Source organism: Budorcas taxicolor, chromosome 21, assembly GCF_023091745.1.
Source record: "Budorcas taxicolor isolate Tak-1 chromosome 21, Takin1.1, whole genome shotgun sequence".
NCBI lineage: Eukaryota > Metazoa > Chordata > Mammalia > Artiodactyla > Bovidae > Budorcas > Budorcas taxicolor.
In genome coordinates, this window is record NC_068930.1 from 62,898,859 (window position 1) to 62,970,947 (window position 72,089).

The 72,089-nt window shown below is 44.7% G+C and overlaps 1 protein-coding gene across 1 annotated transcript; it reads right to left on the minus strand.

The window, feature by feature from the left end:
• Positions 1 to 33,021: 33,021 nt before the first annotated feature.
• SERPINA11 (serpin family A member 11) lies at positions 33,022 to 53,698 on the minus strand. The gene is made up of 6 exons (XM_052659980.1): positions 53,604 to 53,698; positions 51,633 to 51,807; positions 41,439 to 42,084; positions 39,314 to 39,587; positions 35,929 to 36,076; positions 33,022 to 33,225 (listed from the first exon to the last, which is right to left on the minus strand). The coding sequence occupies exons 1-6, from the start codon at positions 53,687 to 53,689 to the stop codon at positions 33,022 to 33,024; spliced, it is 1,533 nt and encodes a 510-aa protein (XP_052515940.1). The 5' UTR covers positions 53,690 to 53,698.
• Between the last annotated feature and the right edge of the window lie 18,391 nt (positions 53,699 to 72,089).

The following is a 72,089-nucleotide window of genomic DNA, read 5'->3' on the forward strand; positions in this document are numbered from 1 at the left end:
GAGACAGGGATCAAGACCATTGCCATGGAAAAGAAATGCAAAAAAGCAAAATGGCTGTCTGGGGAGGCCTTACAAATAGCTCTGAAAATAAGAGAAGTGAAAAGCAAAGGAGAAAAGGAAAGATATAAGCATCTGAATGCAGAGTTCCAAAGAATAGGAAGGAGAGATACGAAAGCCTTCCTCAGTAATCAATGCAAAGAAATAGAGGAAAAGAACAGAATGGGAAAGACTAGAGATCTCTTCAAGAAAATTAGAGATACTAAGAGAACACTTCATGCAAAGATGGGCTTGATAAAGGACAGAAATGGTATGGACCTAACAGAAGCAGAAGATATTAAGAAGAAGTGGTAAGATACACAGGAGAACTGTACAAAAAAGAGCTTCATGACCCAGATAATCAGGATGGTGTGACCACTCACCTAGAGCCTGACATCCTGGAATGTGAAGTCAAATGGGCCTTAGAAAGCATCACTATGAACAAAGCTAGTGGAGGTGATGGAATTCCAGTGGAGCTATTTCAAATCCTGAAAGATGATGCTGTAAAAGTGCTGCACTCAATATGTCAGCAAATTTGGAAAACTCATCAGTGGCCACAGGACTGGAAAAGGTCAGTTTTCGTTCCAATCCCAAAGAATGCTCAAACTACCGTACAATTGCACTCATCTCACACACTAGTAAAGTAATCCTCAAAATTCTCCAAGCCAGGCTTCAGCAATATGTGAACCGTGAACTTCCAGATGTTCAAGCTGGTTTTAGAAAAAACAGAGGAACCAGAGATCAAATTGCCAAAAAAGCATGAACATTCCAGAAAAACATCCGTTTCTACTTTATTGACTATGCCAAAGCCTTTGACTGTGTGGATCACAATAAACTGTGGAAAATTCTGAAAGAGATGGGAATACCAGACCACCTAACCTGCCTCTTGAGAAACCTATATGCAGGTCAAGAAGCAACAGTTAGAACTGGACATGGAACAACAGACTGATTCCAAACAGGGAAAGGAGTACATCAAGGCTGTATATTGTCACCCTGCTTATTTAACTTATATGCAGAGTACATCATGAGAAATGCTGGGCTGGAAGAAGCACAAGCTGGAATCAAGATTGCTGGGAGAAATAGCAATAACCTCAGATATGCAGATGACACCACCCTTATGGCAGAATGTGAAGAGGAACTAAAAAGCCTCCTGATGAAAGTGAAAGAGGAGAGTGAAAAAGTTGGCTTAAAGCTCAACATTCAGAAAATGAAGATCATGGCACCTGGTCCCATCAGTTCATGGGAAATAGATGGGGAAACAATGGAAACAGTGGCTGACTTTATTTTTGGGGGCTCCAAAATCACTGCAGGTGGTGACTGCAGCCATGAAAATGAAAGATGCTTACTCCTTGGAAGGAAAATTATGACCAACCTAGATAGTATATTCAAAAGCAGAGACATTACTTTGCCAACTAAGGTCTGTCTATTCAAGGCTATGGTTTTTCCAGTGGTCATGTATGGATGTGAGAGTTGGACTATAAAGAAAGCTGAACACCACAGAATTGATGCTTTTGAACTGTGGTGCTGGAGAAGACTCTTGAAAGTCCCTTGGACTGCAAGGAGATCCAACCAGTCCATTCTAAAGGAGATCAGTCCTTGGGTGTTCATTGGAAGGACTGATGCTAAAGCTGAAACTCCAATACTTTGGTCACCTCATGTGGAGGGTTGACTGATTGGAAGGGGCCCTGATGCTGGGAGGGATTGGGGGCAGAAGGAGAAGGGGACGACAGAGGATGGAGATGCCTGGATGGCATCACTGACTTGATGGACATGAGTTTGAGTAAACATATGGAGTTGGTGATGGACAGGGAGGTCTGGTGTGCTGCAATTCATGGGGTCGCAAAGAGTCGGACACGACTGAGCGACTGAACTGAATTGAACTGATGGGACCGGATGCCATGATCTTAGTTTTTTGAATGTTGAGCTTTAAGCCAACTTTTTCACTCTCCTCTTTGACTTTCATCAAAAGGCTCCTAGTCTTCACTTTATGCCATAAGGGTGGTGTCATCTGCATATCTGAGGTTATTGCTATTTCTCCCAGCAATCTTGATTCCAGCTTGTGCTCCTTCCAGCCCAGCGTTTCTCATGATGTACTCTGCATAGAAGTTAAATAAGCAGGGTGACAATATACAGCCTTGATGTGCTCCTTTTCCTATTTGGACCCAGTCTGTTGTTCCATGTCCAGTTCTAACTGTTGCTTCCTGACCTGCATATAGGTTTCTCAAGAGGCAAGTCAGGTGGTCTGGTATTCCCATCTCTTTCAGAATTTCCAGTTTATTGTGATCCACACAGTCAAAGGCTTTGGCATAGTCAATAAAGCAGAAATAGATTGGCTAAGGCCAAATAACAGCAACAACAATAAACATAAAAATAATTAGAATTGATTAAGCACTTTCTGGAGAAGGAAATGGCAACCCACTCCAGTATTTTTGCCTGGAAAATCCCATGGGCAGAGGAGCCTGGCGGGCTACAGTCCCTAGGGTCACAAAGTGTCGGACACGACTGAACGACTTCACCACCACCACCAGCAGCAAGCAGTTGTTACGTGCTAAGCACTGTTCTGCGTTATATGTAGTAATGCATTTCATCCTCATTACAAGTCTGTCGGCGGTTCCTGGCATCATCCCTGTTTTACAGAAGAAGAAACCGAGGCACTGAGAGGTCAGGAGGCATGTCACCGAGCTGGGCTGTGGGTGAGCAGGTCTCAGGGCCAGCTGCCCTGTGTTCCCCACCACCACAGGGACTGCCTCCTGTCCCTTTTGGGCTATTGTCCTCCATCTGACTCTCTTTTTTTTTTTACTCATTTACATTTCTTTCCAGGTCTCAGTAGATTTCAAAACATCTGCTTTTTTGGCAATTGTCCCAGGCAGCCCTTCTCAGTTTATAAACCCAGACCTTCACAGTTCATAAAGCACACGGACGTCAGTGACCTCATCAGGTCTCTAGAAGTGAGGCTACTCTACCCCTGAGGTGGCTCCCTTTTGGCCCAGGGGTAGGATGTGGAAAAGCAGAGATATGGAAACAGTTACTGTTGGAGCTTTGGAGGTGCTGCAAAAGTCCTGCGCCCTCCACCTCATCAGGGTGAGGGTGCTGACCATCTCCCTGATGCCGACTGGCCAGCCTCTCCTCTGAGAGAATCCTCAGTGGCCCCTACCAGGGGAAAACCAGGTGCACCCAGTCACAGGAAGTGTGCCTTCTCGCAAGATGACCTCCAGGCTGCACAAGGTGACCCCTGCCCACTAGACAGAAATTGGTCTGACCCTATTGCTCCTCTATTGTTGGAACCACACAAGTCACCTGGTCAATGCCAGCAACAGCTCACGGAGGTTCACACCAGCTCACTGATGCTCACACCAGCTCACAGAGGTTCACACCAGCTCATGGAGGTTCACATCAGTTCACGGAGGCTCACACTGGCTAACTGAGGTTCACACCGGCTCATGGAGGTTCACACCAGCTCACAGAGGTTCACACCAGCCCAAGGTCGAGCTTCATCCCCTGATGTGCCCACTGGGTACATCATTTCAGATCTCTGGGCCCAGAACTTGTCTAGGAAAAAAGGAGATTTCAAACAGCTCCATGTGGATTCTTATTAATCTACGCTCAAATTGTGAGTGCAGAACAGAGGTAAGAGACACCTGAGAGAGCCAAGAAGACACTTTTTGGATGAACTTAAATCGTGTCTGGTTTTCCTGGTGGCTTGGTGGTAAAGAATCAGCCTGCCAGTACAGGAGAGGTGGGTTCGATCCCTGGGTCAGGAAGATCCCCTGGAGGAGGGCACGAACAACCCACTTCAGTATTCTTGCTTGGAGAATCCCATGGACAGAGGAGCCTGGTGGGCTACAGTTCATGGGGTTGAAAAGAATCAGACATGACTGAAGGGACTTAGCATGCAAACTGTATCACATGCTACATATGAATCCTAGGTTTTCTGTTCTTGCTGTGTCCTTTTGTTGTAAAGACACTGGGAACTGACCATTTCTGGTAGCATTTATTTATGGCTTTCCTACGAGGCAGATAGAAGTGGCTAGTAAATATTCTAATTTTTCTCAAGCGGACACTAAAGTTCCCTTTGTATGGTCACTCAGTCGTGGATTGGCTGAAAGGGATGCTTGGTGCTGAAACCACCAGACGCATCCTCCTGGTGTAGCTCTTTGCTTTTCCTGTGTCTCTGAGGCCTGTTTTTGGTCTCCTTCAAAGCAGCTATTATGAGTTCTTTCTGAAGGCCATCTGTTCTGCCTGTTCTGTTAGAAATATGCTTGCTTGTGGTTATCCACCTATTTCTTCCTATCTAGGTTATATGGAAAAATTGGTACTAGAATTGGAAGGAGGAGATTGGAAAGTTCTGGAGCAAAAAATAGAAACTGTACCAAGAACTGGGAGCGCTGTTCAGGACAATCGGTCACACATAATTCTAGGGTGTGGCATGAGTCCAAGAGACTGTGGTAAGAGGTTCAAAGGAAACGCTCAACAGCATGGGCTCAGGCCTTCGTTACAAAGCTGGTGATGCAACTGGAGGGCTCCACTGGCTTGTGAGATAAAGAGGGCAGAAAACCACCATATAATGAAAACAACTATGAATAGAGGCACAGCAGAAGGGAAAGTGGCAGGAGAAAAAGGAGACAGACAGAATGGTGTCTCTCGTGGTCTGACAGCCAACGATTTCCACCACGCTGATAATCTTGGCTCTGGTTATCACTTCCCTTCCAGGTTCTAAATAAATGGTTAAAAGGACTTGAATTCTTTAGCACTTCCCTGGAAGCTCAGTTGGTAAAGAATCTGCCTGCAAGGCAGGAGACCCCAGTTCGATTCCTGGGTACGGTAGATACCCTGGAGAAGGGATAGGCTACCTACTCCAATATTCTTGAGATTCCCTCATGGCTCAGATGGTACAGAATCCACCTGCAATGCATGGGATTTGGGTTGGATCCCTGGGTTGGGAAGACCCCATGGAGGAGAGCATGGCAACCTAATCCAGTATGCTTGCCAGGAGAACCTCCATGGACAGAAGGGTCTGGTGGGCTACAGTTTTAAATAAATGTTTAAAAGATCTTGAATTCTTCTCTGAGAATGCAGGATGACTAGGAATTGCTTTTGCCAACCTGGTCAGATTTGGCATCTATAACTTTATGCCTTGAGGTGATGAGGTCTTTGGCAAGAAGACATCCATGGGGATCCAGGGAGGGGTTGGTATGGATTGCTCTAGCTTAGAGGAAAGAAACAAAGAGGTAAATCTGACACCAGCCTTATCAAGAAGACTAGCCCTGATGCTCTGTATATGTGCTTAGTTGTGTCAGACTCTGACCCCTCGGACTGTAGCCCACCAGGCACCTCTGTCCACAGGATTCTCCATGATGAGAATATTGGAGTGGGTAGCCATTCCATTCTCCAGGGGATCTTTCTGACCCAGGGATTGAACCTGGTCTCCTGCATTGCAAGCAGATTCTTCACTGTCTAAGCCACCAGGGAAGCTCAATTCAGGTCTTCTAGAAGAACCCCTTCTTCAGCGTTTGCATGGCTGGACACCACTCAGAGCTATTAATACCTGGGTTGGAGATTCTCCAGCTCTGTCATCAGACTCCCCCAAGCTGAACAGGAGAGTGGACGTGGTTCTCTGGGGTCTGAGCAGGTGGACTCCTTTGAAAACTTGGCAAACTTAACCTTTTGCTCCATAATACATGTGTTTGTTTTGACATGAAAACAACGCTTTAATCAGTTACTATTGAGTAAATGGAGGGGCTAGTTATCTCAAGACTGGTTTTGGACTCGGCGCACACTGTGGCCACAAGCCAAGCTCACTGGTTTTCCTGTTAAGGTGCTCTCTCTCTCTCTCCTCCCACCCCTCTTTCCAGAGAAGAGGTTACTCTCTTGGTTACTATCATAGAGAATTGCTGGATAAAAGTGGGGTGCGGTAGCAGTTTTCTTGAATTCCTGGGTTTGAATTTTCTCCCAAAGATATTCTTGACGGTGAAACTGTCCTCATTAAAATCCCAGTACAACTTTTGTCTACTTGGCGCAAACAAGTGGGGTACACACGCCCACCTCCAACCTCGGGGCTGTCATGCGGTCCCTCCTGCTGCCCTTCCCCTCCTGTGCTCCGAAACAGCTTGTTGAAGCTCCAGCATCTCAGTGTGCTCTCACCCTGTCTGCTTGGTCTTAGTGGTCAAGGTCACCCACTACTTCCCTGAGACACCTGAGTTGATGAGATAGGCTCCATCTCACTTTCTGTTCTCTTTCTTCCTTTTATTAAAATTGAAGTATGGTGGCTCAGGGGGTAAGGAATCTGCCTGCAGTGCAGGAGACCTGGGTTCGATCCCTGGGTCAGGAATACCCACTGGAGAAGCACATGGTGACCCACTTCAATATTCTTGCCTGGAAAATCCCATGGATAGAGAAGTCTGGTGGGCTACAGTTGCAAGGAGTCGAACGTGACTGGGCTACTAACACTTTACTTTCCATAGGCAATTTAAAATGTTGTGCTTATTTCTGCTATACAGTAAAGCAATTCAGTTGTGTGCGTATATATATATGTATATATATATATATATACACACACACACACACATTCTTTCTTTTTCCATTATTGTTTATCACAGGATAGTGAACACAGTTTATTCTTGTTCTCCCTGACTCCACTGTATTCTCCCTCCTCCTTCTCTCCAGTTATGTCCACTATTCCCTCTGGAACCTTGAATACCGTCCCTCTGGGCCTTGTTCCTTCAGCTTTCCTATCTCTTGTTTGTTTCACTTTTGCATCTGTATTTGCCCATGTGTTTTGTTTCATTAAAGAAACATCTGTTTCAAGCTGCCATGTGAAGAATACAAACCCTGATGCCAAGCCTAGTAGGAGGTCCCTTGCACAGCACAAGACCTTACCTCTGTCATCCACCTGAGTGACAACTTTATAAAGTACCACATGTTAATTCACTTATTTCATTTTTGAACAGCTCCTGAGGGCCCACCATGTCTTCCTTTCTGGAGCTACAGAAATCAGCAATAGAGATGTCTTTCCTACCCAGGTGGAGCTTAGAGTCTACAGGGAGACAGATTAGAAAAAACTGATCAATACATGATCATAAGCCACTGTGATAAGGGCAGTGAAAGAAAATAATGTGGAATGTTCTAAGGGTTTAATAGGATGTAATTCAGATTTTGAGGGGCTCGCCAAAGACATTCTTTGTAATAAAACAGATTCTACCTGGGCCAGTTGGAAATCCCAACTCTAATGTAAACCATGATAATATAATGAACAAGGGCAAAATTATCTCACTAAAAGCGAATTTTATGATTATGAGCTATTTTAATACGATTTCTACGTATCCACCAGTTGTAGGAGTGTGTATCTGAAGAGTTGTTAAAGACTTTTTAAAAACTTAATTGGTTAGTCTTGGCTGTGCTGGATCTCCACTGCTGCTCAGGCTTGTTCTCCAGTTGGGGTAAGCAGGGGCTACTCTCTAGCTGCAGTGCACAGCCTTCTCCTTGCTTTGGATTCTCTTGTGCAGAGCACGGGATCTAGGTGCTCGGGCTTCAGTAACTGTGGTCCATGGGCTCAGTGGTTGCGGTTTCCGGACTCTAGAGCACGAGGTCAGTAGTTTGTGGTACACGGGCCTAGTTGCTTTGAGGCATGTGGGATCTTCTTGCACCAGGGATCTAACCTGTGTCTCCTGCATTGGCAAACAGATTCTTTATCACTGAGCCACCAGGGAAGCCCAACTGTTGCGCATTTATTTGTGGGTATATTTCTATACTTTCTATCCTGCTCCTTTGATCTATTCGTTTATATTTGAGCTCTGTGCTTATGCAACATTGTAGCTTTATATTAAGTCTTGAGATCAGGTAATATAAGTGCTCCAACTTTTTTCTGTTTTTCGAAGTTGTTTTATCCAACTTCCTATGCTTTTCTGTACAAATTTTAGGATAACCTTTTCAATTTATTCATTAAAGCACAGTGACTTTTTTTTTTTTTTTTTTTTGCCACTGCATTGATTCTCTACACCAGTTTGGTGGAATTGACATCATAACAATGTTGAGTCTTCTGATGTATACAGTCTCTTCTGTGATAAAAGGAAGAGAATGACATGAAAAGACGTGAATCAGAGTATCGGTTCCCTGAATGGCCTCGAGCATGTCACTTCCCCATTCAGAGCCTGTTTCCTTTTCTGTAATTGAGGGAGAAGAATGCTCTGTATGACCAAGGCAGATAATGATAGAAGAGCTGGCAGTGTTTCAAGGATAACAAGGCACTTTTTACATACTGAGTGTTATTGTTACACACCTTGTGGGTTTGTCAAAGAAATGTCCAGCATGAGACTATTTGGGTATATTTTATCCTTTCCCATCGTTATAATCACATCAACTGTTGTCATCATGCAGTTCCAAGCCTTCTGGGTGGATTTCCGTGTACTCGCAAAGTCAGCCATCAGCCTCGTTTTGTGATCGTCTTAGTTTGATGTCCATTAAAAGGCGTTCACAGCCTCTGCTCTCTCATTTGAAATGCTCACTGTATTTCCAGTCTAATTCACGAGTCAGTTTTCTTCTACACGCTGCCTACTCTTCTGGCTGCTTTTGTGGACTTTCATTTTTATTTTCTCCCTACTTTCCTGGTCATCTCTTACTAACCTGATGTTTCGTGTTTACCTGCCATGTGAGCTGGTCTCAATGATAGTTCTCTCTTTAACACCCTGGGTTATGTGCCACCTAGTGGCTGTCGGGACCAGTGGTTCTCAGAACAGGGCTTCTGGGTACTACCTGTGACCAGGCGCTGGAGAGTCCTCACATTTATCTCCAGTGTCCATGGGTTTTCTCTTCTGTACACCTCAGCCAGCACCAGCGGCAGCTGTGACACCCACCTGCTGCAGGCACTGACTTAGGAAGATCTGGTAAACATTTTCATTCCTCTCTCTACCACTGTCGGAGCTTAGGATTCAGATTCCACATGGGCCAAGACTCATTCCTATTTATTCTACTTACATCGAATGGAATACTGTTATAATAAGATTTATATTTGTCGTTGGTGATGGACAGGGAGGCCTGGCGTGCTGCAACTCATGGGGTCGCAAAGAGTCAGACACGACTGAGCGACTGAACTGAACTGAACTGATGGGCTTTCTATTTTTTCTATTTAACAGCCCTTTTTCTCTCCTTTCTTGTCCCACTTGGGCTGATATTTTTATTATTTCACTTTTCCCTGCTCGATTGGAAGATAAACACTTTTGCTATTCTCTTAGTGCTAACTCTATAAAGTATAGCAAAGAAGGCTTTGGTTTTATCCAAGTACAACGCTGACTGGTACTTTGACCCTCCTCCCTGATATTAGATGAGGATATTAGAACATCATTTCATAGACTTCTCTCCTGACACACAAGCTGCTGCTGCTGCTGCTGGACCCTTTAGATTTCTTATAAATATTGTGCAATGACACTTCACATTTTCTAATTCCCTGTGACCTTTAAAAGGACTATTTTAATCTTCAGAAACATTGTTGGTTGATGGCTTTTGTTCAGTAATTCCAGACTTTTTTCCTTGTCTTTTATTTAATTTTGTTCATGTTGTACTGTCTCTTCATATTTCAGATCAGTTATCTTGGATAGCGTGTGTACACTGCATTTGAAAATTATTTCCAGGAATAACCTAGGATAATGGTATCTTCCCCCAGATAGGATTTGTTTTGTTTTGTTTTGACGAGGTGCCCAGAATTTGATCCAGATGTAATTTCAAGAGCTAAGTTGCATTAAGGTTGATCCCAGATCACTGGTACTTATGCTCCTGCTGAGGTGGTCAAAAATGCTGCTCAGAAAACTTTCAGGCTTCTCTTAGAAATCAGAAGCCTCATCTGTATCAGCAAACATTGCCTTTGTTAATGGTGGCCCCAGCTTACCTTTCAGGATGATCATCTTTTTTTCTGGAACTGGGCTCAATAAGCCTCATGATCCTGTTAGCTTTTTTGATATTTCAAGGGAAACTTTTGAAAAATCCTTAATCCAGATATTTTAATTGTCCTTAGCAAGAAGATTGGTTCAAATTACTTCATTATCAGTGAAGAAAGAAGATCTACTTTGTTTACTTGTCACATGCCATTTTTTATTTGTAAATATTTATTTATTTGGCTGCCCTGGGTCTTAGTTGTGGCACGTGGGATCCAGTTCCCTGACCAGGGATGAAACCCGGGCTTCCTGCATTGGGTGTGCAGAGTCTTAGCCACTGGACCACCAGGGAAGTCCCTGCTATTTTGTTTTTAACCAAATTGTTAACACTGATTGTTCCATGGACCATGGGACTCCAGGGGAGAGTTTTGCTTCTTATGTTGTATACGATTTGTGTATTTCTTTTCTAATTAAAAAATGTAATTCCAGATATGAAAGAGAAAATACATGCAAAAGGGCTAGTACAATACTGGGTGTGTTATCCTTGCTCGGAGTGTGGTCTTTCCCTCTGCTGACTTCCTCTTCTTGTTCCCCCGCTACCTGCCCCCGCCCCCCAACAAGGCCAACCCTCTGCTTCTCCTCGGCTCACTGTCCTGGAGCAGTGACTTCCTGCTCTGTCACAGGAGCCCCACTCCTGCTCCCCGTGCCCCCAAGTCTGCAGGCGGGGCTCAGAGCTCTCCTCAGCAGAGACTGAAGGAATTCTGATGTCCCTGGAAAGACTGAGATGTCCTGGCAACGTCAAAAGGTGCTGCTCTAACCCCTTTAGGGAGATGAGGCCCCATAGCTCTAAAGAGTCAACTCTTGGGCCCTCTGGTAACCCTGGAGCTGACTAGATCTGGAATTTGTTGTGCACATGCGTGCTTGGTCGTGTTCACCTCTTTGGGACCCCGTGGACTGTAGCACCCTAGGCTCCTCTGTCCATGGGATTTCCCAGGCAAGAATACTGGAGGGGGTTGCCATTTCCTCCTCCAGGGGATCTTCCTGACTCAGCGGTCGAACCCACTTCTCTGGTGTCTGGTGCACTGCAGGTGGGTTCTTTTATTTCTTGAGCCACTGGGGCTTCTCCAAATCTGGAATAAATCACACCAAAAGCATGTTGATTTTGCTGACTCTTTGCTGCGTGTTTCTAGAATAGGATTTAGCAAATACCACTCATTTCTAATCTTCCTGTAAGAGTGACAGTGGCAAGACTTGAAAAATCTGGTGCTCTTTATTTCTGAGAGACTCATAGGATCAACCACTTACGCACAAGTTCTTTGACTTTCCGTGGAAGGGATATCAGCAGTTGTCCTAGTCTGTCAAAATCCAACCTATTTCCAGTGCCTTTGTGAGAATATGCCTGTCTTCCCCTTGGTGTCTAGTAGCATCTGCATTGATTTTCCATTCAATTTCAAGTTCTACCCTATTTGATACTTGTTTTCCTGTTGAAAATGGTCTCAAACCCAGTGTGAAAGCCAGGAGTGAAAAGGTCACAGATGACAGATAAGGGAACGCAGGTGCTTCTGTGATTTCCTCCGCCAAGTAAGGGTGTGTTTCTGGCTCACTTCTTTGGAGAAGCAGCAACTTTCAAGCAATGTTTCTCACTCAAGTGGAGCAGAGTTTACTTTTATTTAACTAACTTATGGAACTATCCTCAATATTTTGTAACAATCTATAAAAGAAAAGAATCTGAAACATATATATATATGTATACATATGGGCTTTCCAGGTGGCTCGGTGGTGAAGAATCTGCCTGCTAATGCAGGAGACACAGGAGGTGTGGGTTCAAACTCTGGGTCAGGAAAATCCCCTGGAGGAGGAAATGGCAACCCACTCCAGTATTCTTCCCTGGGAAATCCCATGGACAGAAGAGCCTGGCAGGTTACAGTCCATAGGGTCACAAAGAGTTGGATACATGAGTGACTGAACACACGCATGTATTATATGTAACTGAATCACTTTGCTGTACACCTAAAACTAATATAACACTGTAAATCAACTATACTCCAATTTTAAAAAAAGCCAACAATCTTAACACTTATGTAGCACTATGTGCCAGACAATTTTGAACTGCATTATTCCCTCACTGAGGGAGCAGTGATTTGTTGGTGAAGTTGAGATAAAAGACCAGGACACAATTGCCTCCTTTTGCTGAAAGCGAAATGGAGCAGATGACAGAAGTTTTGCAGGTCAAGGTGCTGACTCAGGAATCAAGGCCATGGAGAATAAATCACATGGCTGGTGCCTTTAGGGTGGTTGAAAGACTCTGAACTAAGAACTAACCTGATGTGGACAGGGAATGCTTGCAGAGCCGTGTCAGCTTCACAAATCAAGATTTGGGCAGGATCTTAGGAATGGTCTGTCAGAGCCTAGAAGAGCCTCCAGTCCAGCTCAGAGACCCGGTCATGCTGTCCAAGGGACCTAGGATCTGAGAAGGCAGAAGGAACTGGTGAGAGGTGAATAGCCTTCTGGAAAACTCAGTTTCAGCCTTAGATCAGCAGGACCAAAGCTACTTTGGAGTACACATATTAGCAACATTATTTCAGGACCTCTTTTCCCAAATTCTGTGAGTCAAAATAAGATTCCAGGACATTGTCTCTTATGCTTTCCTGACACTAACTTAATATAAAACCCAGTATCTGGGAATAAAGCATAACATTCAAACAAAAGGAAAATACCTTAATTTATATGCAGTATCAAACTCTTTATAAATTGTAAGTAACTAATTTTATCTGAGAGTCTGGAGTCAATGAGCAACTTTCCTTTACCCCTGGGTCTGATAAGGGACCAATTACACTGTGGAAAGAAGGATGGGAAATGCCCAGAGAAAAAGAAGCAGTGACTTCATTATCTATTAGTATGTTGATTCAAGTAACTGACCAGTGAATCTACCAGCCATGTTCACCAGTGTTCCAGAAACAGCCTCAGTCCTGCTGACCTTCTCTGACTGTCCAGCACACAGAAAGTCTGCTTTTTCCTGTTGTCTGTGAATCTTGTCTCAAGAAAGACAGACCAGCTGGGTTTTAGGTCCCATCAAATTCATCTTAGATTATATTCTGAAAGCAAATAGACACTGCTGGTGGGTTCTCAGCAGACGGAGGGACAGTCATGAGTCCTTGGAAAGGGATGTTGTTTTGGTTGGTTGGCAGGTTTTTGCTTTAGGTTTGGTTTAAACAGTTGAGCCTGTCCATACGTTCTGCTTTGCTAGGGCTGCCATAAGAAAATATCACAGAATGGGGGGTTTAAACATGGAGACTTATTTTTCATGGTTCTGGAGGCTGGGAGTCCAAGATCAAGGTGCCAACAGGTTAGTTTTCTCTGAGGCCTGTGTCCTGGGCTTGCAGATGGCTGCTTTCTCCTCGCGTTTTCACCTGGCCTTTCCTCTGAGCACATGTATCTCTGGTGTCTCTCCATGTGTTCAAATTTCCTCTTCCTATAAGGACATCAGTCACATTGGATTAAGGTCCACCTTAAGGGCCTTATTTTAACTTAAATACCTCTTCCAAGGCCCTAAATACATTCAAGGGATTAGATCCAAATAGATTCAAGGGATTATATCTGATAGACAGGCTGCCTGAAGAACTATGGATGGAGGTTCATGGCATTGATTAAGAGGGAGTGATCAAGACCATCCCCAAGAAAAAGAAATGCAAAAAGGCAAAATAGTTGTCTGAGGAGGCCTTACAAATAGCTATGAAAAGAAGAGAAGCTAAAGGCAAAGGAAAAAAAAAAAGAGATATACCCATTTGAATGTAGAGTTCCAAAGAATACAAGGAAAAATAAGAAAGCCCTCCTCAGCGATCAATGCAAAGAAATAGAGAAAACAACAGAATTGGAAAGACTAGAGATCTCTTCAAGAAAATTAGAGATACCAAGGGAACATTTCATGCAAAGATGGGCTCGATAAAGGACAGAAATTGTATGGATCTAACAGGAGCAGACGATGTTAAGAAGAGGTGGCAAGAATACACAGAAGAACTATGCAAAAAAGAGCTTCACAACCCAGATAATCACAATGGTGTGATCACTCACCTAGAGCCAGACATCCTGCAATGAAGTCAAGTGGGCCTTAGGAAGCATCACTACTATGAAAAAAGCTAGTGGAGGTGATGGAATTCCAGTTGAACTATTTCAAATCCTAAAAGATGATGCTATGAAAGTGCTGCACTCAATATGCCAGCAAATCTGGAAAGCTCAGCAGTGGCCATAGGACTGGAAAAGGTCAGATTTCATTCCAATCCAGAAGAAAGGCAATGCCAAAGAATGCTCAAACTACTGCACAATTGCACTCATCTCACACACTAGTAAACTAATGCTCAAAATTCTTCAACCAAGGCTTCAACAGTACATGATCTGTGAACTTCCAGATGTTCAAGCTGGATTTAGAAAAGGCAGAGGAACCAGAGATCAAATTGGTAACATCCGCTGGATCATGGAAAAAGCAAGAGAGTTCCAGAAAAACATCTATTTCTGCTTTATTGACTATGCCAAAGCCTTTGACTGTGGGGATCACAATAAACTGTGGAAAATTCTGAAAGAGATGGGAATACCAGACCACCTCACCTGCCTCTTGAGAAACCTATATGCAGGTCAAGAAGCAACACTTAGAATTGGACATGGAACAACAAACTGGTTCCAAATAGGAAAAGGAGTATGTCAAGGCTGTCTATTGTCACCCTGCTTATTTAACTTCTATGCAGAGTACATCATGAGAAACACCAGGCTGGATGAAGCACAAGCTAGAATCAAGATTGCTGGAAGAAGTATCAATAACCTCAGATATGCAGATGACACCACTCTTAATGGCAGAAAGTGAAAAAGAATTAACGAGCCTCTTGATGAAAGTGAAAGAGGAAAGTGAAAAAGTTGGCTTACAACTCAACATTCAGAAAATTACGATCATGGCATCCTGTTCTATCACTTCATGGCAGATAGATGGGAAAACAATGGAAACAGTGAGAGACTTTGTTTTGGGGGGCTCCAAAATCACTGCAGATGGTGACTGCAGCCATGAAATGAAAAGACACTTGTTCCTTGGAAGTAAAGTTATGACCAACCTAGACAGCATATTAAAAAGCAGAGATGTTACTTTGACAACAAAGGTCCGTCTAGTCAAGGCTACGGTTTTTCCAGTAGTTATGTATGGATGTGAGAGTTGGATTATAAAGAAAGCTGAGCACTGAAGAATTGATGCTTTTGAACTATGGTGTTGTAGAAGACTCTTGAGAGTTCCTCGGACAGCAAGGAGATCCAGCCAGTCCATCCTAAAGGAAATCAGTCCCAAGTATTCATTGGAAAGATTGATGCTGAAGCTGAAACTCCAATACTTTGGCTACCTGATGTGAAGAACTGACTTGTTTGAAAAGACCATGATGCTGGGAAAGATTGAAAGAGGAAGGAGAAGGGATGATAGAGGATGAGATGGTTGGATGGCATGACCGACATGACAGACATGAGTTTGAGTAGGCTCTGGGATTTGGTGATGGATAGGGAAGCCTGGAGAGCTGCAGTCCATGGGGTCACAAAGAGTTGGACACAACTGAGGGACTGAACTGAACTGAACTGAAGGCCCTATCCATGAGAACAGTCCTATTCTGAGGTACTGGGTGTTAAGATTTCATCAACACTTTCATTTCACAAAAGGGAGATGATCATTGCAACCATGTCAGAAATTTCTGTGGGGATAAATGAGCGAATGCATGCAAACTGTGGCAAATTTCTTGACACAGGCCTAGCACTCAAAGGAACTCATTTTTTAAGATTGTTAATAACATGGACACATTATTATCCTCATTTAATACACAGGAAAACTGTGGTTCAGAAACTTTAAGTATTAAGTAACTTTCCAAAGTCACCTAGTAAAGAGTGGATCTGGGATTTTAGCCTATGTATAGTTGTTTTCTGCTACCACTTTATGCCATTTCTTGTTCTTTGTAGCTAATGTATAAGCTCTGATAGAAGTTTAGATTAGAATAAAAAGTTTGTGAGGGAAGTTGGGAAGGGCAGGTAGAAGGTTGTCTTAGAGGCTTATGGAAAATGTGTGACCATCAGTTTCAAAGAGGTAGAAAGAGGACTCAGGGAATAAAGTTGTGCAAAGACTTCTATGGAAATAGAATGAAAGAACAATAAAGCACTGGAATTAACAAAAATACCAGAAGCCATTGTTTGGGCTGCCATTTATAACACAGAAAGGGAAAAATGGAAGCAATATACCTCCTAGAAATTTTAATGGTTTTCAGAGTTATTTTTAACTATTTGCCAAATTCTTAGAACTGGAGGAAAAAGCTATTAGATTTTTTGCTCTTTATACAATTTGCACAATCCACAGGAGATTTTGCATTTCCTTTTTCCACTCTGGCCTGATGGAAATAATAATTCTCTTTGTAAAGGATTCTCCTGAGCACCTCTGGTTGAGAGTAAAAGAAACATAAAATGAAAAGCAAAATGAGTACAAAACCCTTTCTGCAGAGTTGGGAAACAGCAGGCAGGCACACAGTGAGAACATTAGTATGCCAGTCATCGATGTCTACCCACAGGCATTATTGTCCCCAAGACACTTTCTGTGGGTTGAGATCTCACTGTTGGTTTGGGGCAGTGCAACAGCCAAGACAGAATCTGTGAAAGCCTCCTGTTCTTTCACCTCTGCTTGCTTGGTCAGGGACCCTGCAGACCACTTTAAAAAAACAACAATAACAAACTTTGCATCGATGGAGCACGTGGGTGGAAATGTCATTAGCTGGTCCACGACACAGCCTAGGCACAGGAGAGGCTGGGCAGCAAAGTGGAGCACAGACGAGCTTCCTCCATCTAGAAGAGAAGGCAGTTCTCTTAGGTTGAGTATGCGGGCTTAGAGGTTACTAGAATTCCTGTGATAGAAAATGAAAAGAAACTTCTAACCAGGACTGTTTTGTGCCCCCAAATCACACTTGTCTATAGAAGCAGATGGATCAAGGTCTCTACAGCCAAAGACTTGGAAGAGTAAAGATCCAAATTTAGAGGCCTTTCCACCCAAGGTCTCTTTTGGCTGAGGGAAAGTGCTAACTGTTGCCCCATCCTATTTGCAGATCCAAATTTCAAAATCCTCTCTTCTACATCTGTCCTGAGTAGCATAAATCTCTTTGCGGAAACAAAATAATCGTTCTGAGCAAATGACCTGTGTTACAGAGTTGGGAAAGCCAAGAGAAAAAAAACACACAAAAATAATTAGACATGATTAATACATCCAAATATTCATTAAATTGGCCAGTTGAGTCAGTAGTTCTCATATATAAAGTACAATAGGCAGCCAGCAAATGGAAGGAAAGAGCTTATCTACAAGAACAGCAAGACATGTAATACTCTTATGAATGATATTAGCAAGAGAGGTGAAGGAGCTTTAGGAAAAAAAGAAAAAGGGAGAGTTGGTTAGGGCCACAGACAGATGAGAATAAGAGAAGAGATTCACCTTGTTCTTTGACCAGAAGACTCTACATTTTATAACATGTACATTTTCTTGAAGTTAATTTATACATACTGTGTAATTCCTATCAATATCTCAGCAGAATTTTTCTTGGACTCTAACAAAAGGACTCAAAAACTCATCTCAATGACTCATTTTATTGAAAAAGTCCTAAAAACATTTAAAAAATAAGAATAGCATGGGGAATTTATTCCATACAATGAAACTACAGTATTACCACTTGAATACCAGGTATAAAAATATAGACAGTTCACTTCAGCCAAAAGAAGCAATAGATTCATGTGTATATAAGAATTCGATTTACAAAAGGTCACAATGCAAATCAACCCTGGCTACCCAGATACAACTTCTGGGAAAGAAAATCTGAAGAAAAACTCTAGTATCCCATCGTCTATATCTCCTCTGCGTGAACAATTCTAATTCCATAGACATAGCCAAAAGATGTGCATCTTGCTGTTTTTAAACTTAAAAAGCAACTTAAAAGTCTGTTAGAAGAGAATTTTAAACTAAAAGTTGATGTACGCACATTTTAAAATAGAATATTTTAATCTATTTTATGGTATGCATGGTAAGATCTCATTTTGGTGTGTTTATGTTCATTTTAGCAATGCATGTATTATAAGAATACGAAAGTGAAAGTGAAAGTTGCTCAGTTGTGTCCAACTCTTTGTGACCCCATGGACTATATAGCCCATGGAATTCTCCAGGCCAGAATGCTGGAGTGTATAGCCTTTCCCTTCTCCAGGGGATCTTCCCAACCCAGGGATTGAACCCAGGTCCCCCACATTGCAGGCAGATTCTTTACCAGCTAAGCCACAAGGGAAGCCCAAAAATACTGGAGTGGGTAGCCTATTCCGTCTCCAAAAATAGCATTTAGTGGCTAGAGAGACCATGGAAATGCTTATTTTGTTTCTTCCTGGAACCCAGCTCCAGTTGGTCTTTATATTACTACAATTCTTTCTTCTCTGATTTGAAAAAGCACAGAAGCATCATTCAGATGACAGATGCCTGCAATCAAAAAGAAAGGTCTTCCCATTCCAGGAATCTAACCGGAGTCTCCTGCATTGCAGGCGGATTCTTTACCAACTAAGCTATCAGGGAATGTTATCAGAATATAACAAAGGCTAATAGGACTCATTCTGGATGACAGGTGACTAAATTTTATTTTTCATATTGCTTCTATGGGTCTTATGAAGTACGCACAGTGATCATGTGTGGCTCAGGTAACTAACAATTAATAATAAAGGCAGCGTGCACAGAGGGAGAGGGGAGATTGAAAAGCCCTCATTGATAGAGTAGGTCTGTCTAGTTTGCGAAATCAAAAAATTAATGACAGCACTGTATATCCTACTTATCCAGTCATAGGACTTTTATCCTAAGGGGAAGCTCTCTCAGGGAGCAGCAGTGTCTTGGCAGACAGGGAAAAATCTCAAACCCCAATTAGTTTCCTATCTGTCTCACCTGAAAGCTGAGCTCCAACTTCAAAGCCCAATTGTTCAGATTGTCTTATGTAGCTCAGCCAGGGCGGACATCATGGCATCTTCTTGACCTTTCTTTTTGATTGCAGGCATCTGTCATCTGAATGATGCTTCTGTGCTTTTTCAAATCAGAGAAGGAAGAATTGTAGTAATATAAAGACCAACTGGAGCTGGGTTCCAGGAAGAAACAAAATAAGCATTTCCATGGTCTCTCTAGCCACTAAATGCTATGTAGCTGATATATTTCCTTTTACTTCAAAAGCCAAGAACTTCTATCTGAATTCAGTGTACACATATGGGCAATATAAATGATAGACAACTTCTATTTCTGCAGTTTTTCATACTTTTAAAATGGCTTTGAGTTTAAAATCTTCAGTTATGTTCTTCCATAAACAGCTTGATATCCTTTTGGAAGAAGGTTAGATTTGGAGACCTTCCCAAGGAGGCTGAGAACAGAAGCTGTGACCTTCAGAGATACATGCAGTCAGACTGAATTCTTACGAGGCACAACAGTGGTTACACAGCCAGTCTGTAGTGGAGAATTAGTCCTGCAGCAGTGGTGGAGGGTGTCCTCCCAGTGGTAACACTGCCAGGTCCAGTGGGGTCTGTCTGATTTTCTCCCACTCATGAGGATGGAAGAGGGAGCACTCCCACCCCTGGAGACTCAGGTCTCAGGCTCCAGGGGGTTTGAACCCAGAGTAGAGTGAGCCTGTGGTTGGTGGAGGTGTCTGGGCCAAGGATGGGTCTCCTCCAACATGTAGAAGGTTGGTGGAGGTGTCTGAGCCAAGGATGGGTCTCCTCCAACATGTAGAAAGCTGTACACACATACACTGAGGCCCAGGGGTGGTGGCTAAAGTCATAATGGGGATATTCACTCAATTTCTCAGCTACAAAGAGCCTGTGACATCAGCCCCTCCTTTGGTGTTACCAAGTTCCTAGTGCTCACTGCTCAGTGGGCCAATAACATGAGAGACCAGTTGTTTGGGCAAGAAACAGTGACTTTACTCAGAAAGCCAGCTGACTGAGAAGACGGTGGACTAATGTCCCAAAGAAACATCTTACTCAAGTTAGAATTCAGGCTTCTTTTATACTAAAACAAGGGCATGTGACTGGTTGTTGGAAACTTCTCACTGTAGGGATTCTTTGCTCTTACAGCTGTCAAGTGGGTCTAGTCACTATGTTTCATTAAATCTCCAAGAAGGCAAATGTTATCCTCTGTTCTGCAACTTGTTGTCTCTATACGAATGGAAAAGGTGTATACTTTTAAAAGTCAGAGCCTTGAGAATGGGATATCATGTATATTTCAGGCTATAGGCAATGTTCTTTTACACAGGGGAAGAGTCAGCATGACTAAGCACAGGCAGCAGAGCACGTGTTAGAGCTAAAGGAATAGAGCCCATATGGAGTCACTTAGGTTTGTTCTATTGTTACATTCTCTGACTCCAGGGGCTCTCATCCTTCATCAGTGCCCTGGACACTCATGGCCCATCTGCCAATTCATTCAGCCTATTCTGACTTGAGAGCCCCCTGCCCCGGTGGTCCAGCCTCTGCTTACCAGATTCAGAAAGTTACCTAGGGGTGTGGGCACAGGTGTCCAGGTGTAGAGATGAATAGCCAGGAACATGGCAAAATTCAGCCTCTGTTCTGGTTCCAAATAGAAAAGTGGACACAAAATTTTGGGTGAGGTAGAAAAGAGTAGCTTTTATTATTTTTCCAGGCAGACAGGGCTACAGTGGGCTAGTGCCCTCAAAACCATGTGTTCTGTCCTGGAGGGGATAATGAGGAGTCATAAAGTGTTCAAGGAGCAGGGCGTGATCAGCTTGTGGACATTCTTCTCATGGTTGGTGGTGAGGGAATGGCGAGACAGCATCATCAGCCTCTTGGTTCCAACCAGTCTGGAGTCTATGTTCTTGGAGTCAATAGTTTTCATCTGGAGAGGGTGTGCTTCCTGTAAAAGCAATTAAGGAATATGTGTCAGGCCTATGTCTATATCCCTCAAGGACTGTGAGTTCCGCCATGTGGCAGATTTGTAGTCTAAATTGTTACCAGTTCCCCAGCCAGACAACTCTTCTTTGTTTCTACATCTTCACATTTCCCAATCATTTACTCTTGAGTCAGCCTTTTATTACAAAAGACAAGGACACAGGGACTTGTACGTGGTTTCAAGCTCTCCTCCCAGGAAGTCTCCCTTATTCTGGTCTTCTCCTTCAGTCCAGAGGGTTTATCTGTCACCTGCCTCTCAACCCCCAGAACATCTCACACAGTGCCTGTCACTTAATGCTCAGCAGTGATAGCTGCTGTTGTTGTTGTTTTTTTTTTCTTGTGTAAATTGTATAAATAATGTTTCCTAATCTATGCCCAAAGGGCATTCTTGATCTTAGTCCAACTTTGCCTCTAAAGAACTGGGTGATTTTGGGCAAGACAACAACCTCTTTAGGCTTCAGGCACTTCTTGAAAAAGGAAAATTAAAAGAAGAAAGAGCAGTGGATAACATAATGCAGACCGCAGAGCACTTTTCCTTAAAGTGGATCCCACGAAACAAAATCCATGGGATGTTAAGACGTGTTATGAGACAATATTTCTGTGATCAAATGACTTTGATTAACACTGGATTAAATGAAGCAAGGAGGTCTGGCACTGAGAGAGGACCTGAGCAGGAGAGAAGGAAAGAGAAATTATCCTGTCTGATGGCTCTGCTTGCGGAAGTTTCTTTGAGATGGTCCTACGTCCTTACAATGAATACCACACTTCTCATATCAGCCTGAGTGGTTCTCTGCTCCCTGGGCCCAGACCAAAGTGAAAGTGAAAGTCGCTCAGTCATGTTTGACTCTTCGTGACCCCCATGAAATCTACAGTTGGTGGAATTCTCCAGGCCAGAATACTGGAGTAAGTAGCTGTTCCCTTCCCCAGGGGATCTCCCCAACCCAGGGATCAAACCCAGGTCTCCTGCATTGCAGGAGGGTTCAGTAGGCCCAGATGATCACCCATCAACCGCTTTGCCAGCACCGAGGAGACCAGCCATTCTCTCATCCATCTCTCTCCCAGTCTGTGACTCCCTGTGTATCTGCTTTCTTTACTTCTAACCAACATCCTCTGCTTCTCCATTTCACAAGTGTCCTTTAATGACTGACCCATGACCTTTCAGCCCTGGCCCCTCTCCCGAGTGCTCTCATTAATTGCCAGGAAAGGCCTTGATAGGCCCAGCCCATCTTTTTGAGCCAGGCCGCAACTCATGGGTAGCCAACCGATGGATGCCTTGCTTTTGAATCAAGTTGCATCCCTCACTCAGCTGTCCCTGTTCAAGGGCCTTCGGGGCTGGCAGATCCCCTGAGTTGGGGGACATGATCAAGTACCTCAAAACCTGCTGATTCAGTCCTTAGGGAGAGGAGTAGGGGGACCTAGAGAACTTGGACACTCAGGCACCACAACTCATTATGTTGTCTTCTTGGTCTGGAATTCACAAGGCCCATTCCTACGCCTCTTCTCTCCTTTCTGTCAGTTACCTATGCTGTATAACAAACCACTCCAGAAGTCAGCTCATGAATATGCAGGTCGGCTGAGTAGTTCTGGCCTGGACTTGGCTGATTTTGGATCAGCTGGCTCAGCATCTGTGGTCAGCTGGCAGGTCAGCCGGCCACTGGTTTAGGATGGCCTCACTCAGTCTTGCAAGAGGTTGGATGTCAACCATGGTGATGGAGACCCCTGAGTCATGTGTCTCTTATCTTTCAGCAGACTACCCTGAATTTGCCGACACTCAAGTGTCCTGAGCTGGCTCTGCCTCACACATCTCTCTTTTGAATCCTCTTTTAACCAAAGAACTCTGATTCTACCCTAATGCCCTCCAGCTTGGTGGACCTTTGTTTTCTTCTGACTCCTTCACATATATTGACCATTTATACCCCTCTCTGGGTTGTCAGATTTAGCAAGTAGAAATATAGAAATTATTAATTTGAATATTATGTAAGCAATAAAAATTTTTTAGTACAAGTACATTCCAAACATAGCATGGGATATACTTATACTAAAAGATTAATTATGGAAATTCAAGTTTAACTGTGTGCTCTTATTTTGTCTGGCAACCATCCCCTCCCACAAGTCTTCCTTGGCCCAGTCTCAAGAGAGAGAAGGGAACACTGAGCTGCTTCTAGGATGCACCAGTGATTGTCTGTAACCAGCAGGGGCAGGGCTAGCCTTTGAGAGCACCACAGTAGATACGGAAGCAACATCTTTTCTTCTCAGTGTCTCTCTCCTGGTATATAAATGATGAGTGATAAAACACAGGCTGAGAGTACTCGTTATTTGAGAGATCCCAATTCCTTTGAGAAACATTTCTCTCTCAAACATGAAGTTGATCAAGACATCACCATAGACAGATACACACGATTCAGTGTTGCCTCACTGGCAGTGGTTTAGCTGCTAAGTCAAATCTGACTCTTGCGACCCCATGGACTGTAGCCTGCCAGACTCCTCTGTCCATGGGATTCTCCAGGCAAGAATACTGGAGTGGTTGTCATTTCTTTCTCCATTAATCTTACTCTATTTGGTGCTGAAGTCCATGGATTTCTGGGCCTACGTTACCCTGACATTATTAAAACATTTAGTAGCCTGAATGTGTTATAGGTATTTCCAACTGGTGTCCTCCAAGCTGAAGGCTCCTGTAGCTCCATGGGGATTCTCCAGGCAAGAATACTAGAATGGGTTTCCATGCCCTCCTCCAGTGGATCTTCCTGACCCAGGAATCAACCTGGGATCTCCTGCATTGCAAGCAGATTCTTTACTAGCTGAGCTACCCAAGAAGCCCCAAGTGCAGACTGCATGGGCTAAAATGTCAGTCGAGGAATCTGCTCTTATCTCTGGTTCCAGGGGAGCGCTCTGCTACGACATTCACTTTCTAACATCTCCATATAACAATAGTAAGTCAATCCAGGTCAGAGCCTTTCAGATAGGCTTTCAAGGGGGTCATCCTTTCCTTTAGCTTATGGGGAGGGCTTTCTCTCTTACACGAACCCCTCTGCCATCACACTTTCAACAGGAGGTATCAGGTCAAGCATATCCCCTCTCAGTCAGCTCTCTGAGTACATTCTCACCCCCACACTCCCTCACCCCTTCATCTACCACTGGCTTTCTGTCTTGAAGCATCTAAGATTCCAGATTTGGGTTTAGGTTTTGGATGAAACAGTTCTTGTAGATCTGAGGCAGATGTCACTGGGTCCAGCTCGACTGACCAGGGTTTTGTGGATGATATTGGTGCAAAGCCATTGGCAACAGTGAAAACACACACACACTCACAAAACAATGACAACAATGACAACAAACCAACAAACAAATATTGGATTTCCATCTGTCTTGTGCATCTTGTTCAAAAGTCGCTGCCACTGCTTTCAATTTTTCCCCATCCATTTGCCATGAAGTGATGGTACTGGATGTCATGATCTTAGCTTGTCGAATGTTGAGCTTTAAGTCAGCTTTCTTCATTATTAGGAAACTCTTGGTGAAGTGGGATGTGAATTGGAGTGGGTCAGGTGTTTCCTGACCCGCTCCTTTATAATTTCAATAGCATACTGATTTCTAGCCCACCAGTGAACAAAATAAATAAGAACCTCCTCTATAATGTTCAGAGACTCAGAGAAGAGGTAACAACATTGGCAAGGGTCTTCTTACACAGTGGAGTTGCCATTGGAGATTGCAAAAGAGTATGATGTGGTCAAGGTTCCCTAGAGTGACAAAGAACTAATAAAAAAGAGTATCTATCTATCATTATCTAGTTACCTATCATTATCTACCTACCTATCATCTGTCTATTATCTATCTATGTTGTTGTTGTTCACTCAGTCGTGTCCAAATCTTTGCGACCCCATGGACTGCAGCAAGCCAGTCTTCCCTGTCCTTCACTGTCTCCCAGAGCTTGCTTAAACTCATGTCCATTGAGTCAATGAGGCCATCCCACCATTTCATCCTCTGTTGTCCCCTTCTCCTCCTGCACTCAATCTTTCCCAGCATCAGGGTCTTTTCCAGTGAATCAGCTCTTCACATCAGATGGCCAAAGTATTGGAGGTTCAGCTTCAGCATCAGTCCTTCCAATGAATATTCAGAGTTGATTTCCTTTAGGATTGACTGCTTTGATCTCCTTGCAGTCCAAGGAAATCTCAAGAGTCTTCTCCAGCACCACCGTTCGAAAGCATCAGTTCTTCTGTGCTGAGCCTTCTTTATGATCCAACTCTCACATCTGTACTTGGCCACTGGAGAAAACATGGCTTTTACCAGACAGATTTTTGTCAGAGAAGTGATGTCTCTGCTTTTAAAAACTCTGTCTAGGTTTGACATAGCTTTATCATCTACCTGTCATTATCTATCTACTATCTGTCTATTGATCTATCATCTATCTATGTATCCATCTGTATATCTCTCATTGTCTATCAACCTATCCATCTACCATCAATGTAGGTATCTATCTTTCTGTGTATCTACCATCTTTAACTGATTGGAATTGGTTCATGTAACGATGTTGGCTGGCAAGTCCCAAATCTGTAGAGCTGGTGTCCTAGTTTGAGGGCCATCAGACAAGTAAATTCTCCCTTCCCAGGGGAGGGTCAGTTTTTTGTTCTGTTCAGTTGTTGTTCAGTCACTCAGTCGTGTCCGACTCCTTGCAACCCCATGGACTGCAGCATGCCAGGCCTCCCTGCCCTTCACCATCTCCCGGAGCTGCTCAGACTCATATCCATTGAGTCGGTGATGCCACCCAACCATCAAGTCCTCTGTTGTCCCCTTCTCCTCCTGCCTGTTCTATTCAGGGTTTCGGTGAATTGAATGAGGCCCACTCACATTATGGAGAGCAATCTGCTTTAATTCATTTAAATGTTAATTTCATCCAAAACACACATGCAAACACTCAGAATAATGTCTGGGCACCAAATGACTGGGCACTCATTCCATGGACCAACCAAGTGGACAGGTAATCTGAGGTTACCACCAAACGCATGGGATCATAGCTCAGGCTTCTCTTTGTAAGCATTTGGCTTCTGACTATGAGAGACAGGCTAAAATCACACTAATCCTTCCTCAAGGAAACTATAAATGCTGACCAAGATATAAACTATAGATGATTAAAGGTACTGGAGAACAGTGTAGGAGCTTGAGGTAAGGACAGGGAGAAGATTCCAGAGAGAAAGGAAGTGTGTTGCAGTGAAGCAACATTTGCTGCTGGTTCTTCTCTCTAGGACTTTTGCTGATTTCCAGTCTAGGGCACAGAAGTGGGCAAACACAGTGGCTTAGAGCCTATAACACTGTCACTAGGCTGAGGAAACAAAAAGGAGAGTTAAGAAGCAACAAGAAGTTAGGATGCGAGGGACCAGTTATCTAGAAAATAGAGACCCACAAGGAAGTGAATTCAGCGTTCTGCACACAATTTCCCTTCAAGGAATTTTCTGCCTGTCCTCCATGGGTCACACCATTTCCCCTCTGTCCATGGGATTCTCCAGACAGAAATACTGGAGCAGTGAATGCTTGGGATACTGAATAATCAGACAGAAGTTGCCTGCTAAAGTAACAGAGGTTTCAGCAGGCTCATGGTATTCAGGGGACAAGAACTGGTATATGAATTTGTGAAGGGGGCAGTGGAGACCTCCTTATTGCTACATTAGGTGGGTGAAGGCCAAATAAACCAGACCTCAAAGGACACTGAAACCCAATCTTGACTCTTCAAGAGAATCTTTCTGTCCTCTCTCTGCCCAAAGGAAGAAAATAGAATATTCCCTTGAGAAAGAAAATAGTCACCACTACATAATTTTTGATATACATTGTTTGGCATCTAATAAAAACAACCAGGCATAACAAATAACAGAAAAAAATAGCTGAAGATGCAGAGGAAAAATAGAGAATAAACATTCACAGGTATCTAGATATTAGAGCTATCAAGCAGACTTTCACCATGATTATTCTGTATAATGAAATAGAAGAAAAGACAGACATGGAATCCACAAAAAGAATCTAATTAAAATTCTAGTATTAAAAATAAAACAACTTCAGTTAAGAGTTCAGTAGAGGTGTTCAATAGCAGTCCAAACAGAGGAAAAGAGAGGAGTGAGAGATGGGCAAATAGAAAATATTCATATTAAGCCTAGAGAGAAAATGCAGAAAAGCACAGAAGAGACACATGAGACAGGATGAAAACATCTAATACATGCATAATTGTGGCCCCAGAAAAAGAAGACAAAATTGGAATAAAAGCAATTTTTAAAGAGATAATTTCTGAGAATTCTTCAAAACAGACATCAAATCGCATATTCTAGAAGTTACATGAACCGCAAACAGGATTAGTACAAGAAAAACTGCACACAGAGACATCATTTTAAAACAGTTGAAAGACCAAAAAAAAAAAAAAAAAGAGAGAGAGAGAGAAAGAGAGAGAAGAAATTTAAGCAGCCAGAGGGGGAAAAATTCATTACCTTCAAAGGATTATAAAAATTATAGATAGCTTTTCAGCCAAAAATATGAAAGTCAAATATAATGGAATGACATCTTTTCAGCACTGAAAAAAAAAATCTCCTTCTTAATACCCAGTGAAATTATCCTTCAAGAAAGAAGGCAAAATAATGGTGCTTTCATGTGAATTAGTCTGGTTTCTTGATCAGGAAAAGAGGCACTGCACCTGTTTTTGTAATAAAGGGTTTTATTCTAGGAACTGGGGCTCTCAGGGGTATGGGTGGATTGGATGAGGGGATGCAGTTCTGGAAGGCTGCAGCTGGGGAAACAGAGTCACCAACCTCTTCAGCCTAAAATACTGAAGTGGCCTGTGTGTTCAGTCGTGTCTGACTCCTTGTGATCCCATGGGCTGTAACCCACCTGGCTTCTCTGTCCATGGGTTCACCAGGCAAGAATCCTGGAGTGGATTGCCATTTCCTTCTCCAGGGGATATTTCCTGACCCAGGGACCGAACCTATGTCTCCTGCATTGGCAGGCAGGGTGATAGACAGTGGCTTTTATGACATTTTCCCCACAGGGTCCTGTGTATTCTTGCAGGCTGCACATGGCCAGGGCCTTAGTTCCAGCACTCAAGGCCTACTTACCTACAACCCAGGGCAAAATAAGTGTACCTGGCACTCTAAGGCATGGCAGAGATGGTTCAAGACCTACCAAAAAGAAAATGATAAGATCTTTAAAAATATAAATTTTAGGTGGCTGTTGACTTACTTTGAAAATGATCAGGTTCTTCATCCACTTATGGTTACTGGGGTAAGGGGGAGGGGGAGGGAGAGAGAGCTTGGGAGTTTGGGATGGAAATGTGCATATTTCTATATTTAAAATAGATAACCAGCAGGGATCTACTACACAGCACAGGGAACGCTGCTCAAGATTCTGTAATAACCTAAGTGGGAAAAGAATCTGAAAAAGAACAGATTCATGTATGTGTGTAACTGAATCACTTTGCTGTGCACCTGAAATGAACACATCATTTTTAGTCAACCATATTCCCATATGACATAAGAATTTTTAAAAAAGAAAATGATCATGCTCTTCTAGATGGTTCGAAGTCTGGTTTGGAGTCTAAATCCATCTGGAACCTGCACTTGGGGAGAAACATACTCAATTCACAGGTGATTGGAAGTGACAGCTTAAGAAGGGAGTGAAGAAGCAGCCCAGTGAATGATCACCAACAATGTTTCTAGAGAAAACTCACAGGGCTCTCACCCACGCATGCCTCTGCAGTCTCAGCCCTCATTCCTGGGCCAGCGGCTCCCTCTGGGTGCCACGGTACTGTCACAGCCAATGTCCCCCCACAGAAAATGCCCCTGCAGCAAGAGCCGTCTCGCCCTCCAGGTGGATTCCCTGGGCAAAGTCCCTGAAGGCTCTCCATGCACACCTTTGGGTTCTGGGGATGTTCTACCTACGTGGTTTCACTGGGAGCGGTTACATCGCACACCTGGACCAGTGGTCACCTGAAGGATGTGGACATTCCCTAGAGCTGACCTATGCTCTGTGGGAATAAAGGGCAACCTTGAGAGCTGGGGCAGCCAAGAGAAGAGGGTGGGGATAAAACCACTGTTCATTGAGCACCTACTGTATGCTGCTGCTGCTGCTAAATCACTTCAGTCGTGTCCAACTCTGTGCGACCCCACAGACTACAGCCCACCAGGTTCCTCATCCACAGGACCCTCCAGGCAAGAATGTTGGAGTGGGCTGCCATTCCTTCTCCACCTACTGTATAACAGGTGCTGAATGCTTTGCACTCATGACCCCATTTGATGTTCACAATTCTCTGTGTGTGTTTTTCAATGGATATAACAGTATTTGAGTTATCTATTTCTTATTTTAAAATAAGTATTTTATTTATAAATATTTATATTTATAGCATTTCACTGCCTCAGCAGTGAAATAAATATACATAAATGCCTATTTATTTCTGACTGTGCTGGGCCTTTGCTGCTGCATGGCTTTTCTCCAGTTGCCCTGAGCCAGGGTTACTCTTCATTGCGGCGGGTGGGTTTCTCATGGTGGTGGCTTCTCCTGTTGCAGAGCACAGGCCCTGGAGTGCACGGGCTTCAGTAGTTGAGGCACATGGGCTTAGCAGTTGCAGCTCCCGGAGTCTAGAGCACAGACTCAGTAGTTATGGTGAACGGGATTAGTTGCTCCATGGCAAACAGGATATTCCTGGATTAGGGGTCAAACCCATGTCTCCTGCATTGGCAGGCAGGTTCTCTACCCCTGAGCCACCAGGGAAGCCCTGTACATTGGGCTTTGTGTTTTCCATTGTGCCCAAGAGGCTGAGGCATAGGCAGATCAAGCATCTTGTCCAAGGTTGTCCAGCCAGGGGGGAGTAGCAAGAATTCCCTCATGTCCAGAAGTCTGCCTCAACTGGTCTCCCAAGGAAAGGTGAAAAGAGAAGACAGTAGAGAGAGTGGGGTGTCTGCCCAGCTTGAAAGGGAGTGGATTGCCTTCCACTAAACCCTCGCATGGGACTCTGTGTGTCCTTACACCATGCCCTTCATCAGGCTCTTTCCTTCTCACCTCTGAGGCTTTGCCTCAAAATTTCACCAGGTGGCATACCTCCCGCCTCACAGTGTTCCATTAGTAAACGTGTTTCACTGCTTCCTTTGTGTCAGTCCCAGACTCAGGTAATGGCTCTAAACAGATGAAAGGGCGTATCTCTGTCCTCCAGGCATGCTTCTGGGTCTTTCCCCCAAAGGCTCCTGCTCACGGGGTTTTCCGCTCCTTCCCTTCTCCAGCCTAGGGGGTCAGGTCCTTGCAGTACTGGAGCCAAGGAGGTGTGTTTGGGTAACTTTCAAGTTGTTCTCCTGGCAGGTGAAAGTGAAGTGAAGTCGCTCAGTCACGTTAGACTCTTTGTGACCCCATGGACTGTAGCCCACCAGGCTCTTCCATCCCAGGGATTTTCCAGGCAAGAGTACTGGAGTGGGTTGCCATTTCCTTCTCCAGGGGATCTTTCTGACCCAGGGATTGAACCCAGGTCTCTCGCGTTGTAGGCAGATGCTTTACCATCTGAGCCACCAGGGAAGTCCAGGAGGTGTGCCCTAGAGGTGAAGCATATGGGCTCTGGAGCTGGACAGCCTGGTTCAACTCCAGGTTCTGCCAGCGGCTAGCAAACCATGCCTCAGTTTCCCCACCTGGAAGAGGGATGCAGAGCAGAACTACTTCTCATGATTTCAGGGGGGCAACTAATAAATTTATTGATATCTGTCAATTGCCTATAACGCTGTTTAATCCATAATGTTGAATGCACAGTGGGCACTGGACACAGAGGGGGAGACTTCAAAGGCTGGTCAATGGTTCTGTGATCACCAAGCCTAGGCTGAAGCAGAGAGTTAATAAATATCTCTAGACCCCCTGGCCGCCTTGGTCTCAATTCAGAGCCTCTTCTCCAGTAGAGCAGATTGGATTTCACTTGTTGTAGTTTCCTGGGTTGGAAGGCTAAAAGGGAGCACACAACACACTTGGCTGAAATTCAGCTTCATCCCTGGGTGCTCCGCTCAGTCACCATCAAAGGTCCTTCACGTGCATCAGACTTTCCTGGGTGCATTCTCACCCACAGAGAACTCATCCTCACTGCTGTCTCTCTCTAGGGCAGTGGTCCCCAACCTTTTTGGTACCAGGGACTGGTTTCATGAAAGATAAAGTTTCATGGTGCTGGGGATGTTCCCAAGCACATTACATTTATTGTGCACTTTGTTTCTAGGATTATTGCTGGTTCCGCCTCAGATCAGAAAGCATTAGATCCTGGAGGTTGGACCCTCTGCTCTAGTGTTTATTTACCTGTTTCCTTTCCGCCCCTGGAATGTAAGCCCCATGAGGGCAGGGCTTATTGACTGCTTTTTTCACTGCCCTATTCCCAGTGCCTAACAGTGCCCGGCACTTAGCACATAGTAGGTGTTCAGTAAATCTGTGTTGAGGCAGAGCACGTGTTTGTCTCCATACGGTGCATCTAGCCCACGTGATGGCCACCTCCATACTTTAATTTTTTTAAACTTAAAAGTTTCTTTCTTTATTTCTGCAAGAGCCAATTCCAGTGTTGAAAAGGATTTTGGCAGCTCTTCAAGCTTTTGAAGGTTAACTCTTATTCAGTTTTTAGTTCAAAGCAACAGAGAGGTTTTGTGCTTGGCAGGTTGCCAGGACATGAGGCGGGCCTCCTGGGATCCCCTCCTTTCTAATAAGAGAAGTATGGTCCACAGAGGCAGGCAGCGCAGGGTGGGGAGGGGTGCAGAGGGCCCAAGGGGGGTGGTTGGACATGGGGTCACATGTGCTGGTGGCCTGGCAGAGGCAGGAGGGGGGATGGGCCAGGACAGGGGACGAGGCGGGAGTGGATTTGGTGCAATGCCTTTTCTGGCTGACCCCGCACACTGGCTTCACTTACCGTGGTCTCATCCACACCCACCCGTCAGGATTCTCCAATCACTGCTTTGTCCACACCCACATCTGCTTACGCACTTGTACAGCCACTCCCCACTGTGGACAAAAGAGTCCACACCCTTTACCCTGGGAACCAGAGCCTCCAACATTTAACTCCGTATCCCTCTCCTGTGATCCTATCCAAGCCTTCTATTGCTGTGAAGCTGGTCTATTCTTTTCTCAGAACATACATTTTCCTTTCTTTTCTCTGGTGGTCTTTGTCCATAACATATCTCCTCCATCCTCTTCCGGACTGTCTTACCCTCTTTCTCTTTAGTTCACGCTTCCCTGGCTTTCAAGATCCAATTCAAGTCTTCCCTCCTTGGGATGAGGATGGGGGAGTTCTACCACTTGCTCTTGTTGGTACAGCTTTTTCCTAGACATGTACCATCCACAGTCACCCTCCAGGCACCGACTTCACTGTCGGGATGTATTGTCACATGCATGGTAGATACATGCAGCTGTGTTGGCATTTCTGAGTTTCCCTACTACTTCCAGACAGATGCCTTTTTAAGACTGGAGGGGCACACCTGTGGGGTGGGCCTGCTGACCCCCAAAAGGATGCATCATTGCTTAGATGCAAATTCATCCCACTGATCAAGACTGCACCATAAGCCCACTGTCTCACCAGGCCATATTGATTTTTCCACTTTCTTTGATCTGGAGTTGTCCTTGGACACTTGACCTCTGTTTCTGGATTTTATTTAATTGGCCCATCCTCGCACCCCCTTCTTTTCATAGAACATGACTTACAGCTCCTGCCCTGCTTCAATTTCCCCTCAAGGTGAACTAAGTACTGACATCCAGGCAATGATATTTCAGGTTGACATCACTTTGCTATATAGCCAAGATGGGTCACCAAGCAGCGAGAGATTCACTTACTCCTCCTGATGTCCTTTGTGCCTTTTCCTAGGACTTTTGCCCAAAGGACACTCAGGAAGGATCAGCAGCAGTAGCAGCATTGGTGGACGACTCCAGGGAGGCTATAACCCCAGGCTGCTCTCATTGCCAACTTTCTAGCCACAGCTGACTCCAGATTGGAGGGGACAGTAGAGTGAATGACTGACCTCTGCTCCGGGTGCTCAACACCCTCTTGTAAGCATCACTCCTCACTGTTCACAAAACCCAGGGTCAACTTTATTAGCATCTTTGCACACTGTTTCACTGGTCCTCACAGCAGCCCTGAGATGCAGGTTGGTGCTGGCCCTCCTGTTTTTTAAAAAAGACACCCCCTGGCCTCCCACGATGTTCACCCAGCAGCTGGGTTGACAACTTTTCCCAGGAAGAGTGGGCTCTCAGTGGTCACCTCCCAAAGGAGCAGGAGGAAAGGCCGGTTGAAACGGGCGTGTGGGGCTGACGTCACGTTCAGAGACCGAGGCTGGGAGAGGAGGCCGGAGGCCACAGCTGCCTCGGTTCCCCGCTCATTCACATCCACTGTCGCCTTGTGTGACACCTAGAAGGAGGGCAGAGGGGCAGAGACAGCATGGGGTCAGGGCGCTTCAAGGGGGCGAGGCCACCTACTGCGGCAGAAGGAGATGGAGGCGGAGTTACCCCACTCAGGTCCCGCCCTCCCAGGAAGCAACTCCTGCCTTTATTTCATTTCCTTCCTTCGCAGGTTTCTCTGCCTCCGTCATCTCCTGGGGTGTCACCCTGGCCATGCTGTTTGCTCTTTGAAGGAGAGACAGATAGGCCTGAACGGGGCTGAGGGCTGTACGAGCATGCGTATTTGCTCAGTCGTGTCCAACCCCATGGACTGTAGCCCACCGGGATCTTCTGTCCATGGGATTCTCCAGGCAAGAATACTGGAGGGGGTTGCCATTTCCTTCTCCAGGGGGTCTTCCTGATCCGGGGATGGATTCTGCATTGGCAGGTGGATTCTTTACCACTGCACCACATGGGAAGCCTGCTCAAGCATGCACCCATCAGTCTGTAAAAACCCAACAGCGACTTTTAGGAGCATTTCCTAAGCGCTCCGGTGTACGTGGCACAGGCTGGAGACTCATTTTCTGCTACGAGCTGCGCTTGTTCTTGCTAAGTCTCAGTTTTCTCATCGTTAAAATGGCTTGCTCCGCCTAAGTCAATGGTTTCCAAAATGAGCTCAGCAAAACCAGGTTGTCTGATGTGCCAAGCACTCTACTGGGCTCCATGAAAAGAAATCTGCTTTTCACTGTTTACAATAGCTAGGACATGGAAGCAACCTAGATGTCCATCAGCAGATGAATGGATAAGGAAGTTGTGGTATGTATACACAATGGAATTTTACTCAGCTATAAAACAGAACACATTGAGTCAGTTCTAATGAGGTGAACGAAACTGGAGCCTGTTATATAGAGTAAAGTAAGTCAGAAAGAGAAACATCAATACAGTATATTAACACATATGTGGAATTTAGAAAGATAGTAAAGATGTAAACAAAACTTTTGGACTATGTGGGAGAAGGTGAGGGTGGGATGATTTGAAAGAATAGCTTTGAAACGTGTATATTACCATATGTAAAACAGATGACCAGTGCAAGTTCAATGCATGAAGCAGGGTACTCAAAGTTGGTGCTCTGGGACAACCCAGAAGGATAAGATGGGGAGGGAGGTGGGAGGGGGTTTCAGCATGGGGGGACATATGTGCACCCATGGCTGAGTCATGTCGATGTGTGGTGAAAACCACCACAATGTTGTAAAATAATTAGCCTCCAATTAAAATAAACAAATTAATTTTTTTAAAAAAGAATTCTGCTCTTTTAAAACCTTGTACCTGTGTGCTCAGTAACGTAAGACTCTTTGCAACCCTATGGGCTGTAGCCCACCAGGCTTCTCTGTCCATGGAATTGTTCAGGCAACAATACTGGAGTGGGTTGCCATTTTCTCAGCCAGGGGATCTTCCCAACCCAGGAATTGAACTCACATCTCTTACGTTTCTTGCATTGGCAAGCAGGTTCTTTACCACTAATGCCACCTGGGAAGCCCTTTGAAACCTCATTTTCACACAACTCCTTAAGAAAGTTTCTGAGGCTTTAAATTTAATGAAATTGCAAATGTTGGCCTTGACAATCTCTTTCATTTCTAAAAAGATTTGTAAAGAGATAAATCTAACAACGGAAGTTACCGTAAAATAAATCCTTTAAAAGGTTAAATTATTCCTTTTTCCTCTTGTTTGCTCTCTCCATGATGGGCAGGTACACATACACACACACACACACTCAGAACCCTGTCTTTGTTCCCTAGTTTCATGTTCCAAATCTCAGCTGCTCTTTCCGAAATTGAAGACAGTATACTTTCTTTATGAAATTCCTAGCAAAGACTAAACTAATAATTAATGACTCTACCTTAGGAAGGTAATGGAGGAACAGAAGGGACTTTCTGGTCTTCCCGGTTATGGAAAATTGCATTCTTCTTCTCAGCTACGAACTCTCCCTTCCTGTAGGCTGTCATCAGCCCCGGCCCGTGCCTGTGGCCTGCAGTTCTTCTTGCGAGAGAACATGAGCCCACCCCACTGACGGCTGTCTTAACTGTGGGATTCGTCTTAGTCAATGAGTGGCCTTGACAGAGGCCATGAGTGAGGAGAAGTGCTAAGAAACATTGCATTTTTTCTCTGTTTTTTCCCCGCTGCAACAAGAATGGCATGTCCCACACAGAAGCCTCTCTTTTAACCTACATTCTAGAATGAAGAAGACATGCGAAGTAGATTTGTAGCGAGACGTAGTGATACACCGCTGATATGCCACATGAGTGACATAAACCTCTGTTACAAGAAGACACTGAGAGTTGGGGATTGTTTGTTACTATAGCAAAGCTGATGGAACACTTCCTGTTCATGCCCACTACTCTCTACAGTTGTAACAAAGGTAGATAGAATCTCACTGGCTGCCTTTGGAGGAAGTTTAAAGGATGAAAAGAAGGCTGGTCCCACCCCTGGGGAAATTCTGGCTCCATGGATGGGCGTCTACTCTGTTCAAGACTCTGTTGCTTCTTTGCAACACATAGAAGTCTAGAAGAAAGGGGAGTAAAAGGGGAGCTGCAGTGAAAAGAAGCCTTACAGATTGTGATATTAAGGAATCAGAAAAGAAAAAAAGGAGCATTTGACTCTCAAATGAACCTTATGTCAAAGGAGAACATACCCTCCCTCTCCCAGCCAACACACATACCCGCATACACCACCTTACCCTGGAGATGGTTCTGTTGAGCTGCCCAGTGATTCCTGAGTAGTCAGCTTCTGAGTTGAATAAGCCAGTGAGACCAATATGGGGAAGTATCTCCTCCAGGTTATATGTTCCAGAAATGGAAAACTTTGGCAGGTGCAAATCCAGCAGGCTGGGGAGAGAATCAGATGGAGATGCTCTGCTGTCTCATTAAACAGGCTGCTCTTGCCCTGTGTGTGGGCAGCCTGAGCTTTGGGAGGGAGATGTGCTCCCCTGGGTGGGGGAATTAGGCTTCTCATGATACCACCTACTATGCCAGAACATCCCACAATCCAGAACCCTCTTTTCTTCAGACCACACAGAGTATCCTGTCTGGATCTAAGAAGACTCCTGGCACAGCCATAGGTCTTCATCTTTGTCACATTTCTGGAGGACTTTCTCGGTGCTAGACATTGGGTTAGGTTTCCAAGGCTTCGCTGATTAAAGTCACAGAGTAACCATGGAAGGTAAATGCTATTAACATTGCCCCACCTCCATATCTGATTCATGAACAAGTTCTGTTGGCTCAGTTTCTGGACTATATCCTAAAGCCGTCTACTGGCAACCCCTTAATAAAGCTACACCGTCTCTCACCTGTCTGGACTTCAGGGGCTGTTGAAGATCTGCTGAGAGGCCCTGCACGTGAAGTGACGTCATGAGTCCAGAGTAACTCTCTCCTGTTACTGCCATGCGTCTGCCATCAGATTGTCTTATTCCTAGTGTTATATTCATGAGTTTCCTTTACCCAGAGAATTCTGTCCCTTTCTTCCTGGGATTATTCATCTCTGAAATTATTGTTTGATAGTGGACATGACACCTGCAAGCTTGGTTTAATTACCAGCCAGCTTGGAAACTTGTCCCTCAAATAAATTCAAATTAGAGATGTTAATTCAAATTACTTTTTATTGGTTTAACTCTTGGGCCAATATGAGGGTACAGATGTCTAACTGAAGTGGGAGGTAGTGGGAAGTCAGTGAGTTGAACAGTGATAAAAAGGAAACAAATGTGGAGGACAGAAAGCAATAGAGTATGGCAGAAATTACACTGGCCAATTTTTGAGCCTACCAGACACAATTTTCACAGGCAGCATTTGGAAGGCAGGTCCCGCCATGGAGCGGGGTTTGAGTACAGCCTAGCTGAGGGGTGTCTTTTAGAGAGCCCAACATAAGAGTAGGTGTTCAATCAATGTAAATAAAGAAATGGAGTTATCAGAAAGCACAGTTCCCCTGGGCAGACCAGCCTTTCTCATAACTGAATAAAGGGAAATCTGCTGCTACTGCTGCTGCTGCTAAGTCGCTTCAGTCATGTCTGACTCTGTGCAACCCCAAAGACGGCAGCCCACCAGGCTCCCTATTCCCTGGGATTCTCCAGGCAAGAACACTGGAGTGGGTTGCCATTTCCTTCTCCAATGCATGAAAGTGAAAAGTGAAAGTGAAGTCACTCAGTCATGACCAACCCTCAGCGACCCCATGGACTGCAGCCCACCAGGCTCCTCTGTCCATGGGATTTTCCAGGCAAGAGTACTGGAGTGGGGTGCCATTGCTTTCTGTGAAAGAGAAACCTGGCAGCTTGAATTTTCCATGTCTGGAAGCCCATTCAAATGTCACCATGATACTGTAACTCTCTGGCACAACACATGGTATCAGGGAACAACTGAGGTTTAGATAAAACCAACTAGGTTGGTTTTGATTTTTGAAGGTCAAAGTGGGAGGTCAAAACAGACCCTTCTTAAGAAAAAAAAAATCTACTGGTCTAGAAGATTCTATGGTATTTCCTCCTGTGATGGGGGAAAGGGCAGTTTCATCCCAGGGAGCTTGAGAATATGGGGCTGGAATCAAACTGACCAGAGCTGTGTAGATTCACAGACAACAGGAATAATACTTTAAATCCCGGCCTCTGTTCTTGACCTGTATCTTTTATTTGGTGCTTGAATCTCTACCCAAACACAAAACACCATTTCTCTATCCTTGGTACCGGTGCCATTAGGGTGCTGAGAGAAAGCTCCCATGGGGATGAAGGTGACTGACATCTATCAAGTAGTGATGGTGGATTTAAGAGGTTTAGTCTATACCCCATCCCTTTGAAGCCAGTGAATATTCTGACCAATGGAATATGGCAGAAATGACATTGGCTAACTTCCGAAACTAGGCCTTAAAAGAGTGGGAGCCTTCACTTCCTGCCTTTCAGAATGCTCCCTCTTGGATCCTTGGGCTGTCATATAGCAATATCAACTGTGCTGAGCTGCTGTGCAGAAGCCCAAGCTAGCCTCATGGAGATGCTACATGGAGAGAGAGATGCCTGCTAAGCTCTTAGCTCAGCCAGCCAGTCAACCCAGGCTCTAGACATTCAAGTAGGGGAAACTTCAATGCTCCACTTCTGGCCACTATCTGACTCCGTCTATAAGAGACCCAAGTGAAAACTGCCCAGCTGAACCCAGTCCACCCACAGAATCAAGAGCGATACTAGATGGGTGTTTCTCAAGCTATTCTTTTGGGGGTGGATTGTTATGCAGCAAGAGGTAATTAGAACTTGAGGCCAGATTTTATCCAGAGTACCCAATAAAGGAAGATACATCTCAAGAATGGGTTAGTTGGAGTATGTGGTCTAGGGAAACCAAAAAAGGCTAAAACCACTATGAGAAAAACCACAAACCAAAAAGAAAGTGAGAGAGAAGGGGATAGGTAGAGTTTCCCCAAACTGGCAATTGACATTTTTGTTTTTACAATGTTGTTCTTGGTATTTAGCTTCTTTAAGGAATGTTTTAACTAAGAAAGAGCCACTCTTAAGAAATACCCACTGTTCTTGTGGATCATGATTATTCTTAATATTGAATAATTGTCCTCAATCTGATTTGTTACATACACTTAGCTGTCTTCTGGTAGTAAATTATTATCTGGAGAAAAAGACAAGAGGAAAAGCAGAAAGATGTCCAGGAAGGGGTAAACATGATTAATACCCAGTGAGCCCTTCTCCTGCACCAGGTACCACTCTCATATTCTATACGTATTAACTTGATTAATCCTCCAAGCAACCCAGTGTGGTGGTTATAATGGCCCCATTTTACATTTGAGAAAATCTGAGACCCACACCCTGGAGAAGGGCATGGCAACCCACTCCAGTATTCTTGCCTGGAGAATTCCATGGACAGAGGAGCCGGGTGGGCTACAGTCCATGGGGTTACAAAGAGTTGGACATGACTGAGCGACTAAGAACTGAGACCCACATGGCAAGAATTGCCCAAGATCACATAGTTGGTTAACTGGCAGTGCAGAGAGCCAAGCTAGGGCTTAGGATCTTGCAACTGGAGTTGATCAAAACCTGCTGGTTTCTCATACAAAGTTAGCCAGAGTCCTTCCGCTCTGGCACTTACCTGGGGAGGAGCAATTTATCCCATTTCTTCAGGGTCTCTGGCTGCAGAGCAGCCTCCACCTGCGCCATCTTTCCTGGGTCAGGGAGGATCAGCAGGGCCTGGGCATTTCCGCTGTATTCCAGCTGCAGGACAGTGCAGGCCACCTCCTGGTCATAGAGGAACCTATGCATTTCCTTCTGGTGCATCATGGGGATGCGGAGAGAGGTCCTCCCATCCACAAAGAAGCTCTCTTGCTTCTGGGTCTGGTAACGATTGAAAGGATGCTTCCACTTGGCTTAGGACACAAAACCCACAAAACCATGAGAAGACATTCTAAAAAGGCAAGCCTGGGGAGACATACACTAAGCCACGCTGGTTAGAGATGCAGAATCTCTCACAGTCCTGTCCATGTGTGCAGTACTTTCTTTCTGTCTACTTACCATCTCCACCCACAATCATCTCCTGACTTGACCTCCTGCAAACACTGGTCTTGGTGATGGAGGAGGGGCTGGCTCATCCTGTCCCTCATGCCCACCCCCAATTGGGCATGATTCTGTCTCCAAAGTTACCACTTTATTTGAGGCCACTATCTGACTTTGAATCATGTCAGCAATCTCCTGTTGTCTTTGTTCTACCCTTATTCTCCTCCAAATCATTTTCCAGATTGTAGCCAGACTGAACTTGCACCAGTTTAACTAAATTTGTTTCTTTCTAGAAAATGCAATGGTAATTCTTTTCCTTGGACCTTTGCACATAGTATATTTCAACTTGAACCCTCTTCCATTCATTTCTCCCATAGCCTCTTTGCCTGAGTATGTTTAACTCATCCTGTGTGTCTTAGCTTAGATGACTTCTCTTCCAGGAAGCCTTCCCTCGCTCTTTGAATCTGGAAAATTGCATCTTCCAAGAACTCCAGTGCACCCGTATCTATCCAGAAGAGTATCACTTTCCTACTGAGTAGTAGCTGTGCTTTTACTCACTGACAACTCACATGGGACTGTGGCCTACACAAGAATGAGGAAACTGTCTTATTTATATTGTTGTTGTGTAGTAGCCAAGTTGTGTCCAACTTTGTATAACCCTATGGACTGTAACCCATCAGGCTCCTCTCTGAATGGGATTTCCCAGGCAAAAATATTGGAGTGGCTTACCATTTCCTTCTCCAAGGAATCTTTCCAACCCAGAGATTGAAACTTTGTCTTCAGCAGATTTCCCCAAAAGGTAATGAAAGTCCTTGTGATATAGTTTGTACTTAATGTATGCTTTTGAATGAATGAATAACATTCCTAGAGGCCTTAAACAGAAAGCCAAAGTTTATCTTGAAAATCATTCATTCAGCAAATGTCCTTAACCTGAACACACACTTAAACCTGTGTCAGACTCAGGAGAAGCAATAATGATTTAGACTCAGACCCTAATGGTGTGAACCCACGGATGTGAGGAACACACACCAACCCTAGGATACTGGTTGCCTTTAGGGAGGGATGGAAGGAGGAAAATGGAGCCAGGGAAGATTAAGAAGAAATTGAACTTATCCGCAATATTACTTTTTAAAAAAACCTGACATGAATGGCAAAATGTTAGTATGTGTTAATTCTAGGTACATGGTGGGTTTTGTCATTTTCTACACATTTCTGTAAGTTTGAAATAGGCAATAATATAAAACATAAAATATTTCCCTAATAGTGAATTACTAATAGAAAAGTAAGATTAACTCTAAATTGTATTAAAAAATCAGAGTAAAAATAGAACAGAAAAAAACATGGCAAAAGAAATCAAATATTGATAAATTAAGAAGTAGTGATATAAGACCAAGGCTTCTCTGGTGGCTCAGTGGTACAGAGTTCACCTGCCAACGCAGGAGACGCAGGCTCAATCCCTAGGTTGGGAAGATCCACTGGAGACGGAAATGGCAACCTACTCCAGTATTCTTGCCTAGGAAATCCCATGGACAGAGGAGCCTGGAAGGCTACAGCCCGTGGTGTGGCAAGAATCAGACATGACTTAGTGACCAAACAACAATAAAAACAGATAAGACCAGTATTTAAATATAGGGAGGTAACTTCCAGAAGATACAGCTATAGATTTTAGATATGTGCCTTTTAGGGGCAGGGTTGGAGATGGAGGCGCCTGAGCCAGCCCTCACCTTTAAAGAACATATAATTCAAGAGAACCATGAGAGTGTCTTGGGTGAACTCCTCCAGGCAGTCCACGACCTGCCCGTATGTTTGCCTGCTCACGTAGCCATTAATCTGCTTCCTAGTTGCATCAGAGTTTGTGAAGTTGGCAGAAAAGGCAAAAACTCCATACAGCTCCCTGATGTTGTCCAAAATGTGCTGCTGAGGCTTCAGCTGCATGTCCAGGAACAGAGAGTTGCCTAGTTTCAGTTCCAGTTTGGGGCTGGGTAGGTCAAGGGTGTGGATTAGGCTCTGGAAGCCCCGGTGGATGTCGGCTTCTGGGGTCTCAGTGAGGTTGAAGCCGAGGCCCTCCAGGATCTGAGTCCGGGTATCAGCTTGTGCCCCCAAAGAGAGCAGGGCCAGGGTACTGGAGAGGCTCACTGGGGAGAAGAAGATGTTTCCTGGGGTTTCTGCTGCCAGCTGCTTGTACAGACGCAAAGCAAAGCTGATAAGGGTGGGTGTAATTTTCTGGTAGGCGGGGAAGGACTCTGAGAGCTGACCATGGGGAGCTTCAGGCACCCTCAGGCTCTTATCTCCACGGGCAGGAAAGGGCTGACAGTGGACAGAGGCCAGAATCCCAGCTCCCAGCAGCCACAGCCATGCTGGCCCCATCCTCTGAAAACAAGATGGGGAACAGGTCATCCTCCTTCATAAACAGCCTTGTGTTTACACAGTAAACCCACATCCAGGCTGGATCCCACAGAGATGTCAAGTGGGGCACTGCAGAGGGTGAGGAGGGGGTGAGTAAGCTGGCTCCAGACACTTTCCCCCAGGGCTTCAGTCACAGCAGAAGCCCCTTCTCAGCTTTATGTATTGACTCATCTACAAGATTTTGTTGATTTTTCTGAGTGATTAACCCCCCCTCCCCCCACAAAATAAACTCCAACAACTTCCATGGTCTTTACCCCTTGCCTTCCTCCTCCCTGCCTCCTTTCCTTCCTTCTTCCTTCCTTCCCATCTTTCCTTTTTCTTTCTACTTTCTAGTCATTCTTTCAATCATTTGTTAACTTTCAAAGACTGGGGTGACCTTCAATAGTGTAGGACAAAAGTCAGGACACTTTGACAGGAGTGATGCTGGCCTCCCCTGCACTTGGGTGTGGCCTTTAATTAGCATCTTGCCTACTGGAGGGGGTAAGACGCTGCATGGACCTCCTGGCCAGGCTCTCCCAGAAGGAGGCATGCCCTCTTCTTTTCTGGTCTCCATGAGGTGGAGTGTGGATGCGACGATCGGCCTCAGAGACCTTATGGGTGAGGGCAGCCCATGAGGCCAGGCAAAGCCACAGGATGAATGAGGCCTGGGGAGAGATTTACTCCATCTCTGTTATCTCCAGTAGCTCTTGTCACTTGCAGGGGCTGAAACCTGTATCTTAACTGATGGAGAGATTTAGGAAAGACATCTGCTGAATTGAGTCTCCCACCCACAAATTCAAATGTTGAAGTCCTAATCCTCAGCATATCAGAACATGGTCTTGTTGGGAAATAGAGTCATTGAGTTGTAATTAGTTAATATGAGGTTGTGTGCATTCAGGCTAAGAGGCTTCAGTCATGTCCGACTCTTTGCAACCCTTAGCCCGCTAGGCTCCTCTGTCCATGGGATTCTCCAGGCAAGAATACTAGAGTGGGTTGCCACGTCCTCCTCCAGGGGAATCTTTCTGGCCCAGGAATCGAACTTGTGTCTCTTATGTCTCTGAAGCTCTAATATGAGGTTGCATGGGCCCTAATCTATATGACTGATGTCCTTATAAAAAGGGGAGCTGAACGCAGGGACACACACACAGGGAGAAGGAGATGTAAGGATGAAGGCAGAGATCAATCAGGGTGATGATTCTACAGGCCAAGGAACGCCTAAGATTACAGGAGCAAGGAGAGCGGCCTGGAACAGACGCCCACCTTGGAGCCTCAGGACCCAGCCTTGCTGACACCTTGATCTTGGATTTCTTGTCCTCAGAACTGTGAGAATCCGTTTCTGTTCTGTAAACCACCCAGTTTGTGGAAGGTTGTTAATGCAGCCTAGGAAACAAATACAATAGCTCCTGTGCTTTAAGGAGCTCATTAATATGACTCCATTAATATCATCCATAGTATCGTTAATATCACTCTATTAATATAATGTGGCCAGAAGAGCTTCATGCCACCCCTAGGGGGTCAAAGTGCTTCGGGGTGAGGAGTGCAGCGTTAGCTCGGGGTGAAGGCTTATCACACACCCACGCCCACATCCACACAGAGCATGCACTTGGCCCCCCAACCCGCACCTTGCTGTCCTCCGTAAGGAGTCCCATCCTCTTGCTCCTTTCAAGACTGACTCTTCTGTTGTCCCATGCCACAGTGGCCATCCACAGCTCACCACCCCATCCTCGTTTGTCTATCCGGATATATTTTAAGTCTTAACACACTACTGACCAGGGGATTTTGCAGAAACCAAATCCTGTTGCTGGTGTTTTGTTATGTAAGTGAATATTGAAATGACTCTGGTCAATAACGTTCCAGTAACAAAAGATGCATCTCTGGTCAGTAAGTTGTTAATCAGCACATTTAATGCCTTTCACCCAAACCAATGATCTCTGGGCAATTTACATATTTTTGTAGATGGTTTATAACACCTGGTGCCCTAAAAATCCCATTAAACCCCCAAGGCCAGTTGTTGGGAGGGAAGAATGTAGTCTCATTATTGATTATGTCGAAACACATTTGCTGGTCAAAGTACTGCAGGCAGATCCCCAAGGCCATGTCCTAACCTCTCCATTGCAGCTCAGTATATGGCATCACTGACTCAACGGACATGAATTTGAGTAAGCTCCAGGAGTTGGTGATGGACAGGGAGGCCTAGTGTGCTGCGGTCCATGGGGTCGCAAAGAGCTGGATATGACTGAGTGACTGAACTGAACTGAATTGAACAGGCCCACTTAGTAATGATTCTCATTCACATTGGGAAACAGAACAGCTTAAAAATTGGACTTCCCTTGGAGAAAATTAGAAATACAGCTGTAATAAAACTTTTTTCCAGTTTATTCTTTTTACCCCAGTGAACTCACTACCATTTTCTATTTATTGCACCCCCTGGACACCCAGACCTGCAGAGTATCTATTTCACAAAGGACTGAATTGTAAGTCAGAGGGCCTGGGTTTGAATCAAGGCTCTGTAGTTAAATCACCGGGTGACACTGTTAAGGAAGCTTTCTGAGCTGCTGGTTGGTATTTGCAAAACGCAAATGACAATGCCTACCTCCTGGGGGTGGCATTGCTTAAGGATCATAAGACGTGATATGATGCAAAAAGCACCTGGCATGTAGGAAGCATGCAGCGTTAATTTTCACCCTTTCTACTGAGGCTGGATGTAGTTATACCAAAGTTATTCCTATATTCCTTTTCCCAAAAGATCTCAGAAGAAAATTAAGAATCCCTTGAATTAATTATACAGAGTGAAGTAAGCCAGAAAGAAAAACACCAATACAGTATACTAACACATATATATGGAATTTAGAAAGATGGCAATGACGACCCTGTATGCAACACAGGAAAAAAGACGCAGCTGTCTATAACGGACTTTTGGACTCAGAGGGAGAGGGAGAGGGTGGGATGATATGGGAGAATGGCATTCTATCATGTATACTATCATGTAAGAATTGAATCGCTAGTCTCTGTCTGACGCAGGATACAGCATGCTTGGGGCTGGTACATGGGGATGACCCACAGAGATGTTATGGGGAGGGAGGTGGGAGGGGGGTTCATATTTGGGAACACATGTAAGAATTAAAGATTTTAAAATTAAAAAAAAAAAAAAAGAAGCCCTTGAATTAGGTGTAATATCCCTATTTGTTGTTTCTTTTGTGGTGGAGATGGAGATATTGGCTGTATTGGATCACTAGTTCCCAGCCTGTTCTCAGATGCTGTGGGAGGGATCGTGTGCAAAAGCAGGGATGATATTTCGGATCATCTCAAAGTCTGGAGAAGGAGATGCAACTGCAGTGTGGTGGGAGAAAGGAAGCTCTGGAAATGCTAGAATAGACGCAAGCCAGGAAGCATGGTCTGCCCCACATGCCGGCAGTGCCCCAGCGGAGGAAAACTGCTTCATGTCATTTTGTGGAGTCCTTATGAGAACCCAAGACCTCGGTAATATTATCCCTGTTGTACGCATGGGGCAACTGAGTCTCGAGGCCAGACGATCACAAGTGGCAGGAGCATGGGTCAAATCTAGACCAGGGCCCTGAAGCATCCCTCTCATATAATAAAATGTCCCGTAAAGTGGCTACAACCGTGCGATCATTTTGCTTTGGGTTGTATTGCTCTGTTTTCTTGTCTAGCTGTGAGAAATACTGGGAGTTTCTCAAAAGAAATTTAAAGGCCAAGTTATTCATAAAAGGTTGTTTAAAACCTGAAGTTCCCGCTTCAAGACTTGGAAGCAAGTACATCATCGCATTTTTCCTTCAGGGAACTCAGTTCTGCCGGTTATTCCGCCAAAGTGAGAAGGAGGGACTGGTTGGGGGTGGTGCGCAGGGGGAGGGAGAGGAGGAGGGAGGGAAAGAGAGAGTGCCGTCACCCCCACCTTCATTTCAGACACGAGCGTGGTACTCACAGCAAGGTCCCTGGGCTGGGGGCCCTGGGTCTCCAGCACCGCCTCGCCTCCTACCCGCAGGAAAAGAGTGCCTGACGATCACGGCAGCCTAGTTAATATTTGTCAGGTCAATTCCCAGAACTGGTATGAAGGCCGGAAGTGACCTTTTCTTTATAGTTTCCGTCCTGCTGGCTTGTCCTGCAGAGGGAATTGAGATCCTGGACCCCTTGGTGAGTGAAGACACTCACATACGGATGTGCCGTCAGGGGGTCGTGATGCGGCAGCTGCTGACTCTCCTGGTGTTTTTGTGTGTTCTGAGCCATGTCTTTTATGAATCACTCTGAATATGAGATGTTAACTAAAAGTACTGTGGTGCTCATTCCACAACATGTGGAAATCAAACCATCATCCTGTACACCTTGAATAAATCCTTCATGGACACCCTCTACCTAATGTAACTGAGGCAGGCAGTAGATGCCCCCCACCCCCAGGGTAAGCAGATGGAGTTTCTTCTCTGTGGACTATCCAAGCTCCAAAACCCCAAAATATCAATAGCGGGACCATCAGGAGAGGAGGCTGGGCCTTGCCCAGATAAGAGATAAGGGACCACATATTTCTCATTTTCAAAGTCAAGAAAATCTTCCCGACCGGAAAGTTCCTTGGAGGTTAGAAAGGGAGGGGGAGCCACTCCATAGTAAGTGATGTCAGTTACCCACAGTCCTCTTCGATGGAACTCATCTTGACTGAGAGATGCACGCGTACACATGAGAAGCCCCATCTTCCCAACCCAGGAATTGAACTGGTGTCTCCCGCATTGCAGGCAGATTCTTTACCAACTGAGCTCTCAGGGAAGCCCAACTACAGGTTCAGAACCAAGCAAACCCAGAAGAAATGCCCCATATAAGTGATTAAAACTGCCACTGTCTCTCTCTCTCTGTCTACCCATGTCTGTCTACATGTCCTGTTCTCTTTTCCCCAAATAAACACTTTAATTATTTTAGTACTTTCTGTATTTATGGGAATTCTTTTCTGCAGAGCCAAGGGGCCAGGGCCTTGTCACTGACCATTGGTCTAGTGATTAGGAACTCTCTCCCTGCAGCAACCTGACCTCAGTCTCTGACAAGGAACTGAAAACCTGCTTCAAGCCACTGCAGGTTGGGGCCACTAAGGTCAGAACCAGGCCCTCAGCCTCCTCTGCGATCACCTTCCCCCTCTGCCTCTGCCTTGCATCTGCTTGGATACGATCCGAGCCCAAGCGTGGGTCTCCTGGCTTCTTCCTTTGCTTATGCTTCTGACTCCGCTTCCTCCACATTTTCTAAAACGATCCACCTCATGGTTCCTCTCTTGAGTTAGCTCCTTTACTGAACTGCTTTTCCAAGGTACTCTTGTGGCCCATCCCCAGGCCTCTCCTTTCTTGCAGCTTGGGTTTAAGTGATAATGCCAATGGCAAGGCCTTTTCTTGGGCATCTTTGTTAAAAGAATGAAAGTTCTAGCCCTGAAATGACTCCTCTGGTAGTGGATGGGGTTCCTTCGGGCTCATATCATCCCCAGAAGAGCACACTTGGGTCGTGTCCTAAATCCCACCACAGAGGGACTTCTCATGTTTTGAGGGGGCCCAGGTCTCTCTTGTCCAGTCCAAGGCTCCTGGGTCTACTGGTGGCCCCCAGGAGGTTCTGTCTTGGTCATGTCATTACGTGGCTCAGGAGTCAGTGCCGCCTGCCCCATTTTTGTCCACCCGTCTCACTCCTGGCCTTATGTTTTCAGCACTGAACCTGGAATTTCTACCAGAAGAGTTTCATTTCACCATCTGGCCTAGTCTTCTCTGGCTGCTCTGCTGAGCTAACCCATCCAGGCAAGGTCCTGCTGCATGGGTAGCAGTATTGGGTCAGCCTCTTTGGATGTCTTTGTGCCCTTGGCCTCTGGACCTGACTTGTCAAATGTCTGGTTGCCATCAGACTCCTTGATTCTATATGTCCAAGGAGGTTCATAGCCAGCCGGGTAATACCCAAGTCCCAGCCACACACACACACACACACACACACACACACCCCCTATTCTGTGCATGATTGTCCTTTTTTTCCCACATTGCTTTTACTTCCTGTGCGGTAGGGGGCAATAATGACTCTCTCATAGAAGGCTGTTTTAGCTCAGTTGGTAAAGAATCTGCCTGTAATGCAGGAGACCCAGGTTCGATCCCTGGGTCGGGAAGATCCCCTGGAGAAGGAAATGGCAACCCACTCCAGTATTCTTGCCTGGAGAATCCCATGGACAGAGGAGCCTGGGGGGCTACAGTCTGTGGGGATGCAAGAGTCGGACAGGACAGCAGCTGAACTACAGCTACTACCACCAGAAGCTTGCTGTGAAGATGGAAAGAGACCAAGTGAGGGACAGAGAAGATGCTGTCAGCATATTTGGGACTTTCAACCTCTCTGGTACCCCCATTTCTCCCTGGAGCTGGGTGAACATACAGAAGCCCCCCAGGGGTCTGTCCTCTTCCCAGCCTCCTCTCTGTAGTGGGACATGCCTCTTCCTGGGGCTGCCGGGGGCAGGGGGCAGGGGACAGAGGGAAAGTACAGATGAGGCGCCATGCTCTGACTGCCAGTTGGGCAGGAAGCAAGGCTGTGAGACAGCCCCCGACTGAAACAGCCCTTCTGCACCTGCTCACCCACTCAGAATTGCTTCTCTGCCTATGTCAGCCTTGTTCCGGGATAGAAGACATCCTGGCCAAAAATCCCTGGCAGCCCCCCTCAACCGCCTTATGCCACTCTGTTCCTGGACAGAAGACCAGTGAAGACCCGTCCCCACTCCATTCCCAGACCATGCTTCTCAGTCCCAGTGGCTCTGACGCACGGCTGGTGAATTGTACTCTTTTTATTCATGGCCTGCTAAGATTCTGTGCTGCACAGCATGGCCCCGCCTCTACTCAACTTGGGGATTGAGGACTTGGCCCACAAAGAGGTCTGTTTGAGTCATCTCATCCTCCACAAACAGCAAGAAGGGTCTGTTGAACTTCACAACCACCGGGACCTCCTTTGCGTTCATGGGGACTTTCAACAGATTATCTGTGTGAATGGCTGTGTCCGTGGTTAAGGCATGCTCGCTCAGCTCTATCTCAACTTGATGCAGGGCCTGGAAGACACAGATTCTGAATTAGCCCCAGACCAAGTTGGCTGGAGTTGGGGTGGCAGTGGGGGTAGGATGTGCCCAGCAATCTCCTATGGCAAGATCGAGGGGCAGCCTTCCCCGACAGCTGATGCCAGGTGAAGGAAGGCTGGTTTCCACTCCTGGAAAGCCACCAGCAGTTGGAGGAAGGCTAGCTTCCACTCCTGGAAAGCTGCCCTTGGCTCCCAGCAACCGAATTCGCCCTTCAAAGTCAGATGTCCCCAAGAGGGGTCAATACTAGGGTTGGGGATTGTTGGGTTCAGACATCCTCAGGGTTGGGTGGATGACTCAAGGAGTCTGCGCATGTAAAAGGGAGAAAAGGGGAAGAAAACACAGAGGAAGGCTGGGTGGTCTGAAGGCTTAGAAAAAAATGCCACAAAATAACTGAGAGATAGTCCTTTCCAACACTTCTATAAAGGATGTGATGAAAACCACCAGGGAGCTAGGTTTTCTTGTCTCCATCCAACCAAGGACAATTTGCCCTCTGAGAAAAAGCACTTGTGCCAGAACATACATGACCCCTGATCTGCAGGAGGCCCTGCTGGGGAACGCGGCCATGACATTGTTTGTACTGGATTGTTAAGAGCCCAACATCTCCCAAACCCAGCACTCAGGGCACATCTGCTGGGTGGATTTTGTTAGTGGCTCAGGCAGTAAAGAAGCTGCCTGCAGTGCAGGAGACCCAGGTTTGACACCTGGGTTGGGAGGATCCCCTGGAGAAGGGCATGGCAACCCACTCCAATATTCTTGCCCAGGAAAGCCCATGGATAGAGAAGCCTGGCAGGCTACAGTCTACAGGACTGCAAAAGAGTCAGACACAACTGAGCCACTAACACTTACTTACTTATACCCACTGGGCCATGGAAAGCACAGCATGCCTGTGGGGTCCTAACCTTCGGAACTCCACCCGATGTCTCTGAGCAGCAGGTCCTCATCTCCCAATTAAAGAACAGGGTTCTTTGGGTTCATTGGGAGACTGAGCGAGAGAAACTGTGAGAAAGTGTTTTGTGGTTTGTCAAGCACTGTACCAGGATGAGAGATGGTGATGCTGTTTACATTCTGGGCGAAGTGTTACAGGGCAGCCACAAAGCAGTCAGCTAGTTAGTGACCTTGGCGGAGTCATTGGAGGGCAACCCCTGTGTCCACCGGGGTGAGTAAAATTATCTCATGAGTAGATGCTTCCTGGCATCCAAATGTCTAACTGGTATCTCCAGTTTAGCAGAGCTAGTCTCTGCCTGCCCAAGACCCACTCCTCCTTCGTTTTTCCTGCCTCAGACATTGGCTCCATTGTTTCCCATTCTTCCAGCTCACAAACCGACTCCCCTTCCCGCTCCCCAGCTCTGTCTAAAAAGCCCACAGCACCTTCTCATCACTGTTAACTCTCCCCTGAACGCCCCATCTAACCGCCAATATCTCTCACCTAGGTTATCCGCCAAACTTCCTACTGAGTCCTCTCTTCCTCCAGGGACACTGCCTGTTTTCCACATGGCAAAAAGTGATCTTTCATAAAATGCTCATGTCAGCCTTGGTGATCTCCCATGTTGATCAAATAAAACCCCAGTCCTATCCAGGGCCTGGGAGACCCAAGTGACCCGGCTCTGCCTGGCTTCTGCCCTCACCTCCTACCAGACTCTGTCTCACTCATCACTCAAGCTGCCTGGGCTTTCTTGGGGTTCTTAAAAAATGTTGGGTTCACATCCCCTTGGATACACTGGTTGGTCTCTTTGCCCAGAACACGAGTCCTGAGGCATATACCCCCTTGCTTTCCCTTGGCCTTTATCCAAGACTTGGCATAAAGGCCAACCCAGCCCTTCTAATGCCTGCCCACTGCACCCCAGCCCACTGCTCCTGGTTTCTCTGCTTTCTTTCCTTCAGATGATGTATTGCGGGTGGACGTAGAGCATACAGGTCTGTGGGCATGCTCACTGTCTTCCCTGTCAGTAGAACATAACAGCTATGAGAGTAAGATGTTGTCTGGATGGCCCATGACTTTACCCCCCAGTGCCTCCAGGGCTTGAAGCAATAACCTTTGAGTGAGTGAATGACGAAAGGACCCCCAAAGCCCAGGGATCTGGGCAGATAAGAGCTATAACTGCTGTATTAAAAAACTAATTTTCAATCAGGGCTGTGGTGGATAATCGAAGAAGGCAATGGCACCCCACTCCAGTACTCTTGCCTGGAAAATCCCATGGACGGAGGAGCCTGGAAGGCTGCAGTCCATGGGGTCGCTGAGGGTTGGTCATGACTGAGTGACTTCACTTTCACTTTTCACTTTCTTGCATTGGAGAAGGAAATGGCAACCCACTCCAGTGTTCTTGCCTGGAGAATCCCAGGGACGGGGGAAGCCTGGTGGGCTGCTGTCTATGGGGTCGCACAGAGTCGGACACGACTGAAGTGACTTAGCAGTGGTGGATAATAAAACAGAGACCCTAGAAATTGCCCCACTCACCTCCAAATTAGGCAGGGGAGCCTTCAATGTGACGTCCTGTGAACTTGCTCTGGTAGTCAGCGTATGTTTGGGGTCAATCTTGGGAAGCAGATGCTTTAAGTTAATTTTGGGAAGCAGATGCTTAAAGTTTATCTTGAAGGTGATCTTGATCTTGGGCAAAGTTAAGTGCACCAGTCTGTTGAGAATGAAAATGACAAGGAAGCTGAGCTATGTCTCTGTCCTGGAGTCCACAGGCTGCACTTTGCTTAGGCTGAAAGATCTTTTCCTAGTGAAAATGTAATGGAAGTGTTTGCTCTCAGGGCTTGCTTGGGGTGGAGATTAAAGATGCTGGGGTCTGAGCTAAATTTCCAAGGAAACCACTAACTCAGAATACACTTTACTATTCAAATGATTCCCTTCACAGGCTTTCTATACAAGAGAAGATGAAGGTCAGACCAAGGGCATCCAGCCCTGAGTCCCTCTAACCCTCCATCTGGAAGCAGCAGTTTGAACTGTGTGGTGACCCTAAACGTGCTGAGGGGTTGGGGGATATGGGGTCCTCTTGCCCCAGGCAGAGCATAGGGAGTTTTCACAGGAGAGGAAGTTCCATCTCCGATGATAATCTTTGGAACAGAAAGGAGGAGGACTCCTTCTACAGATCAGCAACTCTGTAACTAAGGGAGAGTATTAGAAAGTGATCGCGAAAAGTCAGATATGACTTAGCAACTGAACAAAGCATTAGAATGTGTAGTGCCAGCCCTCTCACCCAACATTTTTGGTTGCTCACAGACCAATCCATCTTAGCCTGTGTCAATGTGTGTTGAACTTCTGATTGGATAGCGACCCACTCAGCTGGGTTCCTCCACTGCTGAATCCCCTCTGCCCCAATTAGGAATACTGTGGGACACACAGCTGTGGCAGAAAAGAACCGATCCACTCTGCGGTGGCTCTCTACTGTAGGAGTAAATGCTATTCACAGATTTCTTCCCAATCTGCACATTTGTTGCCCGAAGACTGTTCCCCGACTCTCGCCACTAAGATCAGTGGACCATTGAAGATCACACTTTTGCTATGTAATTTATCCTCATTGATTGGAGCCCGATGGACACGGTACTTAAGCTGGATCGATCCAGTTCTCTCTTTCATGAATATGTAATTGGAACTGAAAGATGCTCAATGCAGAGTGGGTTGGAACATCTGGTTGAACGGAAGAGAGTCATGTCTATCCACAGTGGTCTTAGCTTGACATTTACTTCCTTAAGATCATTTCCTACTTAAGATCCCTGATGAACACTTCACCACTGAATTATGTTATATACCCTGCTCATTCTCTTATAGCTTTTCTACAATTTGAAGCTGCGTATTTGTTAGTTGACTTTCTACCTTTCCTACCAGACTGAAAATTTCATGAGAACAGAGGTGATTTTGGCTAACCATTGTATTTCCAGCACCAAGCAGTTTCTGGCATAGAATAGATGCTCAGAAAATATTTTGGGGGTGAGTGGATTGTGTGCTAATGTGTGTGGGAAAGCTGGTTTGCTGAGCTGGAGAGGTAGAAACAAGGACTTGTGACAAGAGAGACGGAGTTCCAGGTGACTTTGCTGTCCCTTGTTCCAATCCCTCATGAAACCTGCCTGTGTTTATTCCCTGAAATTCCATTTCGTGTATTTTGTAAGTTTCGTGAAATTCCCATGTATCTTTCCAATAATTCCTCTCTGTATCCAACTTGATCTTTTACGAAGTGGGTTTCTGATATTGTGCATGTCACCGAAAGAACCATAATTAACAGTTTAAGGGGCTTCCAACTTGGTAATGGGATTCAGGCCACCATTCTTCCTGTTTGCTTCGTTTCATTTTCTACAAATATCCTAGGAAATAACCAGATGCCAAACTTGCCCACCCTTGCCGCCCAAATAAAGCTTTTGCATAGAGGAAGTGAGGGCAGAGCAAAAATCTAATTCGAATCTAAAGTATTCCTTTAGAATAGCATACCTGAAGTTACTGGTTTTCTGAAGTTTAGCTCGCTTAGCAGTCAACTTTTTAAGAGCATTGTCAAAGTGTCCTGCGTCTGGGAGCATGAGAATTAGGGACACATTTCCTTTGAAAGGCATCTTAACCATCGTAGCAAATAGCTCCTCTGACCGGCTGTAAAGCATCTGTTCTGTCTTTCTCATCATGTCCACCTGCACTTTGGTTTTGTCATTCAAAAAGAAGTCCTCCTTCTGGGTGAGACTGGGCTGAAAAGCTCTTTTCAAGATGCCTGGGAAAATCAGGAAGGAAAAGTCAAAGAGTGATCTGGTGGAAAAGTCATCACCACCTTCATGTTTGGGGCCCCCAGAGGTGATCTGCTTGAGAAGGAAGCAGTCCATTTAAGGTGACACCTTGACTCTAGTGAGCAGAATAGTTAAAATTCTAGACTGGTGCAAAGGAAATAAAGGCAAACACATGATTTTCAAAAATAATCACCCTACAGTTTCCTTAACTCTGTATTTCTCAAAAGATGTTTACCAAAATAACTGCCTTTGGAACTATAACACCAAGAAAAGATTTTGTCATCAAATAATTTAGGAAACATTGATCACAGCATCCCTTCTTTGAAAATTTCTACTGCATTTGAGTGTTTTAAGAGTTCAAAGAATGGTAAAGAAATCTATTTAAAATTTATTAAGCTTGTTGTTCAGTAGAAGCTAACACAACATTGTAAAGCAATTATACTCCAAAAACTTAATTATTTAAAATAAAGTATATTAATTTTATTCAAGGAGGTAAGCTTTTTATCAGAAAGGCACTCACACCTCAGTACACATGCACATCCCTGCATGAAATTCTATTTTAAATAATGCAATTCGCAGTGGATTTTAAGAAAAATTCGAAGTACACACCAGTTAAAAAAGGCATCCATCACCCAGAGTAATGGCCATCTGGTCTGGTCTGGAAAATCTCTACAAGTGTTAGTCTTGCTTCTGATTCTAGAGGCAGACTTGCGGTCCTCTCTATTCTGTTGTTGCTACTTGCTTTCTGAGAGTGATATGGATAAAGCTTTTGGAAAACTGTTGGAAGCTGGAGGGCTACAGTCCATGAGGTCGCAAAGAGCTGGACATGACTTAGCAACTAAACCACCACTGCCAAGGAGGAATCATGCTGGAGAGTTCTCCGGAATATCCAGAGAAATGATCCCTCCAAGATCATTCTTGTTGGGACCTCCCTGTTAGTCCAGTGGTTAAGACTCCCTGCTCCCAAAGCAGGGGGCACAAGTTCAATCCCTGGTTGGGGAAATAAGATTCCTTAGGCCACACAGTGCAGTAAAAAAAAAAAAAAAAAAATCATTTGTGGAACACTTTTTATGTCCCAGGTACATAGTTTGGAACTGTGGGCCTAAATGTAAATAACAGATGGTCCCAGTGGCTTCAGCAAGCATCCTATGCTGGGAAGCACTGTTTTGTGAGCAGTTCCCTCACTTATCATACACAGGACAAACATTATTCATGTCCTGGTAGGAACCCTGTTTAATCAGTAATAGAATATCCATGAATTGACTCATTTAAACCTAAACTTTCTTGAACTCAAAATATGTTCCAGGTACCATACTACATACTGAGGTTAGAGCCATGAATAAAAACAGAGAGCTGATTTATGCTTTAAGAAAACTGTTCTGGCCTTGTAATGGGGAAGAGGTTGGAGGCAGGCATGAGTGGCAACAGCGTAATCAACTTTGGAAAGTCATCTAGGCAAGAGTTAGTGTTGGCCTGGGCTGGAAGCCTCTGGGCTAGGCTTCTCAGATGGCGAGAAGTCAACACATTCCAGGTCGACTCTGCAGGCAGAACCCATATGACTTGTCTTCTTGGATCTGGAGGTTTTGTCTGGAGCAGCTGGGTAGATGGCACTGTGATTCTCTGAGATGAGGAGACACAGGGTGTTGGGGGTGGCGCCAGGTTGGGGGATTGTGTTTGAGGGTCTGTGAAACATCCTCCCAAAGGTTTTAGAATCTGGACCTCAGGGGAGGTGGTCCAGGCCTCATCTGGAGACTAGAGAATAGAGAACAGGCGGTGTTTGAGGTTGTGAACCCAGGTGAGCTGAGAGACACTTTTGGAATTCAAGAGAAGAGAAAACAGCAAAGGACACAAGAAAGGAAGAGCTCTGGGGTAAGAGCAAGGTGGGAGGAGTCAGACAGAAAGGGAGCCACCTTGAGAATGACGAGGGCACAGCTATTTCTTCACTGTGATGAAAGGGGGAGAGTGAGAGAAGAGGTGTGTGCCTCGGACAGCATGTGGAGGACATCTTGCCTGACCTGCTTTCTTGTCCCCGTTTGGGCAGTAGGAGATGTCACAGCTGAGAGTCAGTGGAAGAAGGAGACAGGAGATGCTGAGTGGAGGAAGAGGACGTGAATAGACACCAGCGAGGGGTAACTCTGAGGCCACCTGAAGAAACATTGGTGATGTCAAGATCTGTGACCAGGAATTCACACTGATGTTTTAGACACCTGGTATGTGACCCTGAATTCCACACTGGACACAGCTACAGAAAGCATCTCATCTCACACTAATCTGACCATACAAGACAAGCGAATTAGCTGATGTTCATGGCTCTGCAAAAAAAAGATTTCTTTATTTTCCCCTTTTTTATCAGCGAGAGTGATCACGTTTTATTCCAAAATATCTTAAGCACCACAAACAAGATGACTGAGAGGATTAAGAGAAGAAACGCTGAAAAATGCTAGACAATGCAGTGATATCAAAGTCAATTAAAAAGTTGAATCTACTGGTTTCTGAGAAAATGGGATATACTGACAAAAATTATGGCTTTTTCTCTTTTTTTTCTGACTTAAACCTGTTAGGAAACACAAGGGCAAAGATTACCCAAAACAGGAATTCATGCACTTAATAAGCCTCACCTTTGAAGAAAATGTGGTTGACAAGACATAGGATGGTCTCAGGGTTCAAGTCGGTGATTAAGTCTGTGATTTTCGTATGTGTTTTTTCAGCCACGTGGTGGCTGATGGCCTTCTTGGCTTTTTCTGTGTCAGTAAAGTCAATCATCTGGATGTCCATTTCCTGCAGCTTGCTTATCTGGTGCAGGAGCATCTGGTTGACCATCATTTTGCTGTTGAGAAAGAGAATGTCCTGGTGCTTCAATTGCTTCTGCTTCACTAGCTCACGCCCCAAGTGGACAAGATGATGTAAGCACTTGTACGCATCCAACAGTTTGAGCTCAAGTTCCAGGTCCTTAGGGTGGTTGGTGCTCATTGTGGATTTGATCCCCAGGGAGAGGGTGGCCAGGGTGATGGTCATGGCCACGGGGGAGAAGATGATATTCTTTTTGGGATCCTCAGCTATCAAAGCCTTGAACAATTCTTGGGTGAAAGCCTTAGGGTGAGCTTCCATCTTCTGGGAGAAAGCTGAAATTTTCTTTAATAAGACTAGGTTCGCATGCTGTAGAGAGTGTTGTTGCTTTTCACAGAAGATGCTATTAAACAGGCCACAGAGGATGAAGACCAGAGACAGGGCCAGCTGCATTCTCCTGTGTGACATTTCTGCGGCAACCCAGAGCTGTCAGTGGAAGGAAGAGGTATATGGGTGAATATTCTATGGAATGTATTCTCAATGCTGTAGGGGTTGAAAAAGGCTCATTTTATCTATATGCAGCTCACCTGGGTGGGGTTGCTATTAGTCCTGGATTGGAGAATGCTAGCTAAGTCCAATGGAGAAGGCAATGGCACCCCATTCCAGTACTCTTGCCTGGCAAATCCCATGGATGGAGGAGCCTGGTGGGCTGCAGACCATGGGGTTGCTAAGAGTCGGACACGACTGAGCAACTTCACTTTCACTTTTCACTTTCATGCATTGGAGAAGGAAATGGAAACCCACTCCAGTGTTCTTGCCTGGAGAATCCCAGGGACAGGGGAGCCTGGTGAGCTGCTGTCTATGGGGTTGCACAGAGTCGGACACAACTGAAGTGACTTAGCAGCAGCAGCAGCAGCAGCAAGAAGCTAAGTCCAATGAGGAAGGTCTAATGAGGATTTTGGAACCTGATTTAAGACAAATTAAAGTGACCTGGTTAAGAGGGATTTAGTTCTGCCCCTAGCTGACCCTGCAAGTGGGTCTTCTCCATCCACACTTTTTTTCCTTTATTTTAAATACAGGGTTCATGACACAATCCTGAAAAGTGTGGAAAGGAAAGAAACAAGAGGAGAGAGCAAAGATTGCAGATTCAAACACCCACAGAGGTCTGGCTAGAAATACCCACATGGAAAGACAGCAAGTGTAGTGAAATAAGGCACTCTGGGACCTGTGGAAAATGGGCCAATGTGCCCAGGTTGAAGGGGCTGGCATTACTTGGCTCCAGCTATGACTAGGATCAGTTCGGGGGCAGTGGTGCCGGGTGTCTTTGTTGTTGTTGTTGTTGATTTGTTTCTGAAGCATCTAAAAATCCAGATTTTAACATGAAAATTCAACCTTTCCAAAAGCAACTTGCTAGCAGCCCAAAGTCCAGATGCAGGCCTGCCAAATCCGACTTTAGAAATGCTGGTGTGATTTCTAAAGTGAACCCCGGGTGGTGCTCAGACAACTTGAACATTGGCTTAACAAAAGGGCCTGGTGAAGGTCATCTCAGGAAATCCTGGTCGCCTCACTTAAGCCCTGTCCATGCCATCAGCTGCTGCTCATCACCCACTGTTGGGGCAAAAACCCCTCTCTGTCCCCATATTGGGCTTCCCAGGTGGTGCTAGTGGTAAAGAATCGGCCTGCCATTGCCGGTGACATAAGAGACACAGGTTTGATCCCTGGGTAAGGAAGATTCACTGGAGTATAAAATGGCACTCTTCTTCAGTATTCTTGCCTGGAAAACTCCATGGGCAGAGGAGTCTGGAGGGCTACAGTCTATGGGGCCACAGGGAGCTGGACACAACTGAGTGAGCAATCATAAATGAAGGAACGAATGTCCCCAAGCGTGACCCTACGATTGAGACCAGAAGCCAGGCCTTGCACCTGAAGGGAGCGCAGATGGCAGGATTTCTGGCCGCACTGATGGAAAGGAAAAAGATGAGAACCATGGCCTGATTTTGTGCTCAATTTTACCTCCTTAGGGCAGGGCCTGTCCTCACTTCCTTAGTTCTCTATGGCACCCAGCTCAGTTCCAGGTACAGGGTCCACTTCCCTGCATTATCCCTGCCACCCCTGGTGTCCCTTATCATGCTACTTAAATAGCATCTACTGTGGACTGAAAGTTTATGCCCCTCTAAATTCCTGTGTCAAAATCCCTAGCTCTGAATGGAACAGTATTTGGAAGGAAGGCCTTTGGGAAGTAATTTGGGTCAGATGAGGTCATGAGTGTCCCTTGTGTGTAGGCATATATTAGTTGCCCATACAAGAAGAGACACCAGAGTACGGGCTTTCCCCACTCTGTCCCTGCGTGTGCACCACAAAGATGAGATCCGGTGAAGACACAACGAGAGGACAGCCATCTACAAGCCAGAACTTGCTCCAGAATCCAGGCATGTTGGCACCCTAACCTTGCACTTCCAGCCTCAGAGCTGTGAGAGAATACATCTCTATTGCTTAAGCCATGTGGGTTATGGTGTTTTGTTATGCAGCCCGCCTGTCAATCTTCCCCCCACCAACATTTCCGGACACCCTGCAGCCAGAGTGGGCTCCTCAGAGTGTCAATCACTTCTGTTTCTTGGTTCCCCATGAGTTTCAAGGGGATGGAGTCCAAATTCTTCAGGTGGCAGAGAAGTCCTGCCATACCCTGGTTCCTGCCAACCCAACTCAGCAATCCGGTCCTAAGCAGTCTACATCAGTCCTGCATCGTCTCCTCCAATTAGCCCCTACCTCTCACTGCCAACCACTGTTCTCCCAGCCTTGCCCCCTTCATCACCTCCTCCATCTGCCTCATCTGGGTGGGAGAAGGGTTGGTGAGAATAGAGGACATTGTGGTTGAGGGAGCCAGTGAGTGGAAGAGAGCTACGGGGTGGGGAGAGCAGTGGATGCAGGAGATTCTAGAATGTATACACATCCTTGTTATCCTGGATCTTTCATCGTCTTGCCCAAGGCAGAGGCTACTTGAGCCATAGCAAAAGAGCAATAAAACACTTACCCATGTAGAATCTCACTGTCCCCAAGAGAAGATAGCTGACTTACCCTTCAGGGGAGCCTGCTGTTGTCTACTGATGTTGCTCTTTGCCTCTGTCTGTGACTTATTTATACTGCCATTGGTGTAGTGAAATGGATAAACCTGGATTAATACTAACTTGGCCAAATAACTGTGTTCAAATACTGTGAAGACAAAACAAGCAGTGAATCATTTCAGTTCCAGTGAAGCAGTGAACGAATCAATGGATTGTGGTACTGTTGGAACTACCGTTCACTCAATTACTCATGCACTATTTCAACAAACACTTACTTAGCTTCTAGTAAGATCCATGCTCTGGGCTAGGTACAGGGGTGGGGGGTGGTGCAGGGAGGGGCATGATGCTTAGGGCCTGATTCTCACCCTTGAGGAGAACCTCCAGCTTCAAGGATATCTTGGTGTTGAGGAAGAAACAAACATGTAAAAGGACCGTGGGCCACCTTTTGGCTGGTTCCTGAAGAGCACACACTGCACTAAGGAGCTGCATATGGAAAGAGAAGGGCACAGTTAATAATCAGGACAACTCATGGAGGTGAAGTAACTGTTCCTGGAAGTCTTAAAAAACAGGCCGGAGTCAACATATTGTCAAGGAAGCCTGAAGAGGGACTTCTGGATGCTGGGATTGGCTGGGGTTCCCTGGGAGAGTGGTGGTCAAGGCTTTACCTGCAAGGTTTTCCCAAGTCTAGGCAAAATTGAGTTCTGACATGCGGTGCTGCTGCTGCTGCTGCTAAGTCACTTCAGTCATGTCCAAGTCTGTGCGACCCCAGAGATGGCAGCCCTCCAGGCTCCCCCGTCCCTGGGATTCTCCAGGCAACAACACTGGAGTGGGTTGCCATTTCCTTCTCCAATGCATGAAAGTGAAAAGTGAAAGTGAAGTTGCTCAGTCATGTCCAACTCTTCACGACCCCATAGACTGCAGCCTACCAGGCTCCTCTGTCCATGGGATTTTCCAGGCAAGAGTACTGGAGTGGGGTGCCATTGCCTACGGTGGGGTGCAGTGACTGCCAAATGTTCGCTCCAATACCAACTAAAGAAATGGACAAAATCGACAGAAAAACAACCATTTCAGTGCTATAGAAATTCACCACAGGCACACAACAAAGATGAAGGGTAATGAAAATAAAGGTTCATTAATGAAAATACTGAGCTCTGTGTAAGGACAGAGGGAGTCTCTGACATGCTTGTCTGGGGTTCTACTGGTGGGTGGTCTATCCAGAGTCCAACAGCTGCTGCCAGGGCAGACTCACCAGACTTGGAACATTGTCAGTTAAAGTGATAATATTGGTGACAAGCAAAGCATGTGTGAGCATGGGTTGGGGGGGGGGGGCAGTGGTTCTGTTAACCTGCAGCTGTATTTGGATCAATCAATGGATTAACCAGTGGATTAACATGGAATTAAACAAGGAGTTCCAAGAGGTGTGACAGCTGTACGGGGCTTGATGAGCTCTTGGCATGTCCCAAGTTGAAAGGTGCTTCTGCACACAGGCACCAGAGACTGGAGTAGATCCAAGCTACCCACACCTCCCTGGCCCCTGGGGAAGTAAGAGAGAAAGATGGAAAGTAAAATATGGTGGTATGTGAGGTTTGAATGGACTCATTGGCCTGCACACAGATCCATCATCAGAAAGTAGAACTTTTATTGGCTTGAGGTGTTTGAAAGCAATTTCTTTCAAAATATGGCTGAACAATAAGCAATACAGCTCTGTGATGACCTAGAGGGGTGGGATGGGGTGTGGGAGGGAGGTTCAAGAGGGAGGGGATATATGTATATACATAGCCGCTTCACTTTGTTGTACAGCAAAAACGTATATCACGTAAAGCAATTATTGTTGTTTAGTCGCTAAGTCATATTCAACTCTTTGCAACCCCATGGATTGCAGCACACCAGGCTTCCTTGTCCTTCACCATCTCCCAGAGTATGTCAAACTCATATCAATTGGATTGATGATGTCATCCAACCAACCATCTCATTCCCTGTTGCCTCCTTCTCCTCCCGCCTTCGATCTTTCCCAGCATCAGGGTCTTTTCCAGTGAGTCAGCTTCTTTGCATCACGTGGTCAAAGGACAGGAGTTTCAGCTTCAGCATCAGTCCTTCCAATGATTACTCAGGGTTGATTTCCTTTAGGATTGACGGATTGGATCTCCCTGCTGTCCAAGGGACTCTCAGGAGTTTTCTCCAGCACCACACTTCAAAAGTATCAGTTCTTCAGTGCTCAGCCTTCTTTATGGTCCAACTTTTCCATCTATACATGACTACTGGAAGAACCATAGTTTTGACTATACAGACCTTTGTCATCAAAGTAATGTCTCCACTTTTAATGTGTTGTCCTAGGTTGGTCATAGCTTTTCTTCCAAGGAGTAAGCATCTTTTAATCTCATGGCTGCCGTCATTGTCCCCAGTGATACTGGAGCCCAAGAAAATAAAATCTGCCACTGTTTCCACTTTCTCCGTATTTGCCATGCAGTGTGGGACTGGATGCCATTATGTTAGTTTTTTGAATGTTGAGTTTTAAGTCAGCTTTTTTCACTTTCCTCTTTCACCTTCATTAAGAGGTTCTTTAGTCCCTCCTTGCTTTCTTCCATTAGGGTGTTATTATCTGCATATCTGAGATTGTTGATCCCAGAAATTTTTATTCCAGCTTGTAACGGATCCAGCCTGGCATTTTGCATGATGTACTCTGCATATAAGTTAAATAGGCAGGGTGATAATATACAGCTTTGATGTACTCCTTTCTCAATTTTGAACCAGTCTGTTGTTCCACGTCTAGTTCTAAATGTTGTTTCTTGACCTGCATACACGTTTCTCAGGAGGCAGGTAAGGTGGTCTGGTATTCCCATCTCTAAGAATTTCCCACCATTTGTTGTGATCCACACAGTCAAACGCTTTAATGTAGTCAATGAAGCTGAAGAAGATACTTTTCTGGAATTCCCTTGCTTTCTCTGTGAGCCAAGAATGGTGGCAACTTGATCTCTGGTTCCTCTGCCTTTTCTAAATCCAGTTTGTACATCTGGAAGTTCTCAGTTCATGTACTATTGAAGCTATATTGAAGCATAGCTTGAAGGATTTTGAGCATTGCCTTGCTAGCATGTGAAATGAACCCATGCCAAGAGGACAGAGTAGAAGGACTCATCTTCTCCTGTGAGAGCACCAAATTTGCAATTAGCTGCTGAACAACCCTCGACAGGAGGATGTTGGAACCCACCAAAAAATGATACCTGACATCCAAGGACCAGGAAGTAACGATGAGATGGCAGGAGGGGCTCAGTCATGTTAAAATCAAACCCTATTCTTGCCAGAGACTCTTGGAGGGCACAAACAAAACCTTGTGCACACCAGAACCCAGGGTAGAGGAGCAGTGACCCCTGCAAGAAACTGAACCAGACCTGCCTGTGAGTGTTTGGAGGTCTCCTGTGGAGGCATGAGTCAGCAGTGGCCTGCCGTGGAGACAGAGGCACTGGCAGCAGCAGTTCTGGGAGACATGGCATGTTGGCATAAGTCTTCTTGGAGGAGATTGCTATCATCCCTACCATAGAGCCACCAGGCAGGTGACCCATAAACTGAAGAACAATTATACCAAAGAAGGGGTCAACTTGTACCAAAGTAGATGTCCAACATGCTACTGTGGAAGGGCAAAGAAATAGCTCCAGAAAGAATGAAGAGCCTGGGCCAAATCGGAAATGACACCCAGTTGCGGATGTGTCTGGTAGTGAAAGTAACGTCTGATGATGTAAAGAACAATATTGCATAGGAACCTGGAATGTTCATAGATCCATGAATCAGGGTAAATTCGATGTGGTCAATCAGGAGGTGGCAAGAGTGAACATTGGCATTATAGGAATCAATGACATAAAATGGATGGAATGGGTGCATTTAATTCAGATGACCATCTACTACTGTGGGCAAGAATCCCTTAGAAAAAATGGAGTAACCGTCATAGTCAACAAAAGTCTGAAATGCAGTACTTGAGTGCAGTCTCAAAAATGGCAGGATGATCTTGGTTCATTTCCAAGGCAAACCATTCAATACCACAGTAATCAAATTAATTATGCCAAAGAACTACCACTAAGAGGGGTAGTTAGTGCAAACACTAATGCCAAATAAGCTGAAGTTGAACGGTTCTATGAAGACCTCCAAGACCTGGTAGAACTAACACCAAAAGATGTCCTTTTCATCATAGGGGACTGGAATGCAAAAGTGGGAAATCAAGAAATACCTGGAGAAACAGGCAGGTAATACAAAATGAAGCAGAGCAAAGGCTAACAGAGTTTTGCCAAGGGAACATACTGGTCAAAGCAAATACCTTCCTCCAGCAACACAAGAGACAACTCTACACATGGACATCACTAAATGGTCAATACTGAAATCAGATTGATTATTCTTTGCAGCCAAAGATGGAGAAATTATACAGTCAGCAAAAACAAGATTGGAAACTGACTGTGGATCAGATCATGAGCTCCTTTTTTCAAAATTCAGAGCTAAATTGAAGTAAGTAAGGAAAACCACTGAAGAGAAGTAGGCCACTGAAGTGAAGTGAAGTGAAGTGAAAGTTGCTAAGCTGTGTCTGACTCTTTGCGACCCCATGGACTATACAGTCCGTAGAAGTCTCCAGGCCAGAATACTGTAGTGGGTAGCCTTTCCCTTCTCCAGGGAAGGGAACCCAACCCAAGGACAGAACCCAGGTCTCCCTCACTGCAGAGAGATTCTTTACCAGCTGAGCCACAAGGGAAGCCCAAGAATACTGGAGTGGCTAGCCTATCCTTTCTCCAGCAGGTCTTCCCGACCCAGGAATTGAACTGGGGTCTCCTGCATTGCAGGTGGATTCTTTACCAACTGAGCTATCAGGGAAGCCCCATAAGGCCATTGAGGTATGACCTAGATCAAATCCTTTATGATCATACGGTAGAAGTGACAAATAGATTCAAGGGATTAGATCTGATAGAGTGCCTGGAGAACTATGGATGGAGGTTCATAACATCATGCAAGAGGCAGTGACCAAAACCATTCCAAAGAAGAAAACAATTATATTCCAATAGAAAAACATAATAAATGGGGATAACAAGCATTTCAGATACAGGGTGACCCCTAAGAAGCAGGTTTAAAAATAAAGAAAGATTGAGAAGAAACACCACTGGTCAGTAATTGCAGGGGAACCACACTTCACAGGTCAGTCCAGGCAAATTTCTAAATAAATCAAATTTCTAAACAAACAAAAACAAAAACCCTCAAGAGGGAAAGGGTCAGAATCCAGAGTTATTACTATATGTGACCTAAAATATCCAGTATTCAACAACAACAAAAAATGTGTGATAAATGCAAAGAAATAAGAAAGTGTGACCCGTATTCAGGAAAAAAATAAATCAATAGGAATGGTTTCTGAGTGTCCAAAGATGTTAGATTTAGCTGCCAAAAACCGCACAGGAGCTATAACAAATACATTTAAAGAAATAAAGGAAACCATGTTTAAAGAATGAAAGAAAAATGAAGATAACAATACAATATGTAGGGAAACTCAATAAAGAGATAGAAATTATTTTTAATAGAAATTCTGGATTTGAATATAGGCACAATAACTGAAATAAAAATTCATTAAAGGACTCAATAGTAGATTTGAGATGGTGGGAGAAAGAATCTGTGAATTTGAAGCTAGACCGATAGAAATGATCCATTATGAACAGAGAAAGGAAAATTTAAAAACTGAAAAATAAGTGAACAGACCTCTCATTGACCAGTGATACAAGATCGAGTATATTAACATAAGGGTAATGGGAATCCCGGAAGAAGGAGAGAGAAAAGAGTAGAAAAAATATTTGAAGCAATACTGATGGAAATCTCAAAGTTGGTGGAAAAATATTAATCTACAAACCCAGGAAGCCCAAAGAGGTCCACACCTAGATGCTGTAATTAAATTGTTGAAAGGCAGAGGGAAAATCATGAAAGCAGCAAGAGGAAAAATAACTTATCACACGCAAATGAATAACACAACAATTAACGGTTGACTTCCAGTTAGGAAGAATGGAGGGGGAGATGCATTTGGATGACATAGTTAAAGTGTTGAAGGAAAGAAAAACCTGTCAACAAAGAATTCCAGCAAAGCTTCCCTTTGAAAATCAAGGCGAAATAACATTTAGAGATAAATAAATATTCAGAGAATAGTTGCTAGAGAAACTTTTTTTTTTTTTACCATGAATACTAGAGAAAGTCCTTCAGATTGGAAGGAAATGATACCGGATGGGGACTTCAATCTAGAGGAAGAAATAAACAATGGTAAAAAAAAAAAAAAAAAAAAAAATTTGCTCTTGTAGCTCAGTTGGTAAAGAATCTGCCTGCAATACAGGAGACCTGGGTTCTATTCCTGGGTCCAGAAGATTCCCTATAGAAAGAAATGGTAATCCACTCCAGTATTCTTGCCTGGAGAATCCCAAGGACAGAGGAGCCTGGTAGGTTCCCACTTCATGGGATTGCCAAGAGTCGGACATGACTTACTGACTAAACTGCCACCACCACCAAAAATAGTAAATATGTAGGTAAATATAAAAAACTCTAAATATATATTCTCATTATTATTTTCTCTAAATTGCATAAGATTGTATAGAGCAATAAATAGAACAATGTGTTGTTGCATTTATAACATATATACACACAAGACGATCCCCTTGAGGTGGGCATGTCAGCCCACTCCAGTATTCTTGCCTGGAGAATCCCATGGACAGAGGAGCCTGGTGGGCTATAGTCCATAGGTTTGCAAAGAGTCGGACACAGCTCGAGCGACTTTGCATGCATGCACATACATACTATATATATATATATATACACAATAATAGCACAACCTGGAGTAGGTTTTTTTAGTAGTATTTTTGCCTGGAGAATCCTATGGACAGAGGAACCCGGTGGGCTATAGTCCGTGGGGTCACAAAGAGCTGGACATGACTGAGCATGTGATGGAATAGTGCAAAGGAGGGGAAGGATGTGAAACTTCTATTGGGCTCAATGTTGTATATTTTACTGAAATTAAGTTAATCCTACTTTGAAGCAGATTATGATAAATTAAGATTATATTGCAATCCCTAGAGCAAAAAGAAAAAAATTCAAAGAGAAATTAAAATGATTCACTAAAAATGTTTACTTACCCCCAAAGAAGGCAATAAATAAGGAACAGAAAAGCAAAATGGGTATGAGGTTGGCAAAATGTGAGATATAATTCAAATATATCAATAAATATATTAATACAAATGCATTAAACTTTGCATTTAACTGAAACAGACTCTCAGGCTGAATAAAAACCCAAGACCCACCTATATGCTATCTACAATGGATACAGCTTAGATTCAAAGACACAAATAGGCTAAAATGATGGGAAAAGCCATTAAGGAGAGTATATAGTCTTCTCAACAAAATAGGTCTAACAATAAACTGAGAAGAGAAATAAGATGTATGTTGTCTGAGTGGGCTTCCCAGGTGGCTCAGTGCTAAAGAATCCTCCTGTCAAGCAGAAGACATGGGTTCAGTCCCGGAGCCAGGAAGATTCCTTGGAGAAGGAAATGGCAACCCACTCCAGTATTGTTGCTTTGGAAATCCCATGGACAGAGAAGCCTGGCGGGTTACAGTTTATGGAGTCACGAAAGAGTCGGACATGATTTAATGATCAAACAACAACTTGTTGTCTCACTATGACACATTTATAACAGAAATAAATCTGAAAGAAAATCATAAATATTTGGAAAATAAACAAAGTGTTTCTGCATAATTCATAGTTCAAAGAAGATATCATGGAGAAAGTAAAAATATTTTAAACTAAATGAAACAAAAATATCAGCATATCATAATTTATGGGATGCTGCTAAAGCAGCTGAGAGAGGGAAATTTATAACTTTAAATACCTATATCAGAAAAGGAAGTGCCAAGATAATTAAATGGGGAGTGTGCTCAGTTGCTAAGTCATGTCTGACTCTTTGTGACCCATGGAATTTTCCAGGCCAGAATACTGGAGTGAGTAACCTTTCCCTTCTCCAGAGCATCTTCCCAACCCAGGGATTGAACCCAGGTCTCCTGCATTGCAGGCAGATTCTTTACCAGCTGAGCCACAAGTGAAGCCCAAGAATACTGGAGTGGGGAGCCGATCCCTTCTCCAGGGGATCTTCTCAACCCAGGAATTGAACCAGGGTCTTGTGCATTGCAGGCAGAGTCTTTCATTTCAGTTCAGTTCAGTCGCTCAGTCGTGTCCGACTCTTTGTGACCCCATGAATCGCAGCACGCCAGGCTTCCCTGTCCAGCACCAACTCCTAGAGTTCACTCAGATTCACGTCCATTGAGTCAGTGATGCCATCCAGCCATCTCATCCTCTGTTGTCCCCTTCTCCTCCTGCCCCCAATCCCTCCCAGCATCAGAGTCTTTTCCAATGAGTCAACTCTTCGCATGAGTTGCCCAAAGTACTGGAGTTTCAGCTTTAGCATCATTCCTCCCAAAGAAATCCCAGGGCTGATCTCCTTCAGAATGGACTGGTTGGATCTCCTTGCAGTCCAGGGGACTCTCAAGAGTCTTCTGCAACACCACAGTTCAAAAGCATCAATTCTTCGGCACTCAGCCTTCTTCATAGTCCAACTCTCACATCCATACATGACCACTGGAAAAACCATACCCTTGACTAGATGGACCTTAGTCGGCAAAGTAATGTCTCTGCTTTTGAACATGCTATCTAGGTTGGTCATAACTTTCCTTCCAAGGAGTAAGCGTCTTTTAATTTCATGGCTGCAGTCACCATCTGCAGTGATTCTGGAGCCTCCAAAAATGAAGTCTGACACTGTTTCCACTGTTTCCTCATCTATTTCCCATGAAGTGATCTTTGTTTTCTGAATGTTGAGCTTTAAGCCAACTTTTTCACTCTCCTCTTTCACTTTCATCAAGAGGCTTTTGAGTTCCTCAAAAGCCATAAGGGTGGTGTCATCTGCATATCTGAGGTTACTGAGATTTCTCCCGCCAATCTCGATTCCAGCTTGTGTTTCTTCCAGTCCAGCGTTTCTCATGATGTACTCTGCATAGAAGTTAAATAAGCAGGGTGACAATAGACAGCCTTGACGTACTCCTTTTCCTATTTGGAACCAGTCTGTTGTTCCATGTCCAGTTCTAACTGTTGCTTCTTGACCTGCATACAGATTTCTCAATGAGAAAGTCCCATTTCTCTCAGAATTTTCCACAGTTTATTGTGATCCACACAGTCAAAGGCTTTGGCATAGTCAATAAAGAAAGCAGAAATAGATGTTTTTCTGGAACTCTCTTGTTTTTTCCATGATCCCACGGATGTTAGCAATTTGATCTCTGGTTCCTCTGCTTTTTCTAAAACCAGCTTGAACATCAGGAAGTTCACCATTCATGTATTGCTGAAGCCTGGCTTGGAGAATTTTGAGCATGACTTTACTAGCATGTGAGATGAGTGCAATTGTGTGGTAGTTTGAACTTTCTTTGGCATTGCGTTCCTTTGGGATTGGAATGAAAACTGACCTTTTCCAGTCCTGTGGCCACTGCTGAGTTTTCCAAATTTGCTGGCATATTGAGTGCAGCACTTTCACATCAGCTTTCAGGATTTGAAATAGCTCCACTGGAATTCCATCACCTCCACTAGCTTTGTTCATAGTGATGCTTTCTAAGGCCCACTTGACTTCACATTCCAGGATGTCTGGCTCTAGATGAATGGTCACACCACCGTGATTATCTGGGTCATGAAGATCTTCTTTGTATAGTTCTTCTGTGTATTCTTGCCACCTCTTCTTAATATCTTCTGCTTCTGTTAGGTCCATACCATTTCTGTCCTTTATCGAGCCCACCTTTGCATGTAATGTTCCCTTAGTATCTCTAATTTTCTTGAAGAGATCTCTAGTCTTTCCCATTCTGTTCTTTTCCTCTATTTCTTTGCATTGATCGCTGAAGAAGGCTTCCTTATCTCTTCTTGCTATTCTTTGGAACTCTGCATTCAGATGCTTATATCTTTCCTTTTCTCCTTTGCTTTTCACTTCTCTTCTTTTCACAGCTATTTGTAAGGCCTCCCCAGACAGCCATTTTGCTTTTCTGCATTTCTTTTCCATGGGGATGGTCTTGATCCCTGTCTCCTGTACAATGTCACCAACCTCTGTCCATAGTTCATCAGGCACTCTATCTATCAGATCTAGGCCCTTAAATCTATTTCTCACTTCTACTGTATAATCATAAGGGATTTGATTTAGGTCATACCTGAATGGTCTAGCAGTTTTCCCTACTTTCTTCAATTTGAGTCTGAATTTGGCAATAAGGAGTTCATGATATGAGCCACAGTCAGCTCCTGGTCTTGTTTTTGTTGACTGTATAGAGCTTCTCCATCTTTGGCTGCAAAGAATATAATCAATCTGATTTTGGTGTGGACCATCTGGTGATGTCCATGTGTAGAGTCTTCTCTTGTGTTGTTGGAAGAAGGTGTTTGCTATGACCAGTGCATTTTCTTTGCAAAACTCTATTAGTCTTTGTCCTGCTTCATTCCACATTCCAAGGCCAAATTTGCCTTGGAGTAGCCATCATGGTCAACAAAAGAGTCCGAAATGCAGTACTTGGATGCAGTCTCAAAAACGACAGAATGATCTCTGTTCGTCTCCAAGGCAAACCATTCAATATCACGGTAATCCAAGTCTATGCCCCAACCAGTAACACTGAAGAAGCTGAAGTTGAATGGTTCTATGAAGACCTACAAGACCTTTTAGAACTAACACCCCAAAAAGATGTCCTTTTCATTATAGGGGACTGGAATGCAAAAGTAGGCAGTCAAGAAACACCTGGAGTAAGAGGCAAATTTGGCCTTGGTGGATTCTTTACCAACTGAGTTATGAGGGAAGCCCATTCATATGCAAATGTAAAACAAACAAACAAACAAAAAAACCCCATAACCTTACCTCACAGTTCAGTTCAGTTCAGTTCAGTTCAGTAGCTCAGTCGTGTCCGACTCTTTGCGACCCCATGAATCACAGCACACCAGGCCTCCCTATTCATCACCAGCTCCCAGAGTTTACCCAAACTCATGTCCATTGAGTCAGTGATGCCATCCAGCCATCTCGTCCTCTGTCGTCCTCTTCTCCTCCTGCCCCCAATCCCTCCCAGCATCAGGGTCTTTTCCAATGAGTCAACTCTTCACCTGAGGTGGCCAAAGTATTGGAGTTTCAGCTTTAGCATCAATCCTTTCAATGAAAACCCAGGACTTATCTTTAGGATGGACTGGTTGGATCTCCTTGCAGTCCAAGGGACTCTCAAGAGTCTTCTCCAATACCAAGTTCAAAAGCATCAGTTCTTCAGTGCTCAGCTTTCTTCACAGTCCAACTCTCACATCCATACATAACCACTGGAAAAACCATAGCCTTGGCTAGATGGACCTTTGTTGGCCAAGTAATGTCTCTGCTTTTGAATATGCTGTCTAGGTTGGTCATAACTTTCCTTCCAAGGAATAAGTGTCTTTTAATTTCATGGCTGCAATCACCATCTGCAGTGATTTTGGAGCCCCAAAAAATAAAGTCTGACACTGTTTCCACTGTTTCCCCATCTGTTTCCCATGAAGTGATGGGATCACTCAGCATATACCAAATTCAACTTAAACAAGCCTTAGTTTTATGTTTGTGTTAAAATCATAACATTTTTGTAAGAAAACAGAGGAAATTATTTTTGTGACCTTGATTTAAGCAAAGTTTTCTTAGATCTAACACCAAAAGCATGAATCAGACAAGAATTTTAAAAATTGATAAATTAGATTTCATTAAAATTTTGGTGTTTTGGACATAATGGAAATGAAACAACTAGGCACAGACTTAGGGAAAATTTTCACAAAACGCAGATCTACTTAGGGACTTTCATCCTAAATATGCACATAACTCTTATAACTCAATATACACTATTGAGACTGTGTTAAAATAGATAATTAATGAGAACCTACTTTATAGCACAGGGAACTCTACTCAGTGCTCTGCAGTGACTTAAGTGGAAAGGAAATCTAAAAAAAGAGGGGACATATATAAAAATATAGCTGATTCACTTTGCTGTGCAGTAGAAAGTAACACAACATTGTAATGCAACTATACCCCGATAAAAATTAATAACAAATAATAATAAAGAGAAAAGCTATCTAACTTGAAAATGGGCAAAAGACTCTATAGACATTTTACCAAAGAAGACATGTGAATAGCTAATAAGAACATGAAAATGTGCTCAGCATCATTAGTCATTAAGGAAGTGCAAAAGAGGCCAGATTCAAAAGATTACGTACCATATCATTAATGTAATAAATCCAGGAAAGGTAAAGTTTTAGGAAGAGCAGATTAGTGGTGACCTGGACCTGAAGATGAAACAGC

What these genes read in the sequence shown, in the direction of transcription:
- SERPINA11 (XM_052659980.1), bottom strand. Translation starts at nt 53,689, where the DNA reads ATGCTCCCAGACGCAGGACACTTTGACAATGCTCTTAAAAAGTTGACT. An exon ending in CAGAAAACCAGTAACTTCAG is followed by an intron (nt 51,808 to 53,603) that starts GTATGCTATTCT and finishes CATTCTCAACAG; the next exon opens with ACTGGTGCACTTAACTTTGC. An exon ending in GAATTATATGTTCTTTAAAG is followed by an intron (nt 39,588 to 41,438) that starts GTGAGGGCTGGC and finishes TTGTGTCCTAAG; the next exon opens with CCAAGTGGAAGCATCCTTTC.